This window comes from Cyprinodon tularosa, unplaced genomic scaffold (genome assembly GCF_016077235.1).
Source record: "Cyprinodon tularosa strain WSP-4 unplaced genomic scaffold, ASM1607723v1 ctg30, whole genome shotgun sequence".
In the NCBI taxonomy this organism is placed as follows: domain Eukaryota; kingdom Metazoa; phylum Chordata; class Actinopteri; order Cyprinodontiformes; family Cyprinodontidae; genus Cyprinodon; species Cyprinodon tularosa.
In genome coordinates this window covers 4638729-4710817 of record NW_024039008.1, presented here as the reverse complement: position 1 = coordinate 4710817, position 72089 = coordinate 4638729, and the positions used below count along the sequence as shown (strand labels likewise).

General features: G+C 35.3%; 3 protein-coding genes and 1 long non-coding RNA gene across 7 annotated transcripts in view; 1 reads left to right on the top strand and 3 right to left on the bottom strand.

Annotated features, from left to right (window-relative positions):
* Positions 1–14739: 14739 nt before the first annotated feature.
* mfsd8l1 (major facilitator superfamily domain containing 8-like 1) lies at positions 14740–36905 on the bottom strand. 3 transcript variants are annotated; one of them, XM_038291800.1, is made up of 13 exons: positions 36780–36905; positions 36505–36696; positions 27312–27497; positions 27094–27156; positions 25912–26031; positions 25657–25736; positions 25233–25566; positions 24878–24951; positions 20123–20336; positions 19824–19946; positions 19510–19640; positions 16132–16231; positions 14740–15379 (listed from the first exon to the last, which is right to left on the bottom strand). In XM_038291800.1, the coding sequence occupies exons 2-12, from the start codon at positions 36578–36580 to the stop codon at positions 16154–16156; spliced, it is 1479 nt and encodes a 492-aa protein (XP_038147728.1). In that variant the 5' UTR covers positions 36581–36696; positions 36780–36905; the 3' UTR covers positions 14740–15379; positions 16132–16153. The 3 variants fall into 3 exon arrangements, with proteins under 3 accessions (XP_038147728.1, XP_038147729.1, XP_038147727.1); XM_038291801.1 differs by having other exon boundaries at positions 36825–36841; XM_038291799.1 differs by having other exon boundaries at positions 36505–36874.
* A 3592-nt stretch (positions 36906–40497) lies between these two features.
* On the bottom strand, positions 40498–45816 carry polr2h (RNA polymerase II, I and III subunit H). The gene is made up of 6 exons (XM_038291583.1): positions 45632–45816; positions 45316–45403; positions 42266–42349; positions 41972–42065; positions 41783–41866; positions 40498–40888 (listed from the first exon to the last, which is right to left on the bottom strand). The coding sequence occupies exons 2-6, from the start codon at positions 45386–45388 to the stop codon at positions 40771–40773; spliced, it is 453 nt and encodes a 150-aa protein (XP_038147511.1). The 5' UTR covers positions 45389–45403; positions 45632–45816; the 3' UTR covers positions 40498–40770.
* Positions 45817–55598: 9782 nt separating this feature from the next.
* Positions 55599–56785, bottom strand: LOC119787740. Its single transcript, XR_005281358.1, has 5 exons — positions 56541–56785; positions 56379–56443; positions 56121–56174; positions 55885–55911; positions 55599–55779 (listed from the first exon to the last, which is right to left on the bottom strand). It is a non-coding gene; the product is annotated as an uncharacterized LOC119787740 (long non-coding RNA).
* A 12354-nt stretch (positions 56786–69139) lies between these two features.
* Positions 69140–72089, top strand: part of LOC119787731 (lisH domain-containing protein ARMC9) — a 38002-nt gene continuing 35052 nt past the window's right edge. For both annotated transcript variants that reach the window (XM_038291762.1, XM_038291761.1), the window contains exons 1-6: positions 69140–69366; positions 69615–69782; positions 69912–70037; positions 70590–70760; positions 71156–71311; positions 71434–71526. In XM_038291762.1, coding sequence (XP_038147690.1) covers positions 69687–69782; positions 69912–70037; positions 70590–70760; positions 71156–71311; positions 71434–71526 — 642 coding nt within the window. In that variant the 5' untranslated portion in view covers positions 69140–69366; positions 69615–69686. The remainder of the gene's footprint in view (positions 69367–69614; positions 69783–69911; positions 70038–70589; positions 70761–71155; positions 71312–71433; positions 71527–72089) is intronic.

The following is a 72089-nucleotide window of genomic DNA, read 5'->3' as shown; positions in this document are numbered from 1 at the left end:
ATTTAGATAGACCAAATACCATATCTAAGTTCCTCATCAGTGTCCTGAGCCTTTTAGAGTGGAAGAAAAAGCAGAACAGCCTAAAAGCCTCTCTACCAGCATCAATTTGCTCTGTCCTTGGGGACAGATAACCAGAGCAACTCCTGGGGCCATAAAAAGTTGTTTCAACCGGGGACTTTAACAACGTAATATCCCTGTAATCTGCCTACAGGCCTAAAAGAAACCTGTAAATGTCCACCTACAAAGTGAGGACATGGAGCTACATGAGAACGCAGGCATGATTTAGTGCGTAACAGTGTGTGATTAACAGGACCTACTGATTGGAATGCAGATAATGTAAGATTAACCACAGTCCATTAAATAGGAAAACAAATAAACGCCACTTTGATAAATGAAAAGCAGACTTGGTAGTGCATATCAGGTTTACCTGTAATACATTAGATTTATTTTGATTAGATCAACATAGACCTAAGAATAATCATATGTAATTTTATTAAACATGGGTGTATTTACCGTAATAGTGTAGCTCTCATTTAGTTAGTGCAATGATAACTTACAAGTAATATAATATAATTACTGCTTCATAAACATACAATTTAAAAAAAGAATGACAGTAACAAACTACCTTACCAAGTTAGTGGCAAACTCATTTTTAAGATTTAATTACTTAAATTAATCAAAGCCAAGTGATTCTTTCTTAGAGATTTGCTGTATGCACCTCCGTTTTAGTTTGGTTTGATTACATTACTATTTAACTGAATAAATAAACGTATATTTTCAATCCAATAACATCAAGACTGAAAACAGTGGTTTCTAAACTGTTTCCCACATGAGTGCAACATGCTCTTTGTCTACAAACATATCTTTAGTGAGAAACATTAACCTTTTTTTTTCGGCTTAGAAATAAACTAACTCCATTATTGCGGCCAGATTGAGGTTTTTGAGTAAAAGTTACCAGATATTTGTTGTCTTATTTACTATAAACTTATAGAGAATAAAAAGCATGACTATTAAAAAAAATCTGGATTCTTGCTTCTAATATTTTTTTTATTTTAGGAAGATTTCAGTTTGTCATCAAACCTTGGCTTTTATCATAATAAAAATTTCATCTGCATCTGCATTGGACTGAATGTGTGCAGCTCCTAAATTGCAGTTGCTGGCACTTTGGACTCTCTGAAAGCAAAAGTTTTTTGTACTGCTGGTAAAATGTGAAAAAAAAAACCTTTTAATAAATGTATATTATATTTAAACAGCATTTTATCAAACAGTTTTTTTATGAATACAGGAATATATATATATATATATATATATATATATATATATATATATATATATATATATATATATATATATATATATATATATATATATATATATATATATATATATATATATATATATGTATATATATATATATATATAGTTTATGTTTCTATAAGCCATCCTGAACTTAGTAAAAGCTTAATTAAGCTGTAGTTAATGCACAGGATGCATCTAGTTTTTTTGTTTTGTCTCAAGAAGCTCCATTTTTATGTTCTGATAAATACAAGTTTTTTAAAGATAAGCAGATCTTCATTTTTACATATTCTCACAAAGTCTGAAGTTTGGTTTAACAGCAAAAGTTAAGAATCAATCTATAGATTTTAATACTGATTTATTTTCCCACAGAACAAATACACCAAAGAAATAATAGAATCAAAAGATAAATTTGATACAATGGAAAGAGCTGAAATTAATCAACAATGTTTAAATATGATACAGTAATTCAGTCTATACGCTAAGCTGGCAAAGACTTCCCATACTGTCGAAAATCATATATTACATATATAAAGTTTGATACTAAGATTAAGTAATAAATTAGTTTAAAAAATCTTGAGACATACAAAAAAATGAAAGAAATCCAAACAATATGAAGTCAAGCAAAATGTTTTAGCATGTTGCTCAAATTTAATAATAATTTTATATCACAAATGTCACATAATTCCAGTTAAACAGAATTTATATATATATATATATATATATATATATATATATATATATATATATATATCATCTATCTATCTATCTATCTATCTATCTATCTATCTATCTATCTATCTATCTATCTATCTATCTCTATAATGATAATAGTCTCTTCTATTATATTTTGTTAACTCAAGGCCTAGCTCATGCACAGTGTTCTCTAATTTAAATATATTAATAAAATTCACACTTAAATACATTTTGAGGTCATGTTGAGATTAAAGTGCTATTATTTGCACTAAAGAGAAATAGTTATGTTTTTACCCTATTACTTTACAGTGACATAACTCTTTTTAATGCAGATATTAATGTATTGATGTTTAGAACTGGCTTTTTTGTGGGCATAAAATACATTCCAATCTTAGATAAACAAAAGTTAAAAACTTAAAGAGGGAGACGATTTAGATGAGAAATAACAACCGTCACAAAGACAGTTCATGAGTCACTATTACGAGCTGCATAATGGATTAGGATCTGTGAAAAGCAAAACACAACAAACTAGGGCTGAAATAAATATTTGGATTAATCATAAATAATCGATTATTGAAATAATCGTTAACTAATTTAATAATTGATTAATCATTTACTGGAGTATATACTGTAAAATATCCCTTTAGCTGACACCAACATCACCAACATTATAAAAAAAATGTATTAACATTTTGCATTTAAGATAAAAAAAAAAAAAGCGATGTTTTCGCCTGTCAATATGCTCTATCCAGAACTCCTCAAGTAGAATTGTTTTTTTTCACCTGGTTTAATTTGGTAAAAAAAAAAAAAAAAAATCTTCTTTAAGGAACCTTTGGCTATCTGTTTATTAATAGATTTATCGAAAAAATAATCAACAGATTAATCGATTTGCAAAATAATTGTTAGTTGCAGCCATACAACAAACAGATAAAAACAATCTCCAAAAATGGTTTTGTGTTTGGGAAGAAGAGAAATGCAAAAATCAAAATAAGAATTCATTGGGAAATAATCCTCGGCCTAATCCTTCCTTGTCTGTCCCCCTTACCATTGCAATACATTCCAGAGAAAACAGCAATTCATCAAAGGGAAGCTTTTGTGGTTTTGCCTGCATTTGACCATGGTTGCTATTTTCTATTAATTTTACATGGAAAAGATCAAAGTAGTGCTGTTCTACTCAAAGTAAATGGGAAATATACATCAAGCACCATTTCTTATTTGATAAGACTTTAATTGGCAAAAAGTGAATTCAGTTTGGGCCTCTGACCAATTGCATCTTTTCAAATCAGATACATTTCACAGAGATACGATGATGCAAGAGAAATTTTGAAGGTGAAACCTGCGAATAAGCGTCTCGTAAAGAGGGATAAAAGAAAAGAAAAGTAAAAAATAAAATACTAAAAAAGGAAGTCCCAGGGTTAGAGTGGCAGTTCATAGCTGGAGTTTGGCATACCATTCCCTTTGTGAGCAGCAAGACCAAAACTTACCCACACCTATTCTGTCTCTTTTTTTTTCTTTTTTTAACCAACCCTTAATCGGATTTAATGAGCAATTTAACAACACAACTTTGCCCAGTCAAATCAAACCGCTACTGTGAATAATCCCAGGGTCACTCCCATTGTAATCCTAGCGGACGCTAGGACCCTCCTGGCCTGCAGAGCACTCCCAGTCTTTAGGAGCCGACTCCTGTCAAAAACATTCTCTCTCTCTGCTTCGTCACTTGGCTGTCTCTTTGGGTTAAAGTCCTGCACCTCTTGAAAACAGCCTGCTCAGTGGTCCTGTCCAGAAAACGCTCCAGCAACAAAAGCTCTTGTGTTTGGTAAACAATGAGCTTGAGAGTTTGGTGTTGTGCTCAGGGTGTGATCACACCTGCAGGTCAGGAGGAGTCTGACCTCTGCTCTCTTAATCACATTTCTACATGGGCTGGTTCTGTGAACCAGGATCTTTTACCACATTGAATTTCATCTAGAACAGTAACGCTAAATAGAGATGCCCCTAAATATATCAGGAGCTCTTGGTTACTTCTATGTTGTTGAACATGTTGCCTTTTTAATGAGAAAAGCTCAAAACTTAAAAAAAAAAAATGTTAGTTATTTTCTATGTATTTGTTCCCCTTTTTTCTTATATTTATATAAAAATATTTTTTACCTATTAGATGTTTTTTTCCTTACATTTATCTTTCTAATTATACTGCTTTGTGAAGGATTTTTTTATTAGATTAGTCTAAAATATTATTCTGTTAGGGTTAGTAGGGTTAGTAGGGTTACTAATATAATGATTTTGTTTGCAAATTGAGTTACTGCAATGGAATAAACAATGTTCTATAGCCTTTATTTCAGTTAATTTAGAACAAAGACTTAATCATTCACAGTTCAATATCACATCAGAATAATGAAAATAATTCAACGATGAAACATTCTACTGAATAACTTGTCTCTGTCACACAACATTATCATAGTAAGATTCTCATGCAGCTTGAAATGCCTCTTTTCAATAATGTTAATCCATGACCTATTTGCATTTTAGCCTTTCTTACTATGTTAAAACAATGTTAAAATAGACTGAAGGGGAAAAAATATTTTATTTCTGTTGTTGCTCTTTAAGAGCTGGATCTCTGCATTTCTTGCTGTAACCAACATACAGTTGTCCTTGAAAGTTTACATACCCTACCATTAAAAATAGAAAAAACAAACTGCTGCTTGTAAATAAGTTGAAATCGAGAGAAGTAATAACAGGAAAAAAATTGAAATCATGACATTGTTTTATATATATATATATATATATATATATATATATATATATATATATATATATATATACATATATATTGTTTTGGAAATATATATTTAGAAATATATGTATATGTTAATAAATAAAGTAAAGAAGCCTGATGAAGCTAAAATGAACATAAACGTTGTTAAGCAGCACTTTGATCACTGAAATCAGGTGTTTTCTGTCATGTTCAGGAAATTTTCAGAAAGACTTCTGCACCTGCTGAGAGGTATTTTTAAGGCAAGATACTTTAATTTGTTTGGGACAGTTTGATTTTTACAATAAAAAAGAAAATCAATATTACTAAATTATCATATAGTACAATTTTACTTATTACTTTTTTTTAGCTCAGCATCATTTGAATTACTAGTGTGAATTTAGCGTTTTCTTTAATGGGATGGTATGTAGACTTTCAAGCACTGCAGATTTAAAAACTGGTTAAACAGAAATAAGAGACGTTGTGTAATTTTATGATATGTCTCCTTAGTAACGGCTCAATCTAACCACACTGCACCACTCCGTACAAGGACTTCCCTAGTGGATCAGCTAGCAGGGATTTATTTCTTCTGGTTAAAAACTGGTTAAAAACTAGTTAAACAGAAATAAGACACGTTGTGCAATTTTATGATATGTCTCCTTAGTAACGGCTCAATCTAGCTCACTGCAACACTCTGTACAAGGTCTTCCCTAGTGGATCAGCTAACAGGGATTTATTTCTTCTGGGTATATGAATTAAATAATATATATAAAGAAATCATTTATTTGTTCGATTATTTTTTCCAACTTCTTTTCTCAGAGGCTATGAAGCGAAGTGAATCGAAAATGGAGCACGATCTGCAGCACAACAATGACTAACAGGAAATGCTCCATCAGGTCCGTCTATATATGCAACACCCTGATGTGCCACAAATGAGTCACGAAGAATTGGATATAATATTTTGGATGACTGCTGGGTTCAAATCAAAGCCAAATTCTGCTTTCCCCCCAAAAAAACTAATGTAGAAAAGTTATCTGGCCATGAATTTACCCCTTCTTCTCCAGGCCTGAAGCCATCATGCCAGATATGCCAACAGTGGGTCTAATTCGTTTTCATTTTCATCTCTATTTTTTTTTCCCAACCCCTCCCTCCATGGAATTCTTGTTTACCCTCCCCAGGTTTGCCCGATTTCCACTCGGTTCAACAGCAGGGCACTAGGTCACGGCACTGACTTGATTTTCACACTGCCCCCTCGACAGAGCGCCACATCAAGTTAATCAGGGTTAACAATTGCAGCGGAGGCTTGCTGAGCAGGGCTCCCATCGGCTTAGCGTGGCCTGAGTTGGGCGATGCAGATGGGCCAGTAATCTCCCTTCTGGGAGACCAGGGGACACATGAGGCAGTGAAGATTTGTTCATTGCCTCTTGAGGGCAACTAGTCAAGGATAAGAAAAGTGTAAGATAAGGAATGGAAAAGGGAATTATTTGTATTTTTTACCACTTGAAACTGTTTACCATTTACTAAGGATTTTTCATTTCAAAGTTCCAGACTATGATTTCATTACATCCCAGCATTTAGATACAAAGTTTTGTACAAAGATTTAAATATAAGTCAATGTAAAGCACGTTTAAAAGCCATAATACGGTTTTGTCCTTTGGAAACAAAAAAAAAAAAGAATAGAAAAGTAAAAATTTCATCACTGAAAATTTCGGGGTTTACTTATCCTGGAAAAGCATGAAATTATTTCCAGACAGCTAATGAATCCTGATTTTAACATTGCATGTCATTTAAAAATAAAAATAATAATCCTTTAAAATGCAAATTAAACTGAAGACCAAATAAATAATGCATTTCTTCACATTTTTGTAATTTTATCAATAATTTTTAGTTTCTCTGCTAACTAATAGGCCTATGTGGTCAAAGTAACAGTGTCTTTATTTTCTATTTTTTTAATAGTAAGCAGTAAGTAAAAATGAGACTACAATCTTTTATTTTCACACACATAATTTATTGGCAACAAGACACATATATATATATATATATATATATATATATATATATATATATATATATATATATATATATATATATATATATACACTATATTGCCAAAAGTATTTGCTCACCCATCCAAATTATTGGAATCAGGTGTTCCAATCACTTCCATGGCCACAGGTGTATAAATTCAAGCACCTAGGCATGCAGACTGTTTTTACAAACATTTGTGAAAGAATGGGTCGCTCTCAGGAGCTCAGTGAATTCCAGCGTGGAACTGTGATAGGATGCCACCTGTGCAACAAATCCAGTCGTGAAATTTCCTCGCTCCTAAATATTCCACAGTCAACTGTCAGCTGTATTATAAGAAAATGGAAGTGTTTGGGAACGACAGCAACTCAGCCACGAAGTGGTAGGCCACGTAAACTGACGGAGCGGGGTCAGCGGATGTTGACGCGCATAGTGCGAAGAGGTCGCCAACTTTCTGCAGAGTCAATCACTACAGACCTCCAAACTTCATGTGGCCTTCAGATTAGCTCAAGAACAGTGCGCAGAGAGCTTCATGGAATGGGTTTCCATGGTCGAGCAGCTGCATCCAAGCCATACATCACCAAGTGCAATGCAAAGCGTCGGATGCGGTGGTGTAAAGCACGCCGCCACTGGACTCTAGAGCAGTGGAGACGCGTTCTCTGGAGTGACGAATCGCGCTTCTCCATCTGGCAATCTGATGGACGGGTCTGGGTTTGGCGGTTGCCAGGAGAACGGTACTTGTCTGACTGCATTGTGCCAAGTGTAAAGTTTGGTGGAGGGGGGATTATGGTGTGAGGTTGTTTTTCAGGAGCTGGGCTTGGCCCCTTAGTTCCAGTGAAAGGAACTCTGAATGCTTCAGCATACCAAGACATTTTGGACAATTCCATGCTCCCAACTTTGTGGGAACAGTTTGGAGCTGGCCCCTTCCTCTTCCAACATGACTGTGCACCAGTGCACAAAGCAAGGTCCATAAAGACATGGATGACAGAGTCTGGTGTGGATGAACTTGACTGGCCTGCACAGAGTCCTGACCTCAACCCGATAGAACACCTTTGGGATGAATTAGAGCGGAGACTGAGAGCCAGGCCTTCTCGTCCAACATCAGTGTGCGACCTCACAAATGCGCTTCTGGAAGAATGGTCAAAAATTCCCATAAACACACTCCTAAACCTTGTGGACAGCCTTCCCAGAAGAGTTGAAGCTGTTCTAGCTGCAAAGGGTGGACCGACGTCATATTGAACCCTATGGATTAGGAACGGGATGTCACTTAAGCTCATATGTGAGTCAAGGCAGGTGAGCAAATACTTTTGGCAATATAGTGTATATATATATTATACAAAAAGATAAAACAAACAAAAAAGTTAAAAAATCTAGTAGTAAATCACTAAACTTCACTACTAAAATCACTGTTTAAAAGAACTCTGTTGCATTTGTATTGTGAGGCCAGAGGACAGATACTCCAGGACAGGATTAAATTATACTTATATTTATTACTTTGCTTTTCTTAGTGTGACATAATAAGATAAGCTACAAGTATATCTTTCTGGGTTGAGTTTATGCTCATTTTGGAAGACCTCTTTTTTTTCTACACCTTTACTTATGTTTTCCCCTCTTTTATCAGCAATTACCTCAAAGTTAACAATTTTGGTTTACATTTTCTGAATTCTGAATTTCAATCAGCAAGTATACCCTGTCAGTGAGTCATTCTTTAGTGTCCTCCACCATTTTCCTTTTTATTACACAGAATGACTCATTTAATTTATTGAACTCGACATTATGGTTTTTACTGTGCATTTTTCAATTCCTAATTTATTTACACCAAATCGGAACCTTCTATGTCATAATGTTCAGATTTGTTGGTTTTCTAATACTCGACTACCGCTGCTACACTGCAACTTTGGGCATATAGATTTTTTTATACATGTATTCCTAGTTCTGATTAATGCCATTGGAGTTGCTTGTATGGCAAGAAAACTTTACCATGATACAGAAACCTTTTGAAAAATAAATTATGTATGATACAAATAAAATTAGGCAAATATCTGAATGATTCTGAGAAATCAGGGCTAAAGCAAAGAACACAGAGGAGCTCTGCTGCATCTATTTATAATGTTTATAATGTCAACGGTTAATAAAAACAGAACATTAAAACAAAAGTAAACATTTAGGTTAAAATTTGAAAGAAAAGTAGCACAAAAGTTCTTAGAATTGAATAATTAGTAATGAGAAAAGTTAAAGTTTGACACATTATTGAAAATAAACCAACGTTTTGCAACACAGCCATGTCTGACCTGGGTACAGGCAGAGCAGACTTATTTATTCATTCAGTCAGTAGCAGCATTACACAACCCTGAATCCCCAATGAGAGCAATGATGAAGAAAAACTCTTCTGTCATAGAGCCCAGGGTGACAGATGGAGTTCACTTGTTTGTCCTCTTAGAGTTCACTCTTTTACATAAACCAAGCATAGTAAGTGTCTTGACGTGACCTTTTAAACAGAGGAAACTAGGCCACAGTATAACTTAAGCATGAGCTTGACTTGTATTTTTCTGTTTCCTTCAGCAAACCTTCTGGTGCAGTGCATCCTTTTATCTCCATGTTTCCATAACTCCAGCACTCTGCTTTGTCGATTTTTTCCATAACTGTCTTGCTTTGGAAATGTCGCACCTTCTGAACGACACATGTTTTATTAACTGGGACTTGAAGTGCCATCTCTGCGGGGACACTCGAGGATTTTCACACATTGGTGTTGGTGCCATCATTTTGATTTGACTGTGGCAGGAAGGGTCTGTGCTAAAAACATTAAGAATCACCAACACCGCTGAAAAACCTAAATATTTAATGATCATGGGGGGAATTCAAAAAGTTCTCGAAGATCAGTTTTAAGTTACATTGCTTTATGCAAGTTGCTTTAATAGCAAGACAGCAGCAGCTGGGCTATTTTCATCCAATACAGACTCCGGGTTTTGTTGGAAGTTTCACTCGCCAATCATATTTTTCTTACTTTAGGGAAAAGTTAATGAGAAGTGAAGCACCAACGTTTTATTGATGGGGCAATATTTTTAAATCAAAGAAAAAAAATGAAGGTTTACAAGATTATCCCTATTTAAGGATCATGGTTCATGTCCCATAGACTTTATCTAGTACATCTAAAAAAGTGCATCAAGCCAAATGGTGTCTAGTGATGCATTTATGACTTATGTTTTTTTCATTGACTGTTTAAATTTTTAAAAAACATTTCATCACAGTTGGCTCTGTTTTCATTAGAATGATTTATCCAGTTTTTTTTTTTACCTATCAAGATTTTATCATAAATTAAATATCATTTTATCTTTAATCTTTGCTTTATAGTTTTTTTTTTTTTTTTTTTTTTTCTGTATTTGGTTACTTGAATGTAGAATTTATGTTGATTATATAGATCTTTAATGTTTCTTTCTTAAATTCCGTTTTTATGCTGCCCTCTCTGCAACTTTTAAATGCCCCCAAGAGACCAATAAAGGGATTCAATTAAACTGAATTATTATTAAGATTACATTTTCTTATTTTTACTGCTCTTATCTTACTGTTGTGTAATGAATTATATGGTATCAGTTTGAAATATCTGTGTCTTTCTTAATGATTGGATGGTTGTTCCTGGTTATAAATTTTAGAAAATGTAACAAAGTTTCACTGTATTTAAAGTGCACTAGGACTGAAGTGGAGTGCTTGATTGAGTGTAAATAAACAATTGATAATTAATCAAACATTTGAAGCTACATTTTGATGCATTCAGACAAAATAACTTTCTCTTATTACAATTGTCTGAGGGCTGCTGTGCATAGTTACTAATGAAGAGCTGCTTAATGAGTGAAACTGTTCAGAAATAAATAATAGAATAAATAATATAAATAAAATATAGAAATAAATTCTTAATGTTTTGTCAGAAATTATATAGAATGCATCCACTGAGCAGAGATTATATTCAATGGACACTGACTGCAGCACATCGACTAAAATGAGTCTCCATACATTGAATATCTTTTTTGAATATCTGTTCCCCAAAATTCTCTATTTTAGGGCATCAGAAATATGAAAACATTAAGAATATGTTTAGAAGTTCTCTCTTTGTTCATATTTCAATCCGTTTTCTAGGACAGCCTTAGGTAAACATATTAACAGAATGATTGACACTTAGGAGGGCCACTTATTTTGATGATCCACCTGGAAAAAGAACATCCTCCACTATACCTTTAAAAGGGGATCTGATTATTTCTCTCCCTTATTCAATCAATGGATTAGCTTAATCTAAAGAGTTGTACTCTGGACTCGGTGGACATCTTTAAAAAACAGCTAAAAACACACGTTTTCAATAGCCTTCCAAAGCACATAGCCTGTTGTTTTATTCCCTTATTTATTATAGCTTTTATTGCATTTTATCTGTTTTTACTTGTGTTGTTTTTATGTTATCATGTGAAGCACTTTGTGACTTTGTCTGTGAAAAGTGCTATACAAATAAAGTTTACTTACTTACTTACTAATTGTGAAAAATAATTTAACTTAAGTAAAACACTGGAATTTATTTTGTATGCCTGTTATATGTTTATTACACTGCCAAAATCTAGACTGTACTGTTCTAGTATTATTGGAGAGTAGCTATATATATATATATGTATATATATATATATATATATATATATATGTATATATATATTTCTATAAGCAATGGACATATACATATATAGAGAGATCGACAGACAGACAATAGATGTGTGTAATTTTTAAGTGTCCATATTCAATCTCATGCAATTTAGTTTTCCCCAGCAGACATTCAGCAAAGAAACACATACTTGCATTTACCCTGCTGTTAATATTTTTCAACATTTATTTGAATATTTATTTTATTTCAGAGTTTTTATTTATGCCGACAATGTTTTTATGGCCTTTACAGCTTTTCAGCTTTGTTTAAACTGTGAAAGCGCTTGTACATTGTAAGCTGCAATGTTCCTGGCACCCAATCCAGACGACACCAACCTACTTTTTGAGAGGTCAATCAGTGTTCAAGCCTGGGGATATAGAAAATTAAAAAAACAGAACTCACAACAAAAAACACTGAATTGCCCCTAAACTCAGCCTGTCCTCACTGTCCCGTCTAGTCGAGGTAAAACAGAGTTCACCAAAAGTTCAGCCGTCGATTATCATAGTGGGATTTGGTGCTATTGGATTGTGACTGGAGAGAGAGGAGGAGCCAGTTCACCAAATTTACCCAGCAAAACTGTTATGACAGATGACGTGTTCTGCACTTTCGACCCCTATATTCGGGGTCACTGTTTGGTCACAGTTTCGCTCCAGGCCAACTGTGTTGTGGAACTCTGTGTGAGACTGGCACAGGGACTCAGTTAAGTTTAAAAAAACTGGGAAATCCTAAAATATCTCTGTTACTGGCCTTGTGTCGTAACATCTCTGAACCTGCCCCGCCCAACATGGAAACAGGTTCAACCAGAGTTCACAGTGATAAGCCACGCCCCTTCCTCTTCACGTCACTAGGGACATGATGTTTTATCATAAGCATGACACACTTTTGTCCAGTTTTCTGTTAGTAACGTTATAGCGACCCCTGATGAGTCTATACGCGTCTTATCTGAAGCTTCTGCGTTCTCTTAGAAACATTTCCCATTAAAGCTTTTAATCCGTCACACTTAACCCGAAATGCATTTCTTTAACTATAAACCTTTTTTTTTTTAATTATTATTATTTAACATTTTGTATCTTTTTTCCCTAACATTTAACCTCCGTATGTAACCTCTAAAGAAATTGTTTTATTGCCCAGTACACATCGTACGTTATATAACAGAAATTATTACTAATAATACACTGGAAACTATTAATAGTAATATAAATAACATAACATTTGTATCCTTATGCCGTTTTATATCATAATTAATTATTTACAATATAACAATATAAGGATTATATATCTTAGAAAAATAAATATGCACAGAAAACTAAAAATAATTTCTGCTACAATCAAAAATTATAAGAAATTAGATTTCCATGATAGTATTGAAATTATTTTCACACAATAACATACAATTTAAAAAAGTTAAATAAGTAGAAGAAATACCTTCACAAAAATCCCACCAGCTTTGGCCTAAATATTTATATTTTTTCATTATTTTATTTAATCTATTCTATTTTGGTTAAAAATAAATAAATACATAAATCATTAAATGTAATTTATTAAAATCTATTAAATTGGTAATTGCTATGTATTTTCATCATTATTATTCAACTTCCAAAATTGTATTTGATGAAAAAGAGAAATGTACAACATGCAAGGCAAACTGGGCTACCTGAGCCAAATTCCTTTTTTTTCTTTCATTTTTAAGCAATTATATAATGAACACTTTTGATCCAGTTCTAAAACAGTGCTAAACAGTAACAGTTCCTAAAAAATGCGTTATAATGTAATATATTAAAGGATTCTGTAATGTTTGTTTTGTTTTAAAAGTTGTTCCTTTTTAGACACCGAAAAAGAAAACTGTAATTTTTAAGAGGAAATGTATTTTTCTTAATGTTATTACCCATCTATAAAAAAAAAATGTATAGAAAATTAAAGCAAATTTATAAATTTAAAAAAATCTATGATACAATCTATAGTAAGAAAAAAGCAAAGGGATCTTAACAGGAAACAGACCTTATTTGGGATGAGAAAGTACAACAGATCTTGAGTGAATATTAAAACAAGTCAGTATAATAGATGTTCATTTTTATCCATCTTTTGACAGGAAATCAAATACAAAAGATAACCAAATGTTAACAACAGATCTGCAAATTAGACTGTATGAAATAAGAAAAATCTTATGCCACAAACATGTATTATTTGATCTTATTTCTCATCAATATAAAATCTAATGTAATCACTTGATTTCTTGTCATTTTTCGTACTGCCTCTGGAACTATTAGATTTTCTTTGTGTCACAGATGTGTCAGTAAAGCTCATGTTCTACACATGAGTAATTATGAAGGAACATTTCCCAGTCTGTGGCCTGCTGGCAAGCTGGGTCTAATATTAATGAGGATAATAAAGTAAAGAGTTAGAGCGCCCACTTGTGTTGAAAAAGAAATCATTACATCAAGCAGATGGTGAAAGAAACGTATAGTTAACATGGTAAGAAACTTTAATTCAGAACATTCTAACCAAGGAAAAATAACAGTAACAGAGATGCACTATTAGTGACACAAAGTAATACATTTTCAACAATGTCTAAATAAAACAATAACATAGCGTATGCCCATCTAGTTTTCCATATCTGTAGTAAATAACTCAAATTGCAAAATCAAACAAATCTTTCCATTTTGTCTTCCTCCTTTTTTTAAATATCTATGGTGATACATATTGCACACAATAGTAATTATCTTAGAAATTTTTCATTAGACCTCTCAATGGAAAACTGTTAATAAACATGACATTTGAAACTGACATAATTTAAAGCCATTTAATCAAGTTATTTTCTATGTGATTGATAAGGGAACTTATCAATCAATTTTTTAATTATGTGTGTTTATCATTGTTTTCTAATTTGGATTACTGAAGTAATTCTGACCTGATGCAACATTAGGCCTATCTGTTTTCTTAGTTTCTCCTTAGTTTTGATAATAAGATCATTCCAGCTTTATTTTTTTCAACATAAAAAAAAACCCTGAATCCTGGAAGTTTTTGCACGAAGGCATCACATGAAAAGAGTTGCTTTGATTTTTTAAAAACGAGCATGGTGGTGTTTATCAGGTTAGTGTGCAATGTTAACCAGAATTCCTCATTTAAAAAAAGCAAGTTTAGTGCAGCTCAACGAGTTGGGAAAAATAATTATGAACAAATTTTTTTCCTATTTGTAGAAGCTGGTTATCCAACTTTAATTTCCTACTATCTCAATCGCCACTTTTATACTTATAGTTATGAGAGAAAATAAAGTAAAAGCAGTGAAAAGTGATCCAGTAACAAATTTATAAAATATTTTAGTACATTTCGACCAAGTTCCCCACAATATTTTAACCCTTATATAACTTTGTGCAAGTCAGTGGTTTCTTGGAAAATACTTACTTTTGGACAATGATTCCAAAATTGATTAAATACTGATCCAAAAACAATATAGTCGAACATTTATATATTAAATTCAGAGAAATTAACTAAAAAAAAAAAAAAGAAAGAAAAAATCACATAATTTAGCTTATATCTCAGAAATTATTATTGTTAACATCCTACTTATTGATTTAAAAATTAGCTTAGAATTGGTCATTAAATTTAAGCTAATTAAAAAATGAAATCTGTCAGTTTACAGCTATGGATATTTATTAAATAGTGCATATTACATCTAACTTACTGAAAAGGGTGAAGGGTGGAGCAGAGGAATAGAGGAGTACCTTTGAGTGAAGCAAATTTCATGAAAAAGAATAACATGCATTGTCAGCATAGTTTTATATTTCCATGGGAAATATGCTGTGAGCTCTTTATCAGACAGCCACTGATCAAAACCTCTTCAAACGGACAACCACCGAAATCCAGTTTTTTTAGAGGGATGTTGTCACCTTCTGAATCGGTCCCAAATCACACTAAAGATGCAGGAGAAGAAACGCCATATTCTAGTATGAGAAAAAAAAAGAAAATCAGACATCTGTGAAAGACACCTTGCCACTCAAAACTCTACTCAAGTAACAAGCATATATTTCCCAGGTTTTTTAAAGGTTAAAACAATGAAATTGTAGTTTCTTTAATAAAACAAATGCATTTTATTCATTTATTCAATATTTATTTGCATTAACTTGCTACAAAATACAGAACAAGTAATGAAAAGATATAAAACACAAAGCCAGAAACTACGGATCTATGTTTTTTTTTTTGTTTTTTTTAGAAATAGGGTTGGACAGGTAATTGCATTTGCAATATAATCACACTTTTAAAATGTCATTTCCAAATTCCAAAGGCATGCAATTATAGGGCTTGCTGTAACATTTAATGAGAATAAGACACTTTTCTGACTATTCCTTTAGGTAGTGGAAATACGATTAAAGAAGAGAGATTTGGAGCTAGTACAGAGATCTATGCATACAAGCTAAATGCAGTAGGGAAACATAGACCGTGGACAGGTGGGCATTTAAGGCCATGAAGACATGGAAACCCTGGAGCCATACATGTTTACTTGTGGTTAGTGCTGCGGAAAATTAAATTGCAATTAATTCATTCAGTCAGTCAGCTGGCGTCGCAGACAGCGCTTTAAAATTCTTTTAATAATTTGTCTCTGGAAAATAAACCATCTGCTGTTTTCTCAAATTCCCAAAATTTGTCTTGCCTTTTGCAGAAATTGGTCAAAGAAAAAAAAAAAAGGTTAGTTTACCTTACAACTGGTGCTGCAGTTTTTAGGCACAGATGTGTGAACTCTCCATGTGCTCCACAGCAGGCTCCACCAGCCGGTTGTACGAGAACGCCAACATTATCTGTAGAAGGTGTAAATACACGGTTTGCATCATGAATAAGTAAATAAATGAAAATAACTGTTTACTTTGCCAAGCCAGACAAAGCAAGGAAGTTACATATCTCTCCTTTAACACAGTTCTGTAATAGATGCAGAACATGCAGTAGCCTTGTATTTGGTATGCACACCACACGCAAAATATACACGCATGCATGTGTGCAAGTTAATGAAAACTGATCATGGGTATGAATTTTACAGTAATGCATAAACATATTTTTCTGTCTGTCGGTTTTTTCATTAAAAATAGGTATAATCACTTTGGTTTAGGTACAACAGCTTGCCTTTGCAAAATGGATAACAAATGATAGATTTCAGCTTCTGTCTCTGAACTTTCTGCTTTGTTTTCTATCTTGTACTCATAGTTATCCACTTTATCTGGGACCAGATTACAGGGACAGCAGTATTAGCAGATGTCCAGACTTTCCACTCCCCAGACACTTAGTCCAGCTCCACTGGGGAAAGCTTGAGGGATTCCAGGGGCAGTCAAGATACATTACCTCCAACATGTGGTGGGTGGTGTCTTTGGCCTCCTCCCAGTGGAGCATGCCACGTGGATGATGTCATACATACGCTGCTTTGTTTTAAAAATATATTAATATAACCGCAGAATGTATGGCGGACAGTGATTCACCTATATGCTATAAATTCTGCCGTACCATAAATGAAAAATTATGAACAGTTTAGTTTGTGCCTTCAACTCGTTGCCCATAGGAAGACGTTACTTGGATATAACCTAACGGAATATCTTCAGAACAGCTCCAAATGACAAAAAACTCATATAAGTGAGTAGAACATGATGTTATAACTTCAAATCAAGGGCCAAATATAAAAAAAAAATGTGTTTTCCTTTTAACATCACCCAGGGAAGTGTCCAAAGGTCCGAAACAGATGTACCTCAATGTGGAATAGAAGCGATCCTATTGAGATTCTTGTTCTCAATAGGACCGGAAACCCACCCCAGCCCTCCACCCCTACTCGCAGGACAATCCCGAGTAGAAGAGATTCCAGTCTCTCTCAAGGAGTTGGATTCAAGAGCCTAGGCTGTGTGTGGTGAGTCTCACTATTTCTAGCCAAAATCGCTCAACGTTCCTCATACGTTCAGACTCCTTTCCCCCAGGCAAGGTCATATTTTACATCCTTAGAACTAGTGTAAGTCTCCATAGACCAGTTTACCAAGGCTGTGGACTGCTGCCCAATACACACAAAAATGGATCAGTGCAATCTGACACTGATGTTTCTTAAGCTGAAATTCACTTTTAATATCTTTAAAAAGTTTTCTGGGATCTCGTTACCATTCTTATTATCCGTCTCTTTGATTTACCGTCAGTTTTCCTCCTGCAGTCATGTCCACAGAGGTTGGCTACAGTCCCATAAATCTTACAGTTCCGAATAATATGTTCAACTGTAGTCACAGGAACAATAAGTTGCTAGGAGATGGTCATATAGCCTTTACGTCAACATGCTTGTGTTGAGATCAAATGTTGATGATGTAACCGGAACTACTCCCTCTGAAGATACACCCCTCTGATGGAGTTTTTAAAACAAACCGCTTCCCGTTCAGCTTCCTGTTGCTGGTGGCCCGCAGCTGCTAAAGGCTAGACTAAGCATTTCTCTGCTAAAAGCCATGCTAAGTAGTGACCAAATCCCTCGGGAGAGGTCCATGTTTGCTGGACTAAGTCAGACTACCTTTCCTAGAATTCAGAAAAAGCCAATCGTAGTGCCCGTCCTTTTCCTATGATTCGGAAGGAGATGATCATAGTAGCTGATGTTTTTCCTGCAATTCAAACGTAGTTGAATGCAGTGTTTACTGAAACCGTCTGCTGCAGCAGGGATAGAGCTAATCCAGTTCTGGTAACCTAAATCTAATCACTGAAGGAGCAACAGCAGGGCCCAATTGCTGTTTGCCAAGGAGCAATTAGAAGCTACTGACCGGCGCCATATTGTTCCTGCCTGAGAGGAGCCGCTGGGGCGCTGCTGCATGAGGGCTACAGGGAGATGTCCTATAGCCATCTAAAGGACATCTCAGATGTGTACACACTCATCTGTAAAGTGTGTACAGATGTTTCTGATGATTCTGCTGCTCCTGTGTTCAATGGCAAAGAGCAGCTTTGCTATATTTACTATTATAAATGGGTAAAAAGTATGTTTTTAAGCGAGAAAGTCCACCTCAAAACTTCATCTGTGCAGTCAGTTCCTCAAGATTACAATCCTGCATTCAAATATTATTCAAATATTATTGTGGGACCAGCACAAAATCCCTGTTCACCGACACGCCATAACTGGAAATCCCCAGCAACAGCTGCCTCTGGCCCGGTCGCCTCTTGGGGGTTTCTGCTACTGTTCGTGGTGGCTGGAAGGAGATGTTAGCGGTTGTCATGTACATAATCCAAACTGTACGCACCAGAATAATAAAAGCAAATATATTTTACTGCTCGAATAGAACTGGATGACCTTGACCGCTGCGCCTTGATGGGTGTCAACCATCGACTTTGCAAGTAAACCAGCTGCTTTTTCTGCTTCCGTTTTATGCAGTCTGAACATAGAACAACTAGTATAGAAGTGCAGGAGTGTCATGATGTGACAATGCCAAGATCCTGCACAAGTTCCTGTCCATTCCTGTCCAAGCGACGAGCCATGCAACAATACAATAGGTTACAAGTATGTATTTCATTTATTTCATTTATTTGATAACAAGCTACTGCTTATAGCTGTGGTTGCCTGCTTGTATGACTTCTTGAAAGAATAACATCAACTGATAACTGTTGCAATGGAGCTAGTTCAGTGGGCTAACAAACAAACGCTGTCCCTGCCGGGAGGACAAAGAAGATGATGGACTCGGGACTACACTGCCCTGTTTCTAATATATCTGGATACTTTTTTACTTTTCCTAGTAACTTTATCTGCCGTCTCACTGGAAGAAAATATGGACAGGCCACCATTTTAACAGAAAACATAAAAGGATCTCTGATCGTCTGCTTAATTCTCCACAACCAACGACATGTCTTCATATATTAGTAAAGCGCACAGGGCTAACAAGTTTGTCTGCTTTCGGCTACAGTAATTAAGGATGGTGATGCAACATGCCGTTTTCCATAGGGTGCATCGCCAGTGTTTTCAGACTGTGATCAATTCAAATGTATTTATAAAAGTAATACTTTATTTTTGCAATTTAAAGCAAAATTTATTAAACACTGTCTTTTTAACTTTTTGTTAAAAATTTATGTATTTATTGTTGCCTACCGTAAGTAAGATCAGCAGTGCCACCATTGCTCCCATCATTATATACATGTTGTCAGTCAGACCGCCTGCCCAGAGAGGACCAAGGATGGTGGCTAGACCCCCTACTGAGCGGCGTACTCCCTGGCTGAAACCTGAAAGGGCAGTGAATGACAAACACACATACATATGACATTTTTTTTTTTTTTTTTTTTTTTACCAATCGACATGGATGAGCTTTTGTTGTTTGACCATATATGTATGTAGCACAAGGAGATTTAGAAAAAAGTGCATCTGATATATTCCACTAGTATCCACTAGATGGTGCTGTGTCTCACCCTGAGTTTTCTCTGAAGTAACTTTGGAAAAGAGGGAAACCTGGGCCACTGCTACAAAAGGTAAGCCTAAAACCTGAAGAAAAACCCCAATGATGAACTCAGTCAGCTGCCATGAAAACCCACCTACAAAAAAAACACAATAAATACAGGAAGGTTAGAATTGGTCATAGAATTTCTCTTGATCCTTATATTTTACTGGATTTTATGCTTGTTTGACAAACTAAACAATGAAGTTCCTGGATTTTTTTTTTTCCAATTATTAGTCAATTTATGTACAATTGTTGCTAGTTTAGACTTACCTAAAGGGTTAGCAAGAAAGATGAGGCACCAGATACAAGAGATGTTGCAGATAACCAGACCAATGGCGAGGACCACCCGCTCTGCAACATGCCGGCTCAGCCAACGCACAAACAGGAAGCCGGCGATCACCACCACACCTCCGAGGCAGTACATCACACTGTTTTCCAGCTCTTTAAAGTTGAAATATTTTTGAGTAAGGGGCGTCACCATAGTCTGGAGAAATAAAAATGTAAAACAGAAAAAAAGCTTTAGGCAAATAAAGTCTTAAATTCTTCTAAATTAAAAAGTTTGAGCAATGTAATACCGAAAAGATATTTTGGTTTGATTACTGATCTTTTTTTTTTTATTAGTTACACGTTTAAAGATTTCTCTTTGCCATGTCATATATTTAATATTGTACAAGCACATCTATAAGAATTAGGATACAATTTAAGGAATATTTTTATTTATTCAGCAATTAATTTCAAACTTAGGAAAAAATAAAAGTCATATACAGACAGCGATAAATTTCAACCAAATATTGAATGCTGATTAAATTTTTTTAATTTTTTATAGAAAATCAAAAACTAAAACAATAATATTCAGAGATAAGGGTGAGCCAAAAAAAAAAAAAGTCATTTGTAAAGAATCTGGAGTCTCATTCATCAAAGATTGCATGGGATCCTTCTCAAAGTGTGAAAACACCAAAAAAAAAAAAAAATGTACATTTATCAAATCAACAAGCAAATTTCGTTGATAAATCCCACCAGTGTGCATAAGGCTCCACCTCATGTTATTGGGAGTGGTGCCCATTGTATAAATGTCATTGTGTATTTAAATAAGCCAGCTAATGTAAGTGAATTATTAGCAATCTAAGGCGACCACAGGCAAGAGAGCCGAAAAAAAGTGCAGAAATAGTGGTGTTAGGGAGTGAGGTAGACAGCCAGATAAAATTGATAGGGAAAGACAGTAGTGGGGTGGCAGACAAAAGGAAGCATTATGAATGACATTGTATTGCAATCTAATAAATGAAGCCAAAAGACCCCCATTCCAAAAAGGTGGACGCCTCCGTCTGCTCCAATTTGCACGTTTTCAAAAAGAGAAAAAAAAAAAAGCCTTATCGGGCTACTGTATAAAACCTCGAACTCAACACTATTCCTGACATTTAATTTGAAAAAGCTTCCTGGATGGGAAGCGAGACATCTTCAAACTTGGAAATCAAGTCCAGGGTTTTTTTTTTTATATTTTTTGGAATGACTATGACCTGGATGACTAAGAATCTTCACAAGCATATGAAAGACATGTTAAGAGTCTCATGTATAGAATTATCATATTAAAGGGACACAGCAAAGTTATGAAAATAAAAAAAAATAAAAAAATAAAGAACAAGGGTGAAAAAGTGGAAAATATATTTTTATCCAAGAGGGATAAGACTTAAATAGTGCTTGGAATACAGAAAGATGGTGTTAAATGAACCAGATACTGTGAGTAGTGCTGTACTTAATCTTTACAGTCTAAGCGCAACTGACATCATAAATAAATAGATTGACTGGTTAATAGAAATAAACAGTGTGATGGCAATTTTCTGTAACAGCTAAAATCCAGAAGCCTAGATCAGATTCAATTCAGGGCTCATTACCAATGCTCTTTCCCTGAGGGAAAAAATGTAAGGCATCTAATTTGCTTCCATTGCAACGTAGAGGTTTCAGCCTATGACTTGTTTTAGTTCATTGAAAAAAATTTCAGACTTAGCAGGAATAGGAATTGTGTTTTTCCTTTATATTCTGACAGGATTCACTAGAATTTAGAATTGGTCTAAACTTTTTATTTCATTAATATGGGTTGGTCTTCCACTACATCAAGCTGTTTACTGTAGGGTATAAAATGGTGGTCTACAGCGTAGGTGTGGCAATTGTTGGCTTCTACCTTTCTGATAGTTCTGGGCTACTGCCAGCAGGTGGCGCACATTTCTTCTTATGTGTACTAAACGTGCATGGTGGTAGAATTCTATTTAGGCTCCAAAATAACAACCAAAACACTATTAGAACAGACACTTTGTATATATAACCTTATTTTATTATGATCATATGATTTGTTTTTTATTATATATAGAAAAATGTGACTATGCCCCTTCAATGATGTCGTCAAAGACAGAGGATGGCAGTGAGACAGTATTATAGGGTTTTTTTCTGCCAATAATATCTAAGATTTAGTGATATTTTTAACAGTATTATTGTGTTCTTAAAAGTGGCTTCAGACAGAGTTACCTCTTGATTCTTGCTACAAAACCCAGAGTGATTAACAGTTTTAGTTATTAAAAATAATATTAATAATAATTTGGGTAAGCTGACTACCTTGCTTTCTTTATTTTTAATATGGGCAAAATAATTATCAGTTTAATCATCTTATTAAATTTAGAGTTTTCCTTTTTTTTTCTTCATAGATGGGCCTAGATGGATGATTTTGGATCTTAGGCTTCATGAAGCCTCATATATTTTTCATCCATAAAAAATCAATAATTCACATTAATCTATTATATTTAGTTATATGTCAAAACTTATATATACCATGAAATCCCGAGAGTCCATATTTAAGTGTTTTTTTAGAGCAATGCACCTAGCTATATTATTTTATACACTGGACTTCCCTGACCTCCTTTTATCCATGGCCTGTGATTAACAGGAATGGAGTGGGTCCATCTCAGCACATAGAGCAATGATCAGGGGAGTCTAATCAGCTCATTGGCCTGTAATCATCTGAAAATGGTTTCCGATTTTTCAAAGTCCTCCAGTAATCAGCGTACATACCTGCACATGAGTTTACAACAGTTTTTAAAAGTTTACAGCAATCAGTGTGAATGCCTCACACCTTGTTAGTTTTATTTCTTGATCTGTGGTACAACTCCCCGCATTGATCATCAGGAAGAGAGATGTGATGGTGAGAAATAATTCAAAAAGGATTTTGCGCAGTTTAATTAAGGATGCGAACTGCTCATAAGCCTTTCTTATTTATTTCACAGGGAGAACAAATTACACAGCAATGCTGGATGCTTATAATGACATCAATCTATGATTTATATTGTGTATAAAGTAAAATTAAAAGGCCTAGAAGGCTTAATCTGGCTTTAATTTCCATACACAATGTCTGTGTCACTATTTTCCACTTTGCTCCGACATGAGGGACCGCAACTTCCATGTTTTTATAGATTACAACCTTCATGTGGAAAGTAGAGAAGCACCAATCGATACTCAGATGGAATATCGGCTTCAATATTGACCAACTGGCTGGATCGAATATCGGATGAATAATGCCGATCTAACATTCCAATCCAGTCATTTCTATATACCGGTATATTTTTTAGATCTTACACAGCTGTGCAGCTACAGCGATGATGACTTCAATCTTTTGATTGCAATGCTGATGATGTCATCTCACAGAGCACACACACCAGTTAGTGATGATTTATATCCGTGTTAATCTGTTGCCTTTTTTAACAACATTTATGTCAAGCTCAATGCTTTTACTCATATTACAAGGTATAAGGTTAATTTATTGAACAGTAGTATTGGATTGGTACCTCAGCCCATGTATCGGATTGGATCAGGGAAAAAATGGACGGTGGCATCTCTAGTGAAAACTGTTGTTTAAAAATTACAAGCCCCATTGTGTGCGTACACAAGCTTAATAACTAAGACCCCTGGCCACTAACAGTATTATATCCATACATCTTAATGGACAATTTAGTGTTGGGAAACATCAGCAATAACAGAAAACCTGAAAACTCATCACAGGGTTCACAGATTTACAATGTCTGGACTGAGGCTGTAGTTCGTGCTTCAAGAGCAACTAAACATAAATGGATCCAGAAAGTTTCTTTCTCTTGGCCACTTCAGTATTGTTAAGAAGTCGTATCAATGCCACATAAGATAAATCTCAATTTTGTGATTTATTTGGATATGAATGTCACAAGATCATAAGGGTGAAAAAAATATAAAATCAAAGCTGGTTAATGTGTGAGCTGTTGAGAGCAAAGCCAGTGTAAGGTTTCCATAGTGACAATTTGGCGAGTGAAGTTTTTAGCTGATGTTGGTTCATACTGCAAAAAGGATGTAGAAATAACTTTAAATTCCTTAAATTAAGTATATTTAGCCTTAATTTAAGTAGGTAAATACAATTATTTGCCAATGAAATTTGTTTTTTTTTATCTTAAAATAAAATAATTGGAAAATTTACATTTGAAATCTGACAATGAATTGTTTTCTTATTTTAAATGTAAATTGTCTTGTCGCAATGGCAAAGTTTCTCACTTACCTCCTAGATTCAAGAAAAAAATGCACTTATTTTAGGGAAAATTTACTTTTTTGCAGTGCAGTATGGCTAATAATGAACAATGTCAGTACAGTCTCTGAGTGAAACTTTATCAGCGAAGTAACTCATGCAGAGGGACCCCAGATCAACTAATGAGTGCATGTACTGTACACTGACAAGCTAGCTTAAATCAAGTCTACAAATTTAGAGCCATAACCTATGACCAATACAGAAACATAAAGTAATACTACATTTTTTGTGTAACAAAGCCTTAGAATACAGGACATAATTTCTATTTGATAATCTAACTTATTTAAATAAAATTGGGTAAACACTATCTGTAATTTATTTTGAGGAAATTCTATTGAGGACAGTGTCACATAATTTATTATATATTTATACATAAAACAAATGTGGTTTGCTATTAAAGTCATGTCATTTTTGTAAATGTTGAGTGTTTGGTGCACCTCCAGTGCTGTCTGATTGAAAAGAGTGATGAACTGAGCAGCGAGCAGCACGACCACTTCTTCTCTCAGGAACTCTGACACAAAAACAGAAAAGTAAAGACAGATGATGGTGACCCAAATACAAAATCAGTCAACATTAATAACAATTTCTCAAAATGTTAATGCAAATATCATTACATAGACAGGTGGGTAAGACCAGCTTTAAAATACACATCTCTATATCTTATACCATAAGCAATCAGTAACTATGGTTTATAGTTAGAAATCGAACAAACAACTTGTTTTGATACTTTAGATCAAAAAAATTAAATTCACTCATTCAGCAAATTAGCCAACAATTACTTCTACCAGTTACCTTGGCATGAGCTGGAATTTCGGAGGCGTCGGTGCGCTGCCGCAGGAGATTCAAGTGGAGAATGGATTTGATTGAGAGAGTTGTTGGAGGCGGCCGATCTGTGGTTTTTGCACAGGCTGGATGTCATCACAGAGCCGTAGGAGCCCACAAGCTCCTGGGATGTCATTAACGGCTTTACCTCCTCCTCGACCTCATCTTCCTCTTCACCAAACCCATGCACATACTCCTCCCCATTATGTTTAATGTAGACCTTTTTCTTCTCCGTTGGTGGCAAGTCCCAGTACATGAAGACCACTGCCAGTTGAAGGAGAATCCACAACAGAAACATAAACAGCTGGAAGGAGCAGAAAAGAGAAATTATCATTCTTGGCCGGGTATCAAGAAAAACATAATCAGTTTACATTTTATCTTTATTTATCCTTACCCCTGGTGCAGTGTATTTGTTGACAACAAATGGACCAAGGTGAAAGTCACAGAGTCTCAGAAAGATGTTGAAAGCAGGGCCTAAAAATAACACAAATGTAAATGTTTCACTTTATTAACAGATTCTGGTTAAATGGGAACAGTTCAAGCATTTTTCTTGCTTTTATTTAAACTTTATTTTTTTCATCCAAAAAGAAAAATTATTAAAAGATAATCCAGTAAAAATAAATAAATAAAAGAGTAGAGAAGAACAAACCAATCAGAAGGCCAGCCTGTCGACAAGCCATGACAGCAGCGAATACGGTGGCCCGGTCTTCTGAAGCGGTGCTCCTGGTCAAGAAGCTAAAGATTGATGAGCCTGCTCCTGTACCGATGCCTGAAAAACATAATGGAGAAATTCTGGACTTAATTGGATTTAGAAGAAAAATAAACTTATGCAATGATCTGAGGAGAACAGCACACATTATGAACATTCCAGTTTTTCATCAAGAAAGAATCACAGAATCATACTATTTATGTTACTATGACATTACAACGAACGGTTTTTGTTTGAATTGAGGCTTAAAATATAGATATTGTATAGAGTTGAATAGCAAAGAAATGGAAAATAATAAGCAAAAAAATAAAATTAAAAAAACTCTATTTAAATGCAAATCTTTGGTTAGAGTGATCTAGTATTTGTAGAAAGCCACCATTATAAATACCTTGGTTGAAACATTTTGGGATGCAGGCACATATGATCACCAAGCATATATTGCATATATTATGGAATCTCTTATAACCTTACAGTTGGATTTAGATCGACAGAGCCAGTTTAAAAGTGTTGGCGTTTTTTTCAGCAATTCAGAACTTGATTTTCTGTTGTGCTTTTAAAAATCATCCTAATGCATAACCTAAGCTGCATTTAAGCAAAGGTTTACACAGTTAGATAATTCATGACCCCGTCAATGATGGCAAGCCATTCTATTCTTGATCCAATGAAAATGGCCCAGACCATCACACCACCACCCGATATTCCTGTCAGTGTCATGTTTTTTCCTAAAAAAAAAAACTGTGTAGGTTTTTTACATCAAAGGTCTTTTAGTCTACTTCAAGCTGCCAGAAAATTTCCATTTAGTTGTTTTCTTTCTCTACAAGTACTTGTATACCTTGTTTCAAAAAGAGCCAGGTTAGTTTTGCTAACTCTGTTTCCAAAGAAAATCTAATCATCATGTGAAAATACATGTTTTAGTTGCTTTTGTTATCACCGTTTTGTTGTTAAATATGTTTCAAGATATACAAGATTAATGTGTAGCAAAAAAAGAGAAAATCTGTAAGAGGGGGAAATGTTTTTAAACCCCTCCACATGATGGTAAAGCCATTAAAACAATCAGGCAAATAGAGGATTTTATAGCCCTGAAAATGTTTTAATAAGCCTTTATTGTGCAGGAAGACTTACCTGCTACCAGCCTACTTGACAGTAAAAGCCACTTGGAGTAGCCCATGAAGTACATAAAATTACCTGTAAAAGGCATAAAAATTAAATACAGTTACAGTACAGCACCCCCCATCAGAATCAATACATTTGCTAATTTTTACAGAAGGGTTAGAGGCAAATAAAAACAATTACATTTCTAGGAATAGGAAGGGAGTAAACATATGCAACTGATGACTTACCAATTATCTCAAAAAGGTTAGAAAGCAAAATGATTTTCTTTGTTGTCCGTGTCCTGTCGGACCAGTATCCAAACAGTGGTCCTGACAGAAGGCCGCTCAGGCTGAATGCCGACAGCGCCAAACCCAGGAAGTAAGGGGCTGCCTCTAAAGTCTGCAGGTACCTCCATATTGTTGGTAATATAACAGCTGAAGAGGCAAAAGAAAAGGGATTTTTCAGTATCGTTTTTGACCCCAAAATGCAAACTGTTCAAGTCGAAAAGCACAATAAATGTATTTGGTTGTTAAAACATGAATCTATAGTTAAAATAAATGTTCTTTAATTTTTGATAATACTCAGGGGTGTAAACAGTACCCACATTTGTTACTTAAGTAGAAGTATAGATACTGCAGTTTAAAAACACTCTGGTAAAAGTTGAAGTATCAACTTGACCTCTTTACTCAAATAAAAGTGAAAAAGTATGTGCTCCAAAAACTATTTAAAGTATAAAAGTATAAAGTAACCTTAAAAAAAAAACAGCCAGATGCCACTATATGAATTGAAAGCTCAATTTTTTCGACTATTTCGAATAATTCTTTGAGATAGGGCCAAGGATGAGGGAGGTCTTGTTGGTCTCCGTCTCCATCTCCCGATACGCTCTCCCCTTTGTCCGACCTTTCAGACATTTCAACATATTTTTCTGAATCCATCATTGTAGCATGGCATAGACAATTCACGTTTGCAGTTTGAAGAACACCTGCTTGCTATTGATGATTTCCTTTGGTGCTGTCAGCACAAATTTGACGAATAGCTAACCAATGAGTGTTTGCGTTATATGACTCATCCAATTACACTAGTTTTCAATAGATGTGGATGGCGCCAATGATCTGCATTGGATTGCACACATGACATGAAATAAATATTTATAAACATTAATCCAAAGCCAAGAGTAACAAGTAACTTTTGTTTTAAAAATTTAAGTAATAGAAAGTACAGGTACTTGTGTGAAAATGTAATGAGTAGAAGAAGTAGGAAGAAAAATAAGTAAAGGAGTATAGTATCGATACTTAAAAAGTGTACTTGAGTACAGTAACGAAGTATTTGTACTTTGTTACTTGACACATCTCATAATACTGATACATATAGATTGATCCAGTAAAATTTGTGAAAAACATATTAGGCTGTTCTATTTTACTGAGCATCTACAGATCACAAAAAGCTGAAGTGAGGAAAAAAATGTCTGATTTCATTATGTTAAACATTAAATCTTATCAAAGGTTTGCCAAAAGAAGAAGTTCTTCGACTTATCACAAAGAGGTTAACCCAGGGCAAAGACAATCTAAACTCAATGGCCAAGTTGTAACAATAGGATTGTTTATTAAGCACTGTTGCACGGGGGACGGATTTAGAGGTTGCACAGCAGACGGGAATGTTCGGATAACGTGGCTACTGCAGAGTGTTGATGTCGGCACGCCAATAAAGTTTAAGTAAGCAAAAACTGCTTTAATCGTCCATTATGTATAGTCTATAGTGAGACAGAACATAATGAAACATGGTGGCAGCGGTGTGCACGTCGAAAGTTGTAAGAATTAAGTAACTAGGAAAGTGAAAGTTTAGCTAGCGATGGAAGGGCTAAAACCCGTGGGACCTCTGGTTTTGGACTACAACAACTTGGCGAAGTCATGGAAAAGTTGGAAGGAGGAGTTCACACTGTACGTGGACCTTACCATGCCAGACGCCGAAGAAACCACGAAAGTGAAACTATTCACCTATCTCATCAGAGAAAAAGGCAGGGAACTTTGGACAACTCTGTCGACTGCTAGCCCTTCAGCGAGGACCACAGTGAGTTCAATGATCAAACAGTTTGACGAGTACTGCAATCCCACGGTAAACGAAACGGTGGAAAGATACCGATTCTTCACAAGGAACCAAGGCTTGGATGAAAATGTTGACAGCTATGTAACTGACCTACATATAAGAAGGCTTGCTAGCAGCTGCAATTTTGGGGACATTAGAGATTCACTGATTAGAGACCGACTCGTGTGTGGTACAAATAGCTCAGCGCTGAGGGAGAGATTACTCAGGGAAGAGAAGCTGACTCTAAATACATGCCTGCACATTTGTAGAGCTACGGAGCTGTCTAAGGAAAATAGCAGAACACTACAAGGACAGATAGCGGAGGAGGTACATACAGTAAAACAGTCAGTGGAAGAAACAAAAAGACACAATGAGATATTGTGCAAGTTCTGTGGTAGAACACACGAGAGGAATAAGAAAAAATGCCCAGCTTTTGGGAAAAAGTGTAAACAGTGTGGAAAGGACAATCATTTTGCAGCTCAGTGCAGATCGAGACGAGAGAGCAGTCGGAAAACCAAGAACCTGCATGCAGTTACAGAACAGACTAGTGACAGTGACTCATATGAGGATGTCAGCAGCATAACTGAAGTAAATAGAGAGGATGAAACTGTAAACCAAGTTAAAGACAGCCACAGTCAGAGCCAGCAGCTCTTCGCAGGAATGAAGATAGATGAACAGTTAGTTAATTTCCAGATAGACTGTGGGGCCACCTGCAATATCATCCCTATCGACCTACTAAACCCAGATATACAGTTAGAGCACACTAAGAAAGTGTTAGTGATGTATAACAAGCCCAAGTTGACTCCTCTGGGTACATGTAAGGTTAAAGTCAGAAACCCCAGAAACAACAAGCTATACAGATTAGAATTTCAAGTGGTTAACCAGAATAGCAGAATCATTTTACTGGGCAGAAAGGCTAGTGAGGCAATGAAGTTGATAAAAGTACAGTACGAGAACATTTTGGCTATAGACAGCATAGTGATGAAAAAGCCGAACCCAGTGACAAGAGGAGAACACGTGACCATGGACAAAATAAAGGAAGAGTTTGGGGATGTGTTCACCGGAGATGGCTGCATGGAGGGTGAATATAAAATAGAGATAGATGATAGAGTACCACCAGTGAAACTGCCAAAGCGCAGAGTGCCAGTAGCTATGATGACACCTCTACAAGAGGAACTCAAAGATCTAGAGAGACGACAAATAATCGCACCGGTGAAACGCAGCACTGACTGGATCAGTAGCATGGTCGCAGTGAGAAAACCTAATGGGAAGATGAGGATCTGTATAGACCCAAAACCTCTGAATCGGGCACTAAAAAGAAGTCATTATCCACTCCCAACTATAGATGACATCCTGCCGGAGATGTCGAAGGCAAAGGTGTTCACAGTCTGTGACGTGAAGCAAGGCTTCTGGCACGTCAATCTAGAAGAACAGTCGAGCTACCTCACAACATTCGCCACCCCATTTGGTCGCTTCCGTTGGCTAAGGATGCCAATGGGAATCAGCCCAGCACCGGAAGTTTTCCAAAGAAAGCTCATGCAGGCCCTGGAGGGCCTCCCAGGAGTCTTCATCATAGCTGATGATGTGTTAATCACGGGGGAAGGGGTAACACAAGAGGAGGCAGACAAGGACCATGACGAGAAAGTCAGAATCTTTCTAAGCAGATGCAGAGAGCGCAACATCAAACTGAACGTGGACAAATTAAAGCTCAGACAAAAAGAGGTACCCTACATAGGTCATCTGCTCACGGCCGAGGGACTGAGGATTGACCCGGAGAAAGAACGGGCAATCAGAGAGATGCCAAGACCAACAGATGTAAGCGGGGTACAAAGACTGGTTGGGATGGTCAACTATCTGTCTAAGTTCTATGACCACCTCTCAGATTACTGTGAAATTCTGAGACAACTCACGCGCAAGGAGAACTTGTGGGAATGGACAGATATCCAAGAAGGGGCGTTTCAAAGGCTGAAAGACAAAATCGCTCAAGCACCAGTACTACAGTACTACAACAAGGAAGAGGAGTTGACACTTCAATGTGATGCATCAGACACAGGACTGGGGGCCGCCCTGACACAGAAAGGGAAACCGGTAGCTTTTGGCAGTAGGGCACTCACACCAACTGAAAAAGGTTATGCCCAAATAGAAAAAGAATGCTTAGCCATCGTGTTTGGTATGGAAAAGTTTCATCAGTATACTTATGGCAGAGAGGTCACAGTACAGAGCGACCACAAGCTTCTCGAGAATATACACAGTAAGCCCTTACTTAGTGCACCTAAGAGACTACAGAGAATGCTACTCAGGCTGCAGCAGTATGATATTAGAGTAACCTATGTTCCAGGCAGGGATATGCTACTCGCAGACACGCTGAGTAGAGCATACTTACCAGAGAGCACCAGAGGAGAGAGTGAGACAGATATAGAGACTGTAAATATGGTCAACTACCTACCCATTTCAGCAGAGAGGCTGAGTGCCATCAGGGCAGCAACAAAAGATGACACAAAGTTGCAGAGTGTGGCAAATAGAATACTGTTAGGGTGGCCCAAGAGGAAACAAGACCTACCAAGTGACATCAGACACTACCACACCTTCCAAGAGGAACTGAGCTTCCAGGATGGCATTGTGTTCCGAGGAGACAGAGCCGTGATACCGGACGCACTCAGGGTGGACATCACTCACAGGATCCACTCCTCTCACCTGGGAGTAGAAGGATGTCTGAGACGTGCGAGAGAATGTGTATACTGGCTTGGAATGAATGAGGAGATCAAGAACTTCATCTCCAAATGCGACATATGTAGGTCAGTGGACCCAAAGCAACAAAGAGAGACACTACACCCACATGACATGGCAAGCAGACCCTGGGCCAAGGTAGGAACAGACCTTTTCTCTTTTCACAATAAAGACTATCTGATAACAGTAGACTATTATTAAAATTTTTGGGAGGTTGATTTTCAGCCCGACACGAAAAGTAACACAGTGATCAAAAAACTCAAAGCCCACTTTGCCCGACAGGGGATCCCGGACATTGTTATCTCAGATAACGGACCCCAATATGCATCACTAGAGTTTCAGCACTTCAGCCAGAAGTGGGGCTTTGAACATAGGACATCGTCGCCGGGATACCCGCAGAGTAATGGGAAGGCAGAGTCAGCGGTGAAAACAGCCAAACGCCTGATGTTGAAGGCTGCAGCAGCGAGACAGGATCCGTACTTGGCCATGCTGGATCATCGCAACACACCGAGCCAGGGCCTCAACACAAGCCCGGCGCAGAGACTTCTAAGCAGGAGGACCAGGACCCTGCTTCCCACTAAGGACACTCTGCTGAAGCCTGAGGTAACACACAACGAACAGGGACTGGAATACAACAGACAAAGACAGGAAAAGTACTACAACCGCACAGCAAAAGACATGGACTCTCTGGAAGGAGGGGCCAGTGTGAGAGTACAGCCCTGTGACACACACCAGGGCTGGAGACCAGCGAAAGTGGTTCAGCAGGTTAGCCATAGATCATATAAGGTGGAGTTAGAGTCAGGAGGGGTTTTGAGACGAAATCATCGCCACCTCAGGCACGATCTCACCAAGCGCACGATTACACAAAGCACACCCACACCAACAGTGACGGAGGCGGCCATACCACCGGGTGGCCCAGTGAACCAAGAGACGGTCACCAGGTCAGGACGACGAGTTGTCAGACCCCACTACCTCATGGACTATTCTCAGTGATTAGAGTATGGTCTATGAAAGAAGAAAAAAAAAAAAATGGAGAAATGGAAATGTGTTGTTTTATACACTTGTTACACTTGTAATGTATGTATTGTTTTATACACTTGTTACACTTGCGGGAAAACAGATGTTTTACACTTGTTGAGTTACTATCGCTTATGTTGTTAGATTGGTTGCAAATGTTGTTACACTTGGGGGAAAACAGATGTTTTACGCTTGTTGAGTGATTATTGCTTATGTTGATAGATCAGATACAAATGAATAGGACACAAAATGTATTACATTAGAATACCCACACTCCTGGAAAGAGAATAACTTGAAAAAAGAAAAAGAAAGATGTAACAATAGGATTGTTTATTGAGCACTGTTGCACGGGGGATGGATTTAGAGGTTGCACAGCAGACGAGAATGTTCGGATAACGTGGCTACTGCAGAGTGTTGATGTCGGCACGCCAATAAAGTTTAAGTAAGCAAAAACTGCTTTAATCGTCTATTATGTATAGTCTATAGTGAGACAGAAAGTAATGAAACACAAATCAGATGACAGTCAATGAGCTACGCAGAGAGAGACCTGAAAAGAGGATGTGATTTTTCAAACTCTCCGGAAATTCTGGCGAGGCTTTAGTTAGTCACTAGGACAAAGATAGCTGTATTTATTCTGATGGAGCAGAGTCATCATCATGGATGGATGTTTGCTAATGCCTGGGATTTCATTGATTTTATGGAACTTTTCGGTTACGGGTTACGAAGATGTCTACAGACTACTTCTGCTCTGCACGGTCATCATCATAAGAATACCCTTGATCTTTGTAGGCATTATAAGGTATGTTGCCAGCTTAAAAAAATGTAAGAGCAACAGAAATATTCAGTAAAATGTAATTTAGCAATTTGGACTATGACCAGATAGGTTGACTGCTTACAAGCTTCTAACATTTCTTTCTGAAATCCATATTTGTCAGACACATCCACTTCAGGTAAAGCTGTTCCTGGAGTTGTGGCATAACTTTAACCTGTCAGTTAACCAATGAAATCCAGGTTTAAATATCTAGATCAGCGGCCACCAATGTTGGCATCAGAAATAAACCAATATAAGAATTTGTGAGACTTTTTAGAAAACTATGGAATATGCAAATATTGGAATTTTACTCTCAAAGTGTAAGTGTACACATTTGAAAGATTGAATGAAATATGCCGTCATTTGTCACAAATAAAACTTTGGCATTAAAGTAAGATTTCAGCCTTTCAACCAATATTTGTGTAATATGATGAAATCTCAACTTTTAGACATTGCAACATTTTCAAATTCTATCATTATCACATGATTTTCTAACATCATGCAGTCCAGCTCTTTAACATACTCAAAAACAGCACTTGAGATCAGGAGTTTTTTTTTTTTTTTTTTTTAGTTTTTTGTGGGCTGGAAGGTAAAATATTTAAAAACCACTGGGCTGGATGATTGCTTCATTTTGTGCTCAAAAAGAGACGTTGACATCTTCCATTATGAACTTCATTTTATCTATTTATTTATTTTTTTTATAACACAATATTTCCAAAACAATATCTATGCCAAGAATTTTCTTTTAGCCTATCATTTTTTTGCTCAGCTTTACAGTAAAGTAATTTAGTATTAAAAATAAAGGCCGTATGTGAACATTGATGTAAAACTGGATTCTGATTTTGAAGCAAAGTTTATTGAAGGATTTTACAGTTGAGTTTTCGGTTTTGCTTCCATCCATTTTAATCATCTTATACTATTATATCATGTTTATACTTTCACAATACCCTTAAATGTTTTACCTGTACACCTCCTAATGAAATCTGAACTTAGCACTTTGAAAAGGCCTATTGAAAAATGTGTGGATGCTGCTTTAAGGCATTTTACAGTATGTCACAATCAGTGAAAATGTATTTTTATGTTAAAAGGTTTTAATCCCAATGTTTAATTTTTTTTTTATTTATTCCCGGTTATTTTCATAAAAGGAAAAAAGAAAATCCTATCCAATGCTACAGCAGAGGACAGTGGATAATGAATGTGAAACAGTTGCAGTCAGTGCAACAGTTTTCACAAGGTTCCAAGTTTCACTAGGCTGAAGCAACATGCAGACATGCAGATGCTGGCACTAAACCTATTCTGCCCTCCTACCTCGCTTCTTTTAGCCACTACCCTCTTTTTGCTTGCAAACTCACGTAAACACAGAGGCATTATTATTTTTCAGTGAATGAGTTTTTCATAGGCCTAAGTAGAGTACATCTTTGCTACTTCTGTTATTTGCTGTTGTTTCTCAAATAAAATGCATAACAATATTACAGCTTTCATTTATTTATTTCAAATTTGAAACATTTTCTAGCTTGTAAGGTAAAAAAAAAAGTATTAACCAATCGAATTGAATCATATCGTTGTGCATTGAGTATAGAAATTAATCAAATCCTTGGGTCAGGAAATTGATACCTGAATCGAATCACCATAATGGGTGTGATTTACACCCCTAAATACAACTGACTGTTAGATATTGGAGAACATGTTATTAAAAGAAAAAAAATCAGTTACTGGATCTAGTTATTCTGGAGACATTGGCTCAACATTTGGTTCTGACAGCTGAATCAGAAGCTGATCAGAAGTCCTGCATTAAGACAATAATTTGAAGCCCAACAGCAAAACCAGGAGAAGACTGAAACAGCAGCATGTTAAAGTGTTGCATTGATCCAGGCAAAGTCCACAGCTCAAACTTTTCTTTCAAAGTCTTGAGACAGATGTTTGTTTGCTTTTTTTGCATTTGGACTTTACTAGGTAGTCAAAATTTCTCCATTTCGAAATTCTGTACTTTTCCAATACTTAAATTCTAGATCTTTCTCAGTTTTTAACATCTTATTTACTTAAGGATGAAACACAAATCATGAAACAATTTCCTAATCATTTTACTTTGCAATTAAGGGCTTTTAGTGGTCACTTTTTTTTAGTCTATGATTATTTTTATCTTTTCTTTTACTTTTTATTTCTCATGCTCTCCATGTATTTTTATTTAGCACTTACCTGTTTCACTGTGTAGCACTTTGGGATTTGTTTAAATATAAAGTGCATTACAAGTCCAAAGTATTATTATTATTATTACTAATAAATTAATTGAAAATCTAAAAAAAACTTGAATAATTTTTTTCAACAGATTGTAATCTTAGAAATCTTTAACTAGTTTGGTAAAACATTTTAAATGTTGCATTTTTAAACAACATTATTAGTAAAAAAAAAAAACAACAACAAAAAAACACATTATCTCAGATAACAAGAAGACAAAAAAAGGGGAAAAAATCTGCACATTTTTCTTCCTTTTCGAATTTAAATTTGGGTTCAGACACAAACTGCTCAAACATTTTTGACAAATACCAAAATGTGGCATTCAAATATAAAGTCATTTACATGTTATTTAGGATCTGATCAAACTGCATAAGAACCAGTTGGATAAACAAGTTTTTAGAGTTTATTTTTTACTTCATTGTGAATTATGTAAAATGAATAACTTAAACACATATACACATAAGTGATAAGAAGACCATTAAAAGAAACACAAAACAGCTCCTTTAGGAACTGATTTCATTTTTCACATCATCATTAACTTGTCTCTCTATTAAATTAAAACATCTTACCATATTCAACGCCGCTGAAAAGAAAAATGAGTCCAATAGTGAAGAAAGTCAGTTTCTTTTTACGCTGATTTTCCATTGCGGTTGAGTTTTTCGTCGTTTTTTACTGATTCTTTAACACATCATCATCTCTCCTCAAACATCTGCTGGTATAATCGTAAGTGCGGTGCTTCCAATTAGAGCCGCGGCAGGATCCTGCAGAACAACATGAGCTCCTTAAAGCATCGGTAGACCAAAAACCAGGAGAAAAACGCTTCTGCAGTCGGATTCTTTCCAACCTGATTCACGGCTCTGCACTAAATGACAGAATTTTGGAAACTAACTGAACAGGTCCTGCTTACTCCAAACCCCTGCAGCACTAAACTATAGATTGACTGACTATTACTGCGCTAACGACGTCACTTCCGGTGTCCCAGAAATAAATTAGCTTCTTAAATTAAATCTGAATCCACATTCCTGTCATTCCTGATTTAATCAATTATTACGTGGTTGTAAATAACCCTGAAAATTAGTGAAAAATTCAGTACCAACAAAAGTATCTTAAATATATATGTGTATACAAAATGACAATAAAAGTTGTCTAAGTCTAAAATATTTAGTCTCTATGTGATCTTTTTAATTTTAATGTAATACAAACCCTACCTTTATTATATCATTTTTGTTTTATAAACTGGGAAGGATCTAACACTAGACTTAAAACCCCTTCTTACTGATTAGGTAAGAGATAAAGGAGTGGGGGGACATGACTAGACATGTTCATACTTCAGACGATCAGAAATGTTTCAGAGCTCCGTGAAGCCTGCACCTCTGCTGTTTGAGTGGAAGTTTGAATTGTGGTGTCCTTCTGTCATTTTTTAGTTGCTTGTTTAGTCTTTTAAGGCATTTAGTCACATATCCAGAAGATTTGACTCTGGTTGTTTAATTCATGTTTAATCATGGGCGGTTCTAGACAGGGGCCAACAGGGGCCAGTGCCCCTTTAGGTCATGTCCTGGCCCCCGTTATGGCCCCTGTACTGAAGACATAAGAAATTCTAATGACGATACGCACTGGAACAGACATGGTTACTGATTGGTCCTTTGGATCCATTTCTTTTTCTTTACAAATTCTGTTTTACTAATTATAAAAAAAAAACGATAGGGTGATAGCTTCAGTGGTATTGAGATAGGATCCCAGTTTTCATCTGCTAAATGTTTTTTTCAAAACAAATTTTAAAAAATACTCAAATTTTTACAGCTGAATTTATCAGTTTTCTTGAGTTCTAATTCGGATTTTATAGAAAACTGTAATTTTAACTTATATTGAGTCAAAAATATGTAAAATTCCTAAATTCTGAATGTATATTGACCTAATAAGACATAGAATTTTAATTAAACTGAATTAAATAGAAATTTGCGTGTGAACCCTTTATTGCAGCAAGTTACCATTTTTGATCACTTGCATACCCCTTAGAAATTAATTCCCCCCATCTCTCAGTGAGGTCTAGTAGCACAAGATCTATATCCAGCCGTTCAACAAAGATACTGCTACATCGTTTTACATCTTATTTTGACATTCGACCAATTAGTCTTAATTTACTGTAGGGCTAGGGTTAGCCACTAGATGAGCCCTTGAATATATCATTCAAGGGCTCATCTAGTGGCTAACCCTAGCCCTACAGTAAATTAAGATGAAAAAAAAGTTAACAAGTTAAGAAAAAAAGGTAAAAAGCTGATTGAAAAGTTAAAAATTAAAGTTAAAAGGTTAATAAGCCTCTAAGGTTATGTTGTACCTTAAAAAAATGTGTTTCTTTTACTCTGTGTTTTTCATGAATTTTCTAAAGAATTACTTTTATTATTGTTCTTAATATATTAGAAAGTTGGTGTTTCTTGTTATTACATTGACATTAATTTATGCCATCAAAATATAGGTATTTTTTTATGTTACAAAGGTAATAAGCTCTTGTCCTGGATTTCAATAACACTACAAAAATGATCTATAAATTTGTTAAAATGTCTTTAAAAAAGTGTATATACCCTTAATTCGAGTAGGTAATATAAGAAAATCTCCCAGTTGAAGGAGCATTTTTATCCTTAAAATCAGATTATTTGATATTATGCACTTGAAATAGGAGACTGCATTTTTCCTCTTATTTTAAAAGTACATTTTCTTATTCCATTTGCAAAGTGTCTGACTTACCGGCTCAATTCAAGATAAAATGCTCTTATTTTAAGAAAGATTGACTTACTTAGAATAGTTTTTGCAGTGCACTCTTTGCTTGACTTTTAGATGTTTAAAGTCTTTCACTGAGTGCCCTATAAAAGGTTAACTTTGCTACGCAATCGCAACACTGTGGTTTATCACTCGGGTTTATGTCAGATTGTCTTCTTTGACTTCTGTGGTGATTTATGTGAACAGTGCTGGGTGGAATAATTAGGGCTATAAGAGCCACATTTATGTAATATTAACTCTCATTAAGAGCTTCCTAAAATGGTTTGTCTGGCATAGACTTTGCTTGCAGGAATGCATGAGTCAGTGGTGGGGGTTCCTCATCCTGTGACATTGATTACCACAGCCTTACACTGGACATTTGTGCACAAAGACGGCTTCTTTGCCGTTAATTGGTTTTGCAGTATTCTGCATCTTGCATTTTTTTTCACCCCATTTTACATGTATTTGACCATGCAAGGTAATCAGTTAGAGCTTAAAAGTGCTTTGAATTGTTTTTTCAGTAAACAACCTGAAATGTATCGTGTAAAATTAAACTGTCAACCATCGCCCATGTGAATGAAAGCACAGAATAGCAAGAAGACACTTCTGCTGTTTTAGATTTCCATCTAAAAAGGAAATAACTTGCTGGTGTCAGAAGTGATAAGCATCCCAATATTATGTTTAAGGTCAACATCTGCAGCTGCATACATATAAAAGGAATACAACCCACAGAGAGCATACCATACTCTGAAAAAGTTCAAGTTTTTTTTTTTTTTTTTACATGCAAAACATTTAAGTTTGTGAATTTATGGAAGGTTTTCCTAAAGTGGACAGAAGTTAAACTGGGATTCTGGGAAAAAGGCTGGAAAAAAGGAGAATACAAGGAATGCAATAGGGAGCATAGCAGACAGGGAAGGGAGGAAAGAAAATATATGCAGGAAAAAAGGACACGAGAGGGAGGTGAAAGTAATATATTTAGTAATATAAGATCAAAGGAAAACTCTAAATAAATTGAAGAAAAAATAAGCAAGGTGCTACAATATGAAGAAAATAAGTGAACAATGAAGAAAATGTACTAAAAGGAGTGACGGGAAAAAAAACAGAAGGAATAAGGAAATAAAATAGAACAGTAAGGAAAAACAGGAGAGTATAGAATGTAAACATTAAAGGGGAGACAAACTAAAAAGGGGCAATAGAATATGTGGAAGAAAATTATATGAAAGAAGGAATAAGGAGAGATGTAGATTTGGACTATCACAAAGTGATGCAGGAGATTCAAGAAAGTTTTTACTTTTGCTAACCCTTTTTTAGACATTTCAACAAGGTATATGTTACATTTGTTAATGTCGTGTGTAGTATCTGTGTCTGTGTACACTTATCTTATTTACAGTGCTTCATGGTACCAATGTTGATTGTTGCTATAACAGGTTTTCATGATGATTTAACTGTTCTGGAATTCATTAATTCATTTCTTTTAAAAATTACATATGATAAAAATTAAGGACAGGAATAATGGGAATACGGAAAAAACTACGAAGAAAAGATCAGAAGAAAAAGGGAATGAAGAAGATTGAAGAAATGATGAGAGACATGAATTTAAGAGGCAAAATGGAAAGACCAAATGATCTACAAGGACAAAAAACAAGATGGAGAGAAGGAACACTCCCAAATCTATTCAAAGGCATTAAGAATGTCAAGAACTAAACATTTCTTTCATTCTCTACACGACCTGAAAGAAACTCCTACTAGACTTCTTAAAATAAAAACCCAAACCACAAAACAATAAGAATAACCAGGCTGATTGTTTGTTAAACACTGTTTTCATAAAAAATATTTATTTACAATGTTTATGCATAAGATGGCAGCAGGTCTTTGAAAATCTTCAGTCTGCATTTCATCTTAATAGGAAGATTTTCATCAACCGACACAAATAAAAAATGTTTCCAAAAAAGCTTTTCCAACAGAATCCACTTTCACCGTCTGTAAGTTGCCATGAGCTCCAAACTGAGGTATGTGAATTTTACTGTTTCTTCAAAGAAAGTTAACACTAGTTGCCAGTCAGTGTGTGAGCAGAATGGTGTTCAGAAGGCCAGCTTTTTCATGAGCAGGTAGACTCTGGAGTCCACTTCAAAGCCATGAAGGTTGTTGGCGTCTCCCTGCAGCCTCATAAGTAGGCCTCCATATGACACATAAGCAGACCTGAAAGTTTAAGCAAATCAATGGAGGAGGGTTAGAATAATAACTTCTTAAATTGTGATTTGGTTAAAGGACTTTAAGTCAATAATTTGAATTCTTATTAGCACTTCTTTCATAAATACATGTTTTATCAAGTTTTTATAACAATCCCATCAAAAATGTTGTACTAAATACATTGAAATAAGTACATGGCTACGGTGGACCTAATGAAAAATGTTCCTTTGTCATCTGTGATTACAGTAGCCACAAGGGGACAAACTTTAGGCCTTACACGATTTATCCAGTAAAAACCGGGAGAAAAGAATCTAAAATCATTTTGCTCTCAGAGACTCATCAAGCTTTTATCAGGTGGAGAAAATTCATTTTGCTGGACAGGTGAGTTCAATATAACAGTGGAGTCTTCTTTTGGTGTAATGCTACAAACAAGGCAGCAACCACTCTGTCATCTTAGCACAGACGGATAGTTTGTTTGTTAACCGTGTGATCATAATTTATTTTAGCCGATTTGTCAAGTGTGATGGAGCTGATGTCTTTCCTTCTGTCGGAAATAATAGATCCAAGTTATATCCGTTTCTTGCCGTATTTAATGTCTAAAGCCGCAGCATTCTTCTGATAAAAAAAACATCTCATAATAATTATGTATAAGCGATAGTTGATTAACGTTGGTCCTCAGGGCCCACTGTCATGCATGTTCTAGCTTTTCCCTTTCTCCACAACCCTGTCTTAAATGAACAAGTGATTAAGAAGCATTTGCAGCTTTTGATGGCGGCTTAGGAAACAATACGACCATTTGAATCAGGTGTAGGTGAAGAAGGAACACATTTAAAACATGAAGTACAATTGCACCCCCAGAGTTAATAAAAGATTATCTAAACAATATGTTTACAGTTTACTCACAGACGTGTAGCTGCTTCTGTTGAGGTTTCATCCCCTTCAATCTTGTACACCTTTCCATACATCACATACTCAAACTGGTCTGCTCTACAAAACATAATGCAACAGAGTGTGAACCTCAAACAGCAAAAAGCATGATGCTGCAAACTTCCATTAACATGGGCAAACTTTATGTGGCTCAAAATGCCTTACCGAGACGGTCGATCATCCTGAGGGTTGTACTCGCCATCATCTGGTGTTCCATCCTCATACAGAGTGCTGGCAATTACCAGCCTAAACTTGTCACCTTTATAAAATAGACAAATCAAATCACCAATTTTGGATGTCAATTTTCCATATAAGTAGAGCAACAGCTTAGAAATGATACAAAACCAAACAGTCGCACATTGGAAGAGTCAAGCAATATAGGAACCAAGTGGAAAGAAAGTTTCCCCTTTTTTTTGTCAAACTAATTATACACTTGGATATAAAGAGTTAAAGTCTCACCAAGATCAACAGGGTATATCTGAATGTTCACATCCAAGATAAGGTCCATCTTGAAAGATTCACTTTCACAATGTAGTCGAGACACTACAAACAAAAAGAAAAGTACAGAATGTAGGATCAGACAGTCCAATAACATTACTCTAGCTATAAGATAACTGTAATTGTAATATCACTGTTTAGGGATGTCCTGATCCGATACTGATGTCAGAAATCTGGACAATATCGTAGGCATTTCCACGTGGAGCATGTTGAGGCGTGATTCCTTGAGTGGAGGGGCCAAAATTAATGATGTCGGAGGCCTCGTTACCGTGATATCACTTGACCGCTTCGGGAAGTGGTTCAGAAAGTGCAAGAACTTCGACAGGAATTTAAACAGCCTCAGCATTCAGTCAAGAAGTGGGAGTTTGTATGAGAGTTTCTGTCAGTTGGAAAGAGTTTGGATCAATTCTAAAAATAGATTGGTTGTTTTTCCAACCAATCTAGTTGGGCAAAACTGATTTAGTTAGATCAAACAATGTAATGATCTAAATCTGAGCAAGCTGTTGGACACAGTTGTAATTTAAGTGTTAAGTTGTATTGTTGTCTAATAGTAGTTACTAGTGTTAGTGGCGTCAGCTGTGAGACATTGACCTCCACTCCTGTGGTTGATTGTTCAAGATGCACCTAAAGGGCAGATTATACTTCTGCAACTGCACACATCAAATGTCGCTTAAGTCTGGTCGCAAACCAGTTGTGCTGGTATGCTTCTGCACCGTCGGTCTGGAATTTCTAGGGACCCACAGCAGTTTCCCTCCAAAGCGCAAGGGGGGCCTATTCGACAACTCGTGAGAAATTCGGCGGCGCAAAGTGTTTATTTTCCAAAACAACAATGGCACGTCTGCAAGATATCATGGTCCAAAGATAGCTCTAGAGTTGCTGGACATTGAAGATGAAGAGGTTCTGTTAATGGAGTCTGCAAAAAGACAGATTAACCTTTTGTCGTAGTTGTCCAGTGTAGTTGTTCCTCAGTTTTTTAAAACGGTGCTCCCCGGCAACGAATCGAGAAGGACAACCACACAGACAGTGGGAAAGGCATACCAAGGACCAATCACAGCTGCTGCTTGTCTGCGTACTTCCGCTTGAGGTATGCACAGGTTTGGGACCATCCGACGCGTAGTCAGGATTTTTTTTAGGTGCGTGAGGGCAGGGGGCACAGTCACGCACAGAGACAGATTTGATGGTTGCAGAGGCTATGCGTCAGAAGCATAAATTGGCCTTAAGACTTTTGAAATTTGTGTATATACTTTACAAGTATTTTGGCTAAAGGGACTCATTTGTATTAGTTTGCAAATATAGTACAAATATAAATATCTAGTACAAATATATATTTGGCAAATACTGGCAAATTAGATTGGTTGTTTTAACCAAATGATTGGTTGAACACATAACTTCCAACCCGTTTAAAACCAATAACTGAAAAAAGCTATTATGTTTGAACAGAAATGAGTACCACCTTTATTTTGCTCATCATTGCCCAATTTGCACAAGCTCTTTCCCTGTCTGCTTGAACTTATTTCACTGAAATGCCAGAAAAACAGTGTACCTTAAATTACTTTTTTCTGAGACATTTTACACCCAAAACAAAAAGGTAAAACATATTTTAATAAACACACCAATCATCAACAATTTCAAAGGAACTTCAATGGGAAAAGAAAACCATTGCAAAAAAAAAATATCACAAATTTTATTATTAACTGTAGTTCTGCATTCCACCAGTAGGTGGTCATTTTGACCTGAATTGCATCATGAGGCTTCATCTCACCATCAGTAGTGAATTGGAATAAGGGCTGGGTGATACAGCTTAAAAATATAATCCCTTTAGTTTTTCTAACAAATCAAATGCAACATGCTTCTAAAATCATCTAGTTTTACAATAAACAATGAAAATATAACAGGCTAAATGTTTGCAGTATTATCATACAGTTTACCTGTTACCAGTACACATCTAATAACAAAAAGAGATGAACTGACATCTCACTGAGCTACGGACGTCCAAGAAGTGGATGGGTTTAAAAGGAAAATCCAGATTTTCCAGAAAAAAAAAAATGTCATAAGGAAAAAGCAAACATTAGCCTATAAAATCAATTAATCTGCAACTAAAACCTATGATATGAGGACACTCTGTATCTGATTAAAGATTATATAACACATTGGTGAATAACTATTGGATTATTTAATATCATGCTTATTGTTAACCTTTGTTAAAAGGAAAGTAATAAATGAACGTATGATCCACCCTGATATAAAAACTCTATATTCAAAGCTGCAGTATCTATACCACAAATGAAAAAGATGCATCTGGACACCCCAAAAAAAAAGTGTGTGGTGACTTATATTTTCAAATAGAAGATTTAGTTTGGGGTTTTATTTCTTTAGACAATCACACCTTAAATAGATAATTCATCCAATTTTCAACTATGACTTCTTTTTTTTTAACAGTGTAACCCCCTTAACTTAAAGAAGCTACGGGTAAACTTAAACTAAACTAAAAACCGAACTGACGAGTAATTCTGTAACCGTGTTTTTATGTTACCTAAGATTAGGGATCTAATTGTTATATATATATATATAATTATAATATATATAATATAACTATAATATGTATTGTATCAAATTGTGTTATATATAACAGGTCCTATAATCTCTCTATTACAGATGTAGTAATGTAACGAAAGTAATTTCTCCCTCGGATTATTCAAATATTTCTGATTCTGATTCCTGGTTGATGGGACAGGTGTTGTGAATGAAATGGTGCCCAGCTTGAAAGAGCTCCTGTGTGTCGCTGCATGTGTGCATTGTTGACTGAAACACATCTTCTGCCTCCATTTATCTGTGTACTACAGTGTGTTCGATTCATGTTAATGTGTATTTAAAGACATTTCAATTAGTGGAAAAAATTGCAGGGGGATATTAAAATGAAGTCTAATGAACCAAAACTTTTGCGACCCCCATGCAGTACCACCGTGGACCCCCTTGTTGAAGACCTCCGCCTTAGAGGATTTATTTCTCACCTCTGTCAAATTTCTTGCCATCTGGATCGATGTCTTTTACATCAAAGATATCTTCAAACAGAATTCCAGCCATCTCACGCTAATATGTCTTTAAAGAAAAATAAAATATATAAAACATGTTATTAAGAACGTGCGATTTGAAGGTAGTTTAATAAAAGGGACAGCGAGGAAAAAAAGAGAACGACAAAAACTGTATAGTCTTAAAATGTTTAAGTATAGTTTTTCTTTGTTTTCATATAAACTGCAACTTTTGCTCCTGTGTTCAAGCTAACTGCTAGCTTTAGCACGCTGTCTTCATATGTTTCTTCAGACTTACCACAAACGTTGCTCTTGAAATTAGATTATCGACACAATCAAACCAACCCCACGGAGATTTAAGAGGTCCAAAATGTTGATAGCGTGCGCTCAATTTGAAAAAAAAAAACTACTATTTCATTCATTACAGTTTAAACGATGATAGACCCGGGGAGAAATGTGCCCGACCTTTCACACAAAAAGTACTTCCGGGTTACAAAAAAAAATAAAAAAAAAATTGAATAAATAATCAAATATAAATAAATAAACATCCCATAAAGTTCTTTGAAATTATTTAAATCGCAAGGAAGCCAATTCCCTTAAAAATAGGATTTAAATCTTGACAAGTATGGATCCGTTTAGAAAAAATACGATCATTGTGGTTGCTTATTGTATGTATTGGTAATATATTCACATTAGAGTAACCAAATAAAAAAAAAAACATAAAATCAAGTTTCATACAAACATAAAAATTATGCGTTTTAATAATACACATCTTTATTTCCATAGAAGTAACGATGTGTGTTTATTTCCACTGTTCATAAGATTGTATGCGGTTAGTCACTTAATGGATTCAGAGGGGAACCTTTTGGATTTTGGTCGTTTTTGTGCCCAGTACAGCCTAAATTGTTCCGAAAAATTTTATAACAAACTGTTAAAATCTATACCTTGTTCTTTTAGATCTCTAGTTAAAAATATTTTGTTATACTCGGACATTTCCCCTATACTGAGATCACTGCAGATCGAAGGTATTCAGATCCAGGATATTAGATGTAACAATAAGATGTGGAGGAATCTCCTTTTAAAAGAACTTTTCCCAAATCCAATTAGAAGACATTACATTTTAAAAGACTTTACAACAGATCAGATTATTGAAATAAGAACTAATTACATAACTTACCCTCTGCCACCAAAAGCGAAAGAGATGCAATTCAAAATTATCAATGAAATATATCCAGCTAAAGAATTTTTGACTTCTAAGTTTAAGTTTGATACACAATATTGTGTTTTTTGCATGAGAAACGTTGAGAGTTTGAAACATTTATTTTTCTTTTGTGAACCAATCTTTAAATTCTGGAAAGATTTCCAAAGTTGGCTAATATGTAAGAATGTTGTTTTGTCACCACTATCTGACACAAGTATTTTATTTGGTTTAGAAAGTGAGAATAAGACTCTTGAATATTTAGGAAATTACCTTATAGTGTTGGGAAAATTCTTCATTCACAGATGTAGGTTTTTTAAGACAAAGCCGACTTTTTGCCATTGGAAAAATGACTTTGATTTATATTATAAGTCTCTGAGACTAACTAATTCCAAACCCGCTGTCAAAATATCATCCTTATTGGAAAACTTGAAGTTGATATAAAATTGCCCTTTGTTATTATTTTATCACTTTACTTTTGTACAGTTTTGTTATAATTTTATTTCAGACACAATTCAGGTGTATAAATGGTGTAATGTTTATGGTGTCTTGTTTCTGTATTATTTCATGGTCTTTATTATTTATATACTTGCTTGATGATGCTCCATTTTACGAATTGACTTGATCTGTTAAGAAGTTGTTTTGAATTGAAATCTACGGTGGCTGAGAAGTGCAAAACACATTTACAATTCAAAAACACATTAACAAATAAAAAACTAAATAACATTTGAAGAAACAAAATTATATTTTATGAAACAAGTGAAAAACACATTTACAATTCAAAAACACATTAACAAATAAAAAACTAAATAACATTTGAAGAAACAAAATTATATTTTATGAAACAAGTGAAAAACACATTTACAATTCAAAAACACATTAACAAATAAAAAACAAAATAACATTTGAAGAAACAAAATTATATTTTATGAAACAAATGTATTTTTGAAAAAAAAGTTTACATTTTTAAAAACACATTTACAATTCAAAAACACATTAACAAATAAAAAACAAAATAACATTTGAAGAAACAAAATTATATTTTATGAAACAAATGTATTTTTGAAAAAAAAGTTAAAATTTTTAAAAACAAATTTACATTTTAAGAAACAAATTCACATTTTAAACAAGTTAGATTTCAGGTGAGAGAAAATTTTATTTTAGAGAAAAAAAAATACATTATAGGGAAACAGATTTACATCTAAAAAAAATTGAGCGTTCGGAAACACTTGTACAAGTGCAAAGACAAAACTGCAAGTTGCAACACACAGTTACATAGCCAAAAAGAAATAAATAAAAAAACGGCTACACGGAAAGGGAGTGTCCCAGGGTTCCAGCACATATTGGGGTAGAAGGAAACGAGAGGGCAGATAAAATGGCAAAAAGGGCAATTAAACATTCTATTAGTTTTATAGTTAAAATAAGTAAATCAGAAGGAAAGAGTATTATTAAAGAGAAACTAATGGAAATTTGGCAAAAAAAGGTGGGATGAAGATAAAACAGGAAGATGGTTTTATAAAATTCAGAAGATGGTAGGAGAAAGAAGAAATGGAAGAAGAAATAGAAAGGAGGAAAGAGTGATAACAAGGTTAAGATTTGGTCATACAGGACTTAATTATACACTTTTTAAAATACAAAAACATAAAGCGGGCAAATGTGATTTCTGTGATAAATATGAAACCATAGAACATGTTATATTAGAATGTCATAAATATGAAAGAGAGAGAAGATATATGAGAAGAGAGTTTGAAGACATTAAGGAGAAGGTTAATTTATTAGATATACTGAGGAAAAATTTAGGGAGTAAACACATACAAATAATTATTCGATTTCTAAAGAAAACGAAATTATTCCATAGAATTTAATTATAGTAAGTGTGTTTGTGAGTGAAGGAATGATATACAAAGCTGTGCACAAATATGTATATATTTTTAAGTGTGAATGTATGTTTAGAAGAAGTTAGGGTAGAATGTATCAGGATAAATATTTAAACCATCATGAACCACACTCCATACCAGTAAGTGGCGGTAATGCTACTAACAGTTTGTTGCCAACCGCCATAAAACTCGAAAAGGAGAGGAAGAAGGGAGTGTCCCAGTGGCCGGATGTGACGTCACGACTACCCTGAATTGTAGTACAAACAGCTCAACTCTGTAGTCCTCCTGCTTTACGTGAAAAGACAGCGGCGATTTTAGATGGAAAGAATTGCACTGAAGCTGTTTTTCTTAAGTTTACGCTAACCGAACAATGTTTTGCCCTTATTGTGGTCTCTGTAACTTTTACGGGACACGGACCAGGTGGTAGGACCAAGCAGCAGGGCCGAGCTCAATTCGTGGCAGTGGCTGCGTTGCAGCAGTTCCGGTGGTCCTGCCACCTGGTTCGTGTCCCGTAAAAGTTCCAGAGACCGTCCGCACGTAGAACAAAATGGTGTAAATTGGTTGAAATTTGCTCCACAATAATAAAATCGCCGCTGACTTTTCACGTGAAGCAGCAGGACTACAGATTGAGCTGTTTGTACTACAAGTCAGGGTAATCGTGACGTCACATCCAGCCACTGGGACATTCCCTTTCCGTGTAGCCGTCTTTTGTTATTGGCTCTGTTCGAAAACCTAGGACGTGTCCTCCAAGGACGCGGTCTACCTAGACTGGATCCTTCGAAGTCATAGATATCCATAATAAAGGCTAGATGTCTTACGGCGGAGTCTCAAACGTCATCACCGGCGGCCATCTTGCCTCAGGCAGGCTTTCTGTTGTGCTCTGTGGTACCTAATGTAAGGTGAGTGATCAGCACGAACACAAATACTCTTACCTCACTGAATTCTTGACGGATTTACAAACAGTTTGGTTTCTTACAAACATTATGAACGTGGCTATTATTCTTGATGCTTGAATATGTCGAAATTGCAGATTTTCTTGTCGAAAAATGACTTAATCGCGCAGCATAGTTGTATATCACGGCTACTTGCGCAAGTTATCAAGGCTGAGATTATTAGTCAATTATATAGGTTTTACTGACACCAATAACGATTGTATGACAATTAATCTTTGGTGTATATTACAATCTTTGTGGATGTGGTTGTAGTTATTAGTTGGCTAATAACAATAATCTGAGTGTTGTTGTATTTTCATTATTAGCCTAACGTTAGCTGGCTAATAACAAGAAGCTGCGAAGTGAGACCTAACGTTAGTAAGTTAGCAGCTAACGTTAACAAGCAACTTTACATCAGTGGAAGAGGCAGAATTTAACATGATTTCCAATCGATTTGGTCTGTCAACACATCTTACATTATGTTACAGGAATTTGCTGGGTTTATTAAAAGGAAGATGCCAGACTTTTGCTATGACATAATAGTATTACAAGACTGTTGTTGACTCAAAGCTTTTATAAGTTTGTATTAGTTTCATTTGGACAACTTAAAGATGGTGTTGTGCCAAACATTTTCAACTTTCCAGCTCATCTTCAAAGGGCATGTGTATCATTGAAATTTAATCACATATTGATATACCAATCTTATACACCGTGAATTGTTGTTGGTCACTTTTGTTTTTGTTTCTGCAGGTTATATAATGTGTAAGCAGGAGGAGAAGATCTTCCATCCCCGTTTGCTGACATTCCTGCACTAGTACATGACCACAGCTACCTTCCTGTCCGCTTTGATGGCCTTGTGGACAACGCTCTCTTGTACATTACACAGAAGCTAAATGACTTAGACTTAGACTTCTTTATTTGTCATTTTGTATGCACAGGGTGCATACAGAACGAAATTGCGTTACATACAGCTTATGAACGTTGCATTGATATTTCAAATGGCACGAGTTATAGAAAAATACAAAAAGTGCAGCAGTGGTCAAAGTGTGAACAGTGCAGAGGATAAGAGACAGTGTGCAAGTTGCAGTGGTTCAGTGCAAAATGGCATTTGTGCAAAAAATGCGTTATTGAAAAATACAATGAGATGAACAATTTAAAGGGCTAAAAGTTAAAAGTTCAGCAGCATTTGATGCCCGATAATGTGCAATAGGTGCAGAGTTCGGATTGTGGATCAAAGGTTCAACAGTCTGATGGCAGTGGGGAAGAAGCTGTTGCACAACCTGGTGGATCTGCAGCGGATGCTGCGGAACCTCTTTCCAGAGGGCAGCAGGGAGAACAGTCCATGGTGGGGGTGTGAGGGGTCTTTGATGATATTACGGGCTCGGGACACACAGCGCTGTGATGAAATGTCCTTAATGGAGGGAAGAGGAGCCCCAATGATTCCTTCCGCTGTCCTCACCACCCTCCTCACATTCTTCCAGTCAGAAGCTCTGCAGCCTCCACACCACAGAGAGAGACAGCTGGTCAGAATGCTCTCTATGGTGCTTCTGTAGAAGGTTGTGAGGATGGGCGGGGGCAGGCGGGCTCTCCTCATCCTCCGCAGAAAGTACAAGCGCTTCTGTGCCCTCTTCACTAGAGATGAAGTGTTTACAGTCCAGGTGAGGTTGTCCTTCCTTTTCAAAGGGCATTAGCCAAGCTATGTTTTTTGGGTCATTTTTTAAATCTCTGTCTTCCATGTGTATACCATCACAGTAGTGTAGTTGGGGATTTCAACATGCTACATCTATATATACTTGTGAAGGGGACTATTGTACCAATTTTAATAGCAAATAAATATCACTTTTATAATGGTTTAAAAATAGGAACTTTTGTGTAATTACCCCTGATATATAATCCAAATAGTCTACATGAAACTTCAAAGTGTTACCTTTAATTTGAAACCTGGATTATGCTTCTACACCAAGAGGTTGCCACACAATAAGCCTTTTTTGTCAGTATTTCATATTTTATTATAACAATAATATTCATATTATATAAGTATGTATGTAAATATAAATAAATTAGGACTGTGAAATAATTAATCACACCCAAATAAAAGTGTTTATTTATTTATATATATATATATATATATATATATATATATATATATATATATATATATATATATATATATATATATATATATATATATATATATATATATATATATATATATATATATATATATATATATATATATATATATATATATATATATATATATATATATATATATATATATATATACACATATTAAAATATATATATATATACATATTTTATATATATATATAAATATATACACATATTTATATATATATATATATATATATATATATACACATATTTATATATATATAGATATCTATAGATATATCTATATATCATGTTGCCATTCAGTACACTGAGTTTTAATAGCATATATTGATTTAACATAAATACCTTGTGCATGTGTATATTTATTGCACCTGTATGTTCTATTCAATGTTCTTTTCATATGAAATTCCATGGTTATAATTATTCATAAGTGTGCAGTATCATAACTACATGTCTGACTTTTGTTTAACAAACCAAACAGTTTGAGAATCGTTAGACAATTGAGGAAGTTATGGTTATTTCAGTACATGCGCCTTTAAAGAAGTACACTTCGCTGCAGCAAACAGAAAGGGGCGGGGACGGACCACTGTCAGTCTCATACCTTATATGGAAATGGGACCATTTCATTCCGGAACTGACGGAGGCGCTAGTGACACTATTTTCTGTACCGACCGTTTCATAATAATTATAATAATAATAACGTATTTTATTTGACAACGCCTTTCAAAACACCCAAGAACACTTTCAACATTAAAAATACTAATTAAACAGTAAAGAAATGGCTACAAAACGTGATATGTCACGTGGCATGTCTGTCACGTGGTATGTCCCTTTTTTATTTTGAAATCTTTATTTAAAATTATCTTAGTAACAAACAATGTAAAATAAGCAACAATAAGGAATCATTATGGAGATGTATTTATCTATCCTTACACCCTATATATCTCTAACAAAAGTCATAAAAAATAAAATAAAATCAATATTTTGGAGACAAATGTACATTACATTAAGAGCACATTTATCCATCCATTAATTTTTATGAATTATCCTCAAGTGGGGTCATGAAGGCTGCTGACCCTGGACAGATCCCCAGTCCATCGCTGATTAAGAAAACAGATATAAACAAATACATGCTGGTGCTGAAGTTCAAATAATATATTTTGATGTTGTGAACGGTACTCTTAAAATAAATAAGTTAAAATCTAAAATATAATAGCCTTTGGCTTATTTAATAAGAACTAGATGGAAAAGAGGTTTGGTCTGTAAAACATTTAGTCGACAATTTTGGCCAACTTAGTACGTCCATTCATGGTGCACTTTTGTTGTTTATTTGCCAAATATTTTTTCTTATTATTCTCATTGTGAATATAATTTACAAACAAACCAAAGGACTTTTAAACTTTTAACAAGTGCCATTCGGTAACTAGAATATACTTGGTTGCAGGTGACCTGGCTCAATTATTATCATTATTGACCATAATGTCTCCTATAAGGACTCCAGCTCAACTAGTAAACTGACTGGTGTCCCACTATTCCATTTAGAAATACCATATTAATTTTATCAATTGCAATAAATTCATGAACTGCACTCCAAAAACATGAATATCCAATTGTAGGAAAACCCAAAGTGATTAATTAAAACCTTAAATGTAGCTTCAACCTGGAAAGACTCGCACAGAAAGTAGGTTTTAGAAAGTTCATTTGACAATAATCTTCAACTTTCTGATCCCGGCAGTAGACACTGTACTGGTAAACACCAGAGAGAATTATCTTTTTTCTACATGAAAACCTTTTTGAATAAAGTCTGTCTTAATCTCACCTGCTCAGCCAATCACCTGCTCAGGTGCCTCCCTCCCAGCCTAACGGCGCCGGTCTCAAGTCCTTCACCCTTCATAAAGTCCAGCTTGATGTGTGCAACTGCTCCTCACATGAGCTTCCTCCACCTCCACCCTGATTACACCTTCGCTTTGCTCGTTTAATCTTATGTTTGTATCTGAACAATATGTTTCTGCAACTTATTTTTTATTACATAAAACAAGTTGATTCTAACTGTTAAAACATAAACAACTTGTCTGTATGTCAGGTTTGTAAAGAAAATTTGTATTGATTCCAGTCATTGTTCAAAAATGTATAGGAAACATTCCGTAAAAATTCAAAAAATATCCACTGGACTTGGTTTTCAAGATTTGAAGACGTTTCGCCACCTCTCCAGGAAGCTTTCTCAATTCAAATGTCTGGATCCGCAGTGAGTTTGAGTCTTATATAGACAATGCCTTGTATCGCTTGGAAACATGCAATAGAAACCGATGAATGGGTCGTTAGTTCCATCGTTAGCCTGTAATATCTGAAACTGTCTATGATTCTAGGGGTCGGTCGTTAAAGGGGGGATTGTCATTAAGGGGGGGATTGTCTCCTGTAATACCTGAAACCTGTCTATGATTGTTAAGGGTTGGTCATTAAGGAGGTATTGTTCACCGGCTGGAGCGGGTAAGTCCCTCGTTCCTCTGTGATGGGGTGGGGGGTTTGGTGATATCTGGAAGGGATCATGTCTATGATTGAATTGTATGTTTTTGGAAGCTGGAATCTCAGTCCACCACCTCTGTTTAAAGTTGTTTTTTCTCTCTTAACATAGATGGCTTCCTTCACGCCCCTCTCAAACCACCTATTTTCTTTATCCAGAATATGGACATTCTGGTCCTCAAAAGAATGTCCTTTGTCCACAAGGTGTAGGTGTACTGCGGAGTCTTGTCCAGAGGTGGCCGCTCTTCTGTGTTGGGCCATGCGTCTGTGGAGAGGTTGTTTGGTTTCTCCAATATAAAGATCAGAGCATTCCTCACTGCACTGAACAGCATATACCACTCCGCTCATATTTGGTCTGGGGGTTTTATCTTTCGGATGCACTAGCCTCTGTTTAAGGGTTTGGTTTGGCTTGAAATGTACTGGGATCTTGTGTTTGGAGAAAATCCTCTTGAGCTTTTCAGACACTCCAGCAACATAAGGGATTGTGATGTTTTTGCGTTTAATTTTCCCATCGCTGTCTTCTGTTGCGTGTCTTTTGGATTTCCTTGCTGATTTGATAAAAGCCCAGTTTGGATATCCACAGTTTCGGAGAGCATCTTTGATGTGTTTCTGTTCTTTTTGCTTCCCATCTGTTTTAGTGGGGACATGTTCTGCCCAGTGTTGTAAGGTTCTGATGACTGAGAGTTTGTGTTCCAGTGGGTGGTGTGAGTCAAAAAGAAGATACTGGTCTGTGTGAGTAGGTTTCCTATAAACTTCAATGTTTAGGCTTCCATCTCCTTCCATGCTCACCAGGCAGTCCAGAAAGGGTAGTTTGTTGTCCTTGGCATCCTCTCTGGTGAATTTGATGTTGCGGTCAACAGCGTTGTTGTGTTTGGTGAAAGCTTCCACTTCCTCTAGCTGGATTTTGACGAAAGTGTCATCCACGTATCTAAACCAGTGGCTTGGTGGTATTCCATTGAAAGTGTCTAAAGCTCTCTTTTCCATTTCTTCCATGTAAAGATTTGCTACAATTGGTGATACTGGAGATCCCATTGCGCAGCCATGTTTCTGTCTGTAAAAATTACCTCTGAATTTGAAATAGGTTGTGGAAAGACAAAGGCCCAGTAGTGTGCAGATCTGGTCCGGAGTGAAATTAGTCCTGTTGTTTAAATCACTATCTTGTTCAAGACGTGTCCTGACTGTTTCCACTGCCTCTGTTATAGGTATGCATGTGAAAAGTGAAGTAACATCAAACGATACCAGGGTTTCTCCTGGAGCCATCCTTAAATGTTTGGCTTTGTTGGCAAAGCCAATAGGAATAGGAAACATTGTTACAACATTGTTACAATGTTACAATAGGAAACATTGTATATTGCAAGTTATTAGCTTTGCTTGCATTTAAAATTTTCCAATTGTTAAACAACGCTGTTACAATATATTTACAACTACTTTATTGGTTCTACTGTCTCTCCAACAAATAACAGCCACAATGTAACTTTGTGGAAACGACACCATTTCTATGAAAACTAAATGATGTAAATCAACTGAGCTACAACAAAAGGAACTTTCAAAAATATAAATAATATTGAAAGAACACATTATGAAAAAGGAGGACTGCACAAGTCAAAAGGTAAATATTCTTTATCAGAAACGATTTCAAATGGCATGTCACAAAAAAAACTAACAATATGTGACAGATTGTGGAAAGCAACTTATATTTTCTTTGAATTCAATGTTGGCACTCAGGGCAAAGTCCAGGTATGCCATCACAGTAGTAACGAGGGTACTCTCCTCTCCTCCGCATCTGAAAATAAAAAAATAAAAAAACAAACAAAATAAAAAACAGGTGCATTGCAAGACTGTAATACAGGAAGAATGGATGATACATATGATTATGAATGAATCTTACCTGTAAGATTGGCGGTATCCTTTCTACCTGCATGGTGAAGAGCATTAAACAATAATTAATACTTTATATCTCTCAGTATCTTATCCTTTCATCTCTAATGATATAAAAAAAGTTGTCCAAATAATGAATTTTAATTAAAAAAAAATTAAAAAAAATCATTTAGGGTTTTAGTCTCATTTGCACATAAAGATACACAAATCAAAATTACTAGTTATGTGTAAATTTAAAAAATGAACCTCAATTTGTGCCTCGGCTCCTTTGGCATAGGTGTGGTCATCAGCACACAGAGTCTGTAAAAATACAGATATGTTCTAAGTGAAAGATGAATGCAAATCCAAATAACATCAAAACTGCTTCAACCCTTTTAATTCTTCTATACTGATTTTCTTTCAGACTTAAAAAAATAAGCATAGAACAAAAGTACACTGTGAATGGACATAATACAAATTCTATGACTTAAAACAACAAAGTGATGAATTTTAGCTACAGCTTACCTCACATTTTGCCCTCTCATTAACTTTTTTTCCGCTTTCTCTCCTTTTGTAGTTCTTCTCTGGACCTTTTAAAAAGGACAAATTGAAGGTTTTCTTAAAAAACTGAATCTAGAAAACGTATTAATTTACTATGTGAAAAAAATTTTAAGAAGGTAAAATTACCTTTTGTTGATTTTGTGGGTTTTGCATTATGGATCGTGTGCCGAACACCAGTGCAAAAACTTTTCAAACTTCGTTCTTTCTTCTTCCTTTCCTCTTAACCCCGCGTCTTTAAGGCATTTATACTAGTGATTATGAAAATAGCGCCCCCTTCATTTCCGGAATGCAATAGTCCCATTTCCAAATAAGGTATGGGACTGACGGAAAGGTCCGTCCCCGCCCCTTTCTGTTTGCTGCAGCGAGGTCCTTCTCCCTTTAAAACACAATGTTACGAATGAGCGAGCTGCCTGTGGCAAGATGGCCGCCACGTGCGGACGTCGACCCCCATTGGCCAGCAGCGCAGACGAGACATCTAGCCTTTATTATGGATATCTATGTTCGAAGTCCTTGAAAATGAGGCACCGCTTCAAGATGGCGGAGTGAGGAGACGCTCCCTACCGAGATCTGCACATAAAATTCATAAAACGCGGTAAAGCCCTGACTATATAAACAATAGCACTATTGATTCTCTACAAGACAACATAGACAACATAATACATATTATTTACAACAAAATGCCGAACCAGAAAGGAGCGAAAAGAGGTCTAGAAACATCCAAGTCCAAGCCTGCGTCTGAGACGGCTAGCGAAGCTAATGTGGCTAGCGCTTCAACCGGTAACGCATTATTTGATAACTGCCACAACTACGCAGCTGCCCCCTTAACTTTGACTTTGAATGAGGAAGAAATTACCGACTTCCCTGCCCTACCTGTTACACCTCTGAAATCGCCAGCACCGAAGAAGGTTATGTATGATCGCAGCAACCCGGAGCCTTCTGCTACAAATGAGATCATATCCAGTCTGTCTGCGCTGATAAACGTCCGTTCTGACAATCTAGAGAGCATGGTGCAGGAGAACAGGCTAAAGATTGAGGGTCTCAAAAAGACTATTGACTTTGTATGCGCTGAAATGAATGATGTGAAGATGAAAGTGAATGATCTGGAAAAAAGAGTTACAAGAGAAGAAGGTCGTGTGGATAACTACCAGCAGAGGCTTGATGAGTTGGAAAGATATTCCAGGAGGTGGAATCTCAAACTACAAGGAGCTGAAGAAACTGAGAAAGAAGACATACGAAGAAAAGTGATAGAAATCTGCCAGTCAGTTCTACCAGAACATAAACACAAGCTGCCTGATGCCATCGACACTGTTCACCGTCTTGGAGCCAAACGTACAGGTAACACCAAACCTAGAGGGATCATCATTCAGTTCTCCTCCAGAGTCCTCAGGGATGCAATATGGAAAGCAGCCAAGACATCTTCGTACCTGAAGAACAACCAACTGAGATTCACTGAGGACCTGAGCAAGGATGACAGAGAACGACGCAATAAACTTTGGCCCTTGATAGACAAAGCCCGCAAGGAAGGTAAACCAGCGTACTTCGTTGGAGGTCGTGGATTTATCAACAGATCAGAAGTCTTCCCTCCTTCACTCTCAACGAATCCTTAGAAAGGATAATTTCACCTTTTCATTTACAATTTAAATGTGTTTTACACTATACTCTCACTTCCCGTTTCTTTTGAACATTATATATTCTCCTTTAGGCAATATATAATTTAGTTATGAAGTCTTACCTTGTTCTTGTTGTAAGATCCTAAAGTACCATAGTCAAACCAAAATAGATAGCAAAGTGCTATTTTTCAATTATCTCTCTTGTATTACTAAAATTTAGTCAGGCCTCTTACCGATTTACTACTTAAAGCGTGCAGCTATCGGTCCCCTTCCTTTGTGAACTCCACTTTATCATAAAAGTGTAGTTCTTGTTCTTTATTCTCTGTTATTCTTCTTAAATAACTCTGTCCGTTTCATTTGTATCTCTCAATGCCAGGGGGTTAAGACAAACAGGTAAACGCAAAGCATTATTCTTATTTGCCAAACAATTTAAAACAGATTTTTGTTTTTTTCAAGAGAGTCATTCTACATCTTCTGATGTTAATTTCTGGAAATCCCAGTGGGGAAATGATATGTGGTTATCTCACAGATCTGAGCGCTCCGCTGGTGTCGCCACACTTAATAATAATTTTTCTGGATCTGTTTTACATACTGTTTACGACACTCTAGGTCACTACATTTGCTCAGTAATTGAATGCCTTAACAATACCTTTATTGTTGTTAATATATATGGCTACAATAATATAACGGAAAACAACAAACTATTTGAATCATTAGAAGACAGAATTACTTTTTGGCTTGCCAAATACCCAAACTCAATCATTTTTATTGGTGGGGACTCTAACATTGCCTTAGACAATACGATGGACAGATGGCCCCCTAAGCCGCAGTCCTCATTCAGTGCCAGTTTAAAAAATTTTATGGAGAAATTTAATGTTGTTGATATATGGAGAGAAAAATTCCCAGATGACAAAATCTTTACACGGAGCCATAAAATAGGTTCCAGACAATCCCGGATATATTTTTGGCTTATTTCCAAATATATTAACAAAGACAATATCGATGTTAACATACTTGCCACCCCTCTTACAGATCATAGAGCTATTCGCATTAGCATCCAGATTTATACCCCAGATAATACATCGTATAAATGTGCTTACTGGAAACTAAATAACTCCTTGCTAAAGCATGATGTGGTTAAAACTCATATTAATAAATTAATTTTATATTATTGGAATAAGGCTAACAAGGAAGGGTCCTTTTGCAACAATTGGGAACTTCTCAAATTTGAAATGAGCAAATTTTTAAGACATTACGGAAGTCAGATCTCTAAATTAAAGAAAGCTGAAGAGGAAGAAGTCATAAGGAAGATCTCCTCCTATTACCTAAAATGCCAAGAAGAAGTTTCAGAGGTAGATAAATTAAATTTAATAGAAAATCAGAATAAACTGGATGCTTTGTATAAACACAAGGCTGAAGGTGCCTTCATCAGATCCAGGAAACGATGGCTGGAAGAAGGAGAACAAAATTCTGCTTACTTTTTTAGACTTGAAAAATACAGATCAAGAATAAACTCTATTTTCCAACTAAATATCAATGACATTATATCAAACAATCCTAAAGAAATTGCAACCTTTTGTACTAAATTTTACTCTAATTTATACAGCTCAAAATATAATAAAGAGATATCAGAATCATTCCTTAACAAAATAAAAAATGTACAAACTATTGATGTAGAAGATAAAAACTACTGTGACAGCCCTTTTACCGTGGAGGAAATTTCTAAGTGCATTAATGCACTCAAGGCCAATAAATCCCCCGGCACAGATGGTTTATCTGCTGAGTTTTATCAATCATTCTCTAAGCATATAGCTCCATTTCTCTTACAGGTATTTATAGAAAGTATAGAGAACAACACTCTCCCTCCTACCCTGACTCAAGGCCTAATAACACTCATTCCAAAACCAAACAAAGACCCTCTATTTATTGATAATTGGAGACCTATAAGTCTACTCAATAATGATTATAAAATTATGGCTTCAATACTTGCTTACAGACTTAAAGAGGTTTTGGACACAGTTATTGATGAGACACAATCAGGCTTTATGAGGAACAGACACATCTCTAACAATATTAGACTTGTTCTAGACTTACTTGATTATTCATATCTAGTGCCTGATGAAAGTTTTATTCTTTTCCTTGATTTCTATAAGGCCTTTGACACAATAGAACATCAATTCATTTTTCAATCTTTAATAAAATTTGGTTTTGGCCCCTTTTTTTGTAATGCAGTCAGAACATTATACTCCAACTCCAATAGTGTTATTAAATTGCCAAACGGCACCACCCCAAGATTTGACCTAAAACGTGGCATTCGTCAAGGATGTCCCGTTTCACCTTATTTATTCTTACTTTGCTCTCAAATCCTTACAACTCATATCTCCAATAGTGCCGTACAAGGAATCAGCTTACCTAACAAAGTACTCATAATCAGCCAGCTGGCAGATGATACCACACTATTTTAAGGAATGCAAACCAGATCCCTCTGGCCTTAGAGGTGATTAATACTTTTTCCAAAGCCTCTGGCTTATTTTTAAATTTAAAAAAATGTGAATTGCTACCGATTAAGGATTGTCATGCTATTGATATTTGCAATATTCCTATTAAACAAGAAGTTTCTTATTTAGGAATCTTAATCTCTAAAGACCAGAAGTTAAGATGCTCCTCTAATTTCATACCAATTATACAGAAAACCAAAAATAAACTGAACCAGTGGCTTCAGAGGGATTTATCTCTTAGAGGAAGAATTTTGATTTCTAAAGCTGAAGGATTATCCCGACTGACTTATGCTGCTCTCGCCTTACATTTAGACAATAAAATCTGTAAAGATATTGATCGTATGCTTCTTAATTTTATATGGAAAAATCGTACTCACTATATCAAAAAAAGTGTTATTATGAATAATTATGAATCAGGTGGACTTAACTTTCTGGATTTCTCTACCCTAAATAACACATTTAAAATTAAATGGGCTAAACACTTCCTTAAGAATCCAACCTCTATCTGGAACATTATACCACAACACATTTTCTCATGCTTTGGTGGCTTCAACTTTATTCTACATTGTAATTACAATGTTGAGAAACTCCCTGTAAAACTCTCATCTTTCCATAAGCAGGTGTTCTTAGCGTGGACGCTCATTTATAAACATAACTTCTCACCTCACAAATACCTCATCTGGAACAACAGAGATATTCTATTTAAAAACAGGTCACTCTATCTTGAAACCTGGGTTCAAAATGGAATTTTACTGGTGGCTCAGCTGATTAATAAAGAAGGACGATTAATCAATTACAATGAATTCTGCTCGATATATAATTTTCCAGTTAGTATCCAGGAATTCTCCATGGTGGTTAATGCTGTACCTTTGGGCACCTTAATGTTGTTTAAAAACACTAATTATACTCTGTCTGTTCCTCCTTTTATCCCTGCTCTAACCGAATCATCTGTGGGAAAAAGCTGTTTTTCAATGGAATTTAGGAAAAGCAATGAGAGAATACGCAGATTGTTCCAAGAACTTACTGTTTCTCGTCCAGCCATAACATTTTATTGGAGCCGTTATATCCCAGATATTCACTGGAAAACTGTTTGGATGATCCCCCATAAATATTTAATTATAAACAAGGTGAAGGAAGTGTCATTTAAAATTCTCCATAAAATTTACCCTGCTAAACATTATATGATAAAATATAAACGCGACATAAACACTAATTGCACTTTCTGTGAGGGCCATCCAGAAACTGTGACACATCTTTTTTGGCTCTGCCCTGTTATACAAAGGTTTTGGTCTGAATTTAGCAGGTTTATTATTGACCATATCTTAAACAATTTTTCTTTATGCTGGGAAAATGTTTTATTTTGTTTCTATAGATTTCATAGAAAGGTTGCTGATCATTTCTTTATAATAAACTTACTAATACTCTTTGCTAAATATTATATTCATAAATGCAAGTTTGCTAATAGGACACCTTGTTTTTCTTTTTTCATTCAAGATATGGGTCTATATGTCAAATCAATAACAGACTCTACAAATCAAAAGGCTCAAAGGACAATCTCGATATGTACGTCTTTGCATGTTCTTATCTAATCACCCCTGGTTGTATTGCTTGAATGTTGTATTGTTCATTATACTGTTTGTTGTATACTAAGTTCATTTAAATAAAGTTCATTGAAAAAAAAAAAAAAAAAAAAAGTCCTTGAAAATGAGGAGACCGGAAGAGTTTAGGCTGTGAAGGTCTACCCTTCGGCGGGTTTTACCGCCGTATGCTCTGTTGCTTAGCAACCGTAAACGTTGACACACAAAGCAGGAAAAGAATGAATACCGAGGTTTTCAAAACTGTTTATTTATTTCTTTTTTATTGTGAAGTGAACAAAGACTACACTCACAAGAATCCAGAATGGAATAAATGTTCCAACAGCCGGGAGCAGGAACAAATAAAATCAAATGTAATGATAGAAACCTTAGTCAGTTAAATAAAATGCTGCTGTCATTTTGCACATCTCTGATGTTGCTGCTATTTTCGAATATCCATTACTGTAAAAATGTCCATAGCTGCATATTGGTTATTTATTCCCCAGTTTTATATTGTTAAAACACTTTACAGTATTGTATTGTTTATATTTGAACTCTTCCCTATTATGTTATTCTTATACATTTTTCTAAGGTTCACATTTGTGTGACCATTTTCAATAACCTTTCTGCTGCTGTAAATTTGCCCATTGTGGGACAATAAAGGGATTTTCTATTCTATTCTATAAAAGGGGTAGAAATATATAAGTAAATCTAAACAATGTATTTATAAAAAATATATCTGCAAAATCTCTAATATTCAACAACAAAAAATACGTAGTTAAGCATATTGTGCAAAACAGCAATAAAAAGATAAAAATCCTATCAGATTTATAGTCCCCGCCCTGCAGATATATTAGAATCTGTCCTTTAATTACAGCCAAACCCATTTACACAGTAACAGATTAAAACCTTTAGATAAACCAGACACTACCGCCACATATCTGACTCAATAACCATTAAGACAACAATTTTTCATTAATCTCAGACGGAACTATTAAATGACTTGTATTATAATAAACTGAACTTCCAATTTTCACCACTGTTCGGCGCCAAGTAACCTTTACTCTGATCACAGCTTGTTTGGTCTCGCAATGAATCCTGGGATATCCAAGAATACCGAGGATACATCAGACCCGTCCTTCAAATAGGGCAAAAAGAAGGATGCATTTTAAGGCCGCATAACGAGAACTCTTGGAATCCGACCAGACCTCGGCGCCGCGCTATGACGTAATCGGCCTTCGAATCCGGTCTTCTAAGGATGCGTCCTAGGTTTTCGAACAGAGCCAATTTGTTTTTGGCTATGTAACTGTGTTTTGCCACTTGCAGTTTTGTCTTTGCACTTGTACAAGTGTTTCCGAACGGTCAATTTTTTTTAGATGTAAATTTGTTTCCCTATAATGTATTTTTTTTTCTCGAAAATGAAACTTTCTCTCACCTAAAATCTAACTTGTTTAAAATGTGAATTTGTTTCCTAAAATGTAAATTTTTTTGCTAAAATGTAAATTTGTTTTTAAAAGTTTTAACTTGTTTTTCAAAAATACATTTGTTTCATAAAATATCATTTTGTTTCTTCAAATGTTATTTTGTTTTTTATTTGTTAATGTGTTTTTGAATTGTAAATGTGTTTTGCACTTCTCAGCCACCGTAGAAATCCATGTACATTTCGCCATGTCATTGTTTTTGTACTTTGTAAAATTTGCATTAATAAAAAAAAAAAAAAAAAGAAAGAAAGAAAAAAAAAAAGGGGGCATCAGGTGGCGCGCCGAGCCAGGTCTCGCGAGCGGTTGAGCACGTGTGGTGAACGTTTGTGTTGGACGCGGAAAAATTCAAAGCAGAAACATCACTTTTGAAAAGGCGGATTTGGCATAAACTGGTATGTGAATGGTTCGGATGGAAATGGAGATAGGAAATGAGGAAGACGTGGATTTTGAAGGGTGGACGCTTGCGGGAAGAGGGAGAGGTCGTGGAAGAAATAAAACTGATGAAGGAAGGGGAAAAGGTGACAGTCAAGGTAATAAACGGGAATTGGAAGGAAGTAGCTCAGAAGAAGAAATGGTGGTTAGGAGGCAAGTTGTGAGGGAGGAGTTTAAAGTAATATTAAAACTTAAAAATGAGGAAGAAAAGGATAAAATCAGTCCCATTGTGGTATCAAGAGAAATAAAAAAGAAAATTGGAGATGTTGAAATGGTAAAGATTTTGAGAGACGGAAACCTATTGGTAATATGTAAAGATATAGAACAAAAGAATAAGGCTTTAAATGTGGAGAGTATCTGCAAAAGAACTGTTCTGGAGAAAAAAATCATGGGAGAAAATAAAAAAATTAGAGGAGTGATTTATGGGATCCCTCTTGATGAAGATCTTGATAAAATCAAGAGAAGTGTTGTGGGTGCAAAGGTGAACAACTTGAAAAGATTGTCAAAAACAGTGAATGGAGAAAGAGTAGGAAGCTTGTCAATCCTTATTGAATTTGAAGATGAAGAGCTGCCAAAAAACATCAAAATAGGATACCTCAATTTTCAGGTCAGACCATATGTAGCTCCACCACTTCGGTGTTTCAAATGCCAAAGATATGGACACATAGCAGCAGTCTGCAAAGGGAGGCAGAGATGCCCAAAATGTGGAGAAGATCACAAATTAGAAGAGTGTAAAGAAGAACAAGAAATATTTTGTAACTGTGGAGGGAACCATAGAGTCACGTTTGGAGGATGTGAAGTAAGGAAAAGGGCAAAAGAAATCGTACAGATTAAAACAAATAAAAACATAAGTTATGCAGAAGCAGTTAAGAATGTGAAGGAACAGGAAACAAGAGAGATTAAACAAACAGTGAGACAAACTACACAACAAAGCAAAGTACAGACAGAAGAAAAAGCCACAATTCCAGTGGAAAAACTAATATTATTCATAGCTTATGTTATCAACTGCACTGACCAAGCCAAACACAAAACTGAGAAGATTAAAATAATAGTGAGAGGAGCTGAAAAGTTTTTGGGATTTAAAGAGGGATCATGGGAGAACATAAATAAAAAGTTGGAGGAAGATGGGAGACCAGGACCTTCGGGTGAAAACGGTTCATGTTAATACTACAATGGAACGCTAGAAGTTTAATCGCTAATGGACAGGAACTTAAAGGTTATATTGATGAGCTGGAAGAACAACCGGAAATTGTTTGTGTTCAGGAAACATGGTTAAAAACATCATTAGATTTTGTGATCAAAGGATATGATAGTGTAAGAAGAGATCGAGCAGAGGGAAGTGGAGGAGGATGTGCAATATTTATCAAAAAAGGAATACAATATCAGATATTGGGGAAAGGGAAAGAACTATAATATGTAGTAATTGAGATATGGGAAAAAGAAGGTAAATTAAAAATAATAAATTTTTATAATCCATGTAAAACATTATCGATTGAAATAATGGAGGAGTTAACTGAATTTTTGGAAGGGAAGGTAATTTGGTGTGGAGATTTTAATGCAAATAGTACAGTGTGGGGTAAATGTAATGATAAAAACGAACAAGTTGTAGAAGAAATAATGGAAATGAAAAATCTAGTATGTATTAATGATGTAAAGGGAACAAGAATCAATATAAGAACGGGGATGGAATCAATTATTGATTTAACAATTGTCTCAAATGTTTTAGCTGGTATTTGTGATTGGTTTATTGATAAAAAATCTACAATAGGTAGCAATCATTACCCCATAATAGTAAGAGTAGGGCTAAATTTAAATAATAGGAATATTGAAATTGGGAAAAAGTATAATTTTAATAAGGCTGACTGGACTAAATTTAGATATCTGAGTCAAATAAACTTAGAAAAAGTAGACATGAGTATGGATATAAATGATTTAAATTTAATAATTGGTGAAATAATAATGGAAGCAGCAGATAATTCTATAAAGAAATCAGGGAGTAAGAATGATAAGAAAATGGTTCCATGGTGGACAAATGAGTGTAAAGAAGCAATAAAGTTAAGAAATAAAGCATTTAAGACACTCAAACAAAATCCAATTTATAAAAATTTAATTGCTTATAAAAGAAAACAAGCAATAGTAAGGAGAACTATAAAGAATGCAAAAAGAGAATATTGGAAAAAATTCTGTAATACGATAGGGAAAGAAACAAAAATTGAGAAAATTTGGAAGGTAATCAAAATAATGAATGGTATAAAAAGAGAGTTTGACTATCCTGTTCTAAAAATAGATGATACAAACATAATAAGAGATGAAGATAAAGTTGAAATATTGGCAAGAACATTTAGTAAAATTCATAGTTCAAATAATATTAGTGAAAATGGAAGAAAAGGTAGAGAAAATACAAAAATTAAATATAAAGATTTTATACAGAGCGTTGAAGAAACAAATAATTTGTTAAATGTTGAGTTTACAAAAACGGAATTGAACAATGCACTTAAAAAGACAAAAAACACAGCACCAGGTAAAGACCAAATCTGGTATAGAATGATAGGGCAACTTAGTGATAAATCTAAAGATATAATATTACAACTATATAATAAAATTTGGGAGGAGGGAAAATTACCATTGAACTGGAAGGAATCAATTATAATACCAATAGCCAAACCAGGAAAAGATCATTCAAACCCAGAAAACTACAGACCAATAGCCTTAACATCTAATTTATGTAAAATAATGGAAAAAATGATTAATAATAGACTAGTATATTATCTAAATAGTAAAGGATATATATCAAAATATCAAAGTGGTTTTCGAAAAGGGAGGAGCACTAACGATCCAACGCTCTGTTTAGAGCACGAAATTAGAAGAGCACAAGTAAATAAAGAAAGTGTAGTAGCTGTATTCTTTGATATAGAAAAGGCATATGACATGATGTGGGTGGATGGATTTTTAATTAAATTATACAAGTTTGGTATTAAAGGGAGAATATTTAAATGGATTAAAGACTTTTTAACAGGTAAGAAAATACAAGTTAGAATAAGAGAAACTACCTCAGGAAAATATAAAGTAGAAAATGGAACTCCACAGGGGAGTATTATAAGTCCACTATTGTTCTCAATTATGATAAATGATGTATTTAAAGATATTGAAAAAGACATGGGGTGTTCACTATTTGCAGATGATGGAGCTGTTTGGAAACGAGGGAAAAATGTTGATTTTATTGTTAAAAAATTACAAAAGGTTATTATTGAAATAGAGAAATGGGCGTTGCAATGGGGATTTAAGCTCTGTTGATAAAACAAAAGTAATGTTATTTACTCAGAAAAAAATAAACAAGGAAATAAAATTAAAATTATATAAACAAGAGTTAGAGCAGGTAAAGTGTATAAAATTTTTAGGATTATGGTTTGATGAAAAATTAAAATGGCATATACATATACAAAAAGTTGTTGATAAATGTAAGAAAATCTTGAATATTTTGAGATGTTTGGCTGGCAGTGACTGGGGAGCAGATAGGAAATCACTAAAACAGATTTACACAAGTATGATAAGATCCAACATAGACTTTGGTTGTTTAGTGTACGGTTCAGCAGCTAAAACACATCTAACCAAATTAGACATTATCCCACATCAGGCACTAAGATTATGTACTGGAGCATTTAAAACCACACCAACAGCAGCATTAGAAATAGAAATGGGAGAAATGCCATTAGATTTAAGAAGAACAAAATTAGAAATCAATTACTGGTTAAATTTACAAGGAAGTAATGGGGATCACCCAACTTTGGACATTTTAAATCCATGCTGGGAAAAAGAAAAGAAAGAAATGAGGAGTTTTGGATGGACAATTGAAAATAAAATAAAAAAAATTAAAATGAATAGTTTAGAAATGAGTCAAACAACACCAATATCAATCATACCTCCCTGGATTCTACCAGAAGCAACAGTAGATATGTCACTAATGGAAAAGAAACAAGATAAATCGTACACGGTAGATATTAATTTAGTACAGTTACATTTAGACAGTTATTATCAATATATTCAAATTTATACTGATGCATCAAAAATAACTGAGAAACTAGGAATAGCATTTGTAGTACCAGAATTCAATATAAAAATAGGAAAACGGATTACAGATGGATTATCAGTATACACAGGAGAAATGTTGGCAATATTATTAGCGTTACAATGGCTAGAAGACATAAAACCGTTAAAAACAATAATATGTTCAGATTCAAGCTCTGCATTGTTAAGTTTAAAAAATAACCAAACCGATAGTAGGATGGACATTTTATTAGAAATAAATCATACACTGTTCAGAATACGAAACATGGGGCTGATAGTTACATTTGTGTGGGTTCCAGCACATATTGGGGTAGAAGGAAACGAGTGGGCAGATAAAATGGCAAAAAGGGCAATTAAGCATTCTATTAGTTTTATAGTTAAAATAAGTAAATCAGAAGGAAAGAGTATTATTAAAGAGAAACTTATGGAAATTTGGCAAAAAAGGTGGGATGAAGATAAAACAGGAAGATGGTTTTATAAAATTCAGAAGATGGTAGGAGAAAGAAGATATGGAAGAAGAAATAGAAAGGAGGAAAGAGTGATAACAAGGTTAAGATTTGGTCCTACAGAACTTAATTATACACTTTTTAAAATACAAAAACATAAAACGGGCAAATGTGATTTCTGTGATAAATATGAAACCATAGAACATGTTATATTAGACTGTCATAAATATGAAAGAGAGAGAAAATATATGAGAAGAGAGTTTGAAGACATTAAGGAGAAGGTTAATTTATTAGATATACTGAGGAAAAATTTAGGGAGTAAACACATACAAATAATTATTCGATTTCTAAAGAAAACGAAATTATTCCATAGAATTTAATTATAGTAAGTGTGTTTGTGAGTGAAGGAATGATATACAAAGCTGTGCACAAATATGTATATATTTTTAAGTGTGAATGTGTGAATGTATGTTTAGAAGAAGTTAGGGTAGAATGTATCAGGATAAATATTTAAACCATCACGAACCACACTCCATACCAGTAAGTGGCGGTAATGCTACTAACAGTTTGTTGCCAACCGCCATAAAACTCGACAAGAAGAAGAAGAAGAAGGAAAAAAAAAAGATTGTATGCGAATTCGCGACCACTTTCCGGCTCCGTTCGGTTGCTAGGTATTCTTAGCGTCCTGTGTGTATACAGTTGCTAGCTAACTGTTAGCTGACTGCCATTGAGGAAAAAGATGGACAACCGCTGCCCGGTTATTGATGTTTCCCATTTAGTTGTAGATTACCGGATATAACAAGGATTTCTAAAGTGATTAACTCGATTAAATTATGAGAGAATGAGGTAAGGTGATGCTTTAGTAACGTCATTTATTGGGTAGCTCATACAAGCTGTAAACGCTACTGAAGCGAGATGAGATGCAGAACATTTCTTATTTGTAAATCGGCTTAAAATAGATGGTGACGTACAGAAAAAAAGCAAGACGCAAATTCGGACACCTATGAACTGATTTATGATGGATGGAATGAAACATTTCTGATTTACTTTATCTGGTATTTGTTTGTGTTTTATGTTTTTTGTTTTTTATATAGATCTAACAACAAAGAAAGGCTTTTGCAGCCTGCAACTATGCTTGATTTCCACACATCTCTGTTTCTTTGGGAATGAACGTTTGTGGTAGTCACATGAGTTCCAGGCAACCAACCAAGATGGGGGACATCTTGCCAACTGAATCTGATCTCCTTGGGATGATCAAAGAGGTAACACATTCACTACACACTGAATAAAAACTAATTTGAATTATTTTTTTGCATACGTTTTGAGGGCAGAAGTTTTGTTGGGATTTTTTTTTTTTTTTGAGCCTTTTTTTATTTGTTGTTCTTTTACAGTATCTGAAGTTTGAAGAATTTGCAGAGACGGTTCAAACGTTTGACAAGGAGTGTAGAACCAAAGGCAAGCTTGTCTCAAAGCCCCGTGGAAATGCCCTCAGAGACTCGAAGGCACGTGTCACCCAGGTAAACACTAGAGATGTCCTACTGCAACTTCTCCATTGCTGATATGATACCGATATTGACCCAATACAATAACAGCAAGAATCATACACACCTCTATTACTCATTTTGTGATGTGGAATATTAGAAAAGGCTTGATCAAAACAAGTCAGACTACACAAACGGAGAACTGAGAACAATAGTCAAGAGCATTGGGTTTGACAACAACATGTTTATTACATAAGCTGTAAACAGAAGTGGAGAATTTCTATCAGCATGCTAATATTGGAGATTTTAGGTGCAGGTCTTTTTATTCTAACATTTAATTGTTGGTTGACATGGGCTGATATCCTTAATTAAAACATCTAATGAAACATTTGTTATTTTTATTGTAGTTAAATCTACAGGTAATGACTGTTACTAAGCAGAAGGGGGTGAGACAGGAGGTAGTAAATGCTGAGGATGTGATATGTAAATAAATATGCACACAATTTCCCCCCCTGAGTTCTGGTTCATTTAGATTTCTGTATTTTTATTTTTTTATTATTTTTTTTTTTTTACATATGACTGTTCCAGGAAGACCTCCTGAGCTCCTTTGATGATGGAGACCATAAAGTGTTCTTTGAACTATGGGGAGAAAATATTCCTTCTGATTTGAAAGACTCAGATGCTGAAACACAAAACCTTGAGTTCTACCTATATGTCCACTTTACCATCTACCCCTTGAGGACACACCCAAGTAGACAAGTAGGTATAAAGCATTTTCTAGGAACAGGTTGGATTTTTTAGGGGGGGTTGGGCAAAAATCACACAACCAGACTAAATTATATAATTGTATCATTGCATAATATTTTCAATGTCCACTAGGTGGAACCATATCTTCTTTTTAAGTAAAGCTTACATCGTACACTTCACAAATTAATTTCCTGCATCTTTTAATGTATGAGCAAAAGTATAATCATATCGCTGTAGGGTTATCCAGAGAATCCTAAGCTGTAGCTAAAGCTCTGACTTTTTAAAAATTTATTTATCTATTGTTTGTACCCAGAATATACATTTAATAACTGATATGATTGGCTTGGGTAAGATGCACGGTTTGACTTTAGTCATGAAAAAAAAAACTAACAAAAATCTCTCTACAGGACCGAGCTGAATTTGAGGACAGGATTTCTCTCTTCAAGCAGTACCTTGAAACCCGGGGTGCTGCGCTGAGCCAGACTGCAGAGTTTCTGCCTTATTATGCTTTGCCTTTTGTTTCCAACCCCACCATTCACCCCTCCTTCAAAGATCTCTTTCAGGTACTTGATACGCAAAAAAAAAACAACCTAAGAAAATCTCTTTTCAACTTATTAAAAAAATGAAGAGAACCATTGTCAAATAATTTTCTCAACTTTTTACCGTATCACATCCATCCTATTAGGATTCCTGGATACCGCAGTTAAAGGATAAGTTGGAGAAGTTCCTATCGGTGACTCTAAAATCATCCAAGATTCCAAGGCTATTGACTTTATATGTATCCTTATCCTATCTTACACACCCTTTCTAATTCATGCATAGTGCAGACAGTATTCTTCCTGTATTACTGCCACAGACATAAGGATAGCAAGAGAAGCATGCATGCAAACCTTAATGGTATTGTGGTAAAATGTTTCCACCTTTTGTGACATACTTTTTAAACCATCTAAATAGCAAGGGTCCAAAAAGATAAAAATGTGTTGCATCTATAGTTTTTTGAACTAACTAAACAGCAGCAATTTTAAATTTGAAAAAATGTCTTAATTACAATACATAATTTTTCAAATAGTTCATAAATGTCTACAGATAACTCTTGTCAGGAAATAGTCTGCATAGCTACACGTTTCACAGCAAAGATGAAACGGTAACCCAGATACTGACTGTGGCTTGTAAAGTTTATAAGACATCAGCTGAAAGATTTAATGCAAGTTAAGAATAATACCTTTAAATTCAAATTGCTATTGTTAATTTACATGTGGCATTGAAGTTTAGCTATTTTATTTTGTGCATCATTGTGACTCACAAAAAGGTATTATGCAGGTAATAACTAATCACACTGTA

Excerpts from the sequence above, each read along its gene's own strand:
- mfsd8l1 (XM_038291800.1), bottom strand. The coding sequence starts at position 36,580 with ATGGAAAATCAGCGTAAAAAGAAACTGACTTTCTTCACTATTGGACTC. Across the intron at positions 27,498-36,504 it reads TTTCAGCGGCGTTGAATATG|CTGTTATATTACCAACAATA; the intron begins GTAAGATGTTTT and ends TTGCCTCTTCAG. Across the intron at positions 19,641-19,823 it reads TACTTCAGAGAAAACTCAGG|GTTTCAGCCAGGGAGTACGC; the intron begins GTGAGACACAGC and ends CTGCCCTTTCAG.
- polr2h (XM_038291583.1), bottom strand. The coding sequence starts at position 45,388 with ATGGCTGGAATTCTGTTTGAAGATATCTTTGATGTAAAAGACATCGAT. Across the intron at positions 42,066-42,265 it reads GATATACCCTGTTGATCTTG|GTGACAAGTTTAGGCTGGTA; the intron begins GTGAGACTTTAA and ends TATTTTATAAAG. Across the intron at positions 41,867-41,971 it reads CAGGATGATCGACCGTCTCG|AGCAGACCAGTTTGAGTATG; the intron begins GTAAGGCATTTT and ends TATGTTTTGTAG.